The sequence below is a fragment of the Lissotriton vulgaris genome, chromosome 1_2, assembly GCF_964263255.1.
Source record: "Lissotriton vulgaris chromosome 1_2, aLisVul1.2, whole genome shotgun sequence".
NCBI lineage: Eukaryota > Metazoa > Chordata > Amphibia > Caudata > Salamandridae > Lissotriton > Lissotriton vulgaris.
The window spans coordinates 282,651,250-282,723,338 of NC_141686.1; the positions used below are offsets into that span (position 1 = coordinate 282,651,250).

At 46.3% G+C, this 72,089-nt stretch overlaps 1 protein-coding gene across 1 annotated transcript; it reads right to left on the minus strand.

Moving 5' to 3' along the window:
- Positions 1-12,975: 12,975 nt before the first annotated feature.
- On the minus strand, positions 12,976-40,520 carry LOC147736487 (uncharacterized). The gene is made up of 2 exons (XM_086952631.1): positions 39,212-40,520; positions 12,976-13,847 (listed from the first exon to the last, which is right to left on the minus strand). Exons 1-2 carry the CDS (start codon positions 40,518-40,520, stop codon positions 12,976-12,978), a joined length of 2,181 nt encoding a protein of 726 aa, XP_086808757.1.
- Between the last annotated feature and the right edge of the window lie 31,569 nt (positions 40,521-72,089).

Consider the following 72,089-nt stretch of genomic DNA (forward strand, 5'->3'; position numbering starts at 1 on the left):
GACAGTGAAAAGCTGCCATCGTACTCCCTCGGTCGTAAAGAGACGACCGGGGGAGTACTGGAGGATTTCCGGTCTGCGGAAAGGCTCTCCGAGCCTATCGTCCGCAATCCGGAAAACTGAGTCGAATTCATTTCCGACCGAGCCCATCTGAATGGCTCGGTCAGAAAGGAATCCGGCCCGCAGTTACCGATTCGGTCGGAAGGGCTCTGAACATGGTTCGGAGCCCTTCCGGCGGAAATCGGCCCTTAAATAGCGACATTTGCACTAACTATAAAGGGCACGCATTAAGTGAATTTGCGGGACGGTGGTGAATAACGTCATTTCAGAAACTGTATTATTCCTTCTTTAATTTGATTGGTCCAAACCATTGGGCGCTTACACAAATATATTAAATGTAAAGGAGCCTTTGTCTGAGGGTGTTGGGCTCACTCTTCCCTGAGGGGATACTATCGGTCTGACTACTGATTTATAGACTAAGTTAATTAAGCAGAACTCAATTTGCCCTGCTTTTTAATTTTGACATGACAAATTGATTTTTAATCATTTCTGTAACATAAACCTTTAGTAAACCGGTATTATTTGAATGCTTACTAGTTTTCATCGTAAAGCCTAACGTGCCTTTCTATTTCCATTGTAAATAGCATTGAAAAGTCTTGATCCAGTCCACTTGAGTAGCAAAATCCTTAGGTGATTAATAGCGCTCCCGGTCAGTCTGAAGCGCTTTAAATTTCACATTAGTAGAAAAAACTCCAACATCGTGGTAGCAGAGCGAGGGGGAAGGAAGCCTGGAGGTGTCTGGGACTGCCCGCAGAGCCCTGGTTCGTGATTGCACCCTTCCTGAGTGGCCCAGGATGTAGTGGAGCCCGGTCATAATTAGCACCTGGAATGGGCATATAAAACCCATTGAAAGGAACCCAAGGGCGAGATAGTACGCCTCACTTTCTGAGGCCTAGGTTGTACATGAGAAAGTCAGCTGTGCGGGTGTCTAGCATGCACTTTAGTTTAAGACGCGACAGCTTTTTCTCAAGAATAATAAAAAGTTTATTTTTCATGTATGCATATAACTGCCTAGTGCCCAGCGGCACCACACATTTCTAGGGAACAGCACTTTGCTTGCTTGGGTTTTTTAATTTACAGACAATAAATGTATTTCACCTGCCGCATATTCAATCAGCTAAGTGAGCACGTGCTGTGTTCTCCGACTGAGAGCCCGGTGCCGTTCAGCGCGCTTTACTAGAGTAAATCAACCCCTTTGACTAAGCCACATCACCAGTTACGGCACCCTCTCACCCCAGTGCACGCGGAAAATCGAAAAACTAGATCTCTAAAACCTAGGGGTTTAGTTCTCATTATTTGCATAAACTGCGGTGGCACATGGGCCTAGTGAGGTCGGTGACACATTCTGCATGCACGGTTATCGATACCTTTGTTCACCTCACTACAAGCGCTCGGGTAGGGCGGAACTTGATTGTAGTGGGGCCTATGGCAAACTTGCTACGTCACTGCCAGGCCCGACTGGCTCACTGCAGGGTCTCCAGCCGTCTCCTTCGAGAGATGCAGGCCTTTCATTTGAGTGTGCCCTTTCCAGTTACATTTTCGTGAGAATGAGAAGGGCAGTGTGCAGCTTCTGGAATCCTATTGATTCCAAGAAGCATCGTATGACAAGAGCAGCGCATGCGCTGCTTACGTCAGGCAGAGACCTAAACATTCTTTGGGAGGGCCGTAAATAAGCATGGAGGGGGCCATGAAGGCAGGTGAGTACTGGCCAAAAAACAACAAAGTAAATCATCGATCTGACATTTTAGGTTTTGGCATCTGTCCACCTATGACATTTTTCACAATAATCAGCACCCAAAGAGCTACATACTTTGCTTTCTTTTATGTGCTTCTGGCTTTGGAGAAAGGGAGGGACGCTGCTTGCCAAATCTTTAAGATGCAGAACTTTAAGACTGCAGCAGCAGAAATCTTTCTGCTGCCATACAGAGCCACTTTACAGCTGTTCATGTTTTTAAAAACTTTGGCAGCGTTTTACTTTGCAAAGCATTGAAGTTTAAAAATATGATGCAATATGCCCAGAATCATTATTCAGTTTTCAAGATATCTGTGCTGCTCATTTGTGCATCATAGCAGCTAATAAACTCTGCTGACTTCACACCTCTCCCCAGGCCTAAAAGTATCCTATGTCAATGGTGTTTTTCACTAAAATAAATGATAAGGGAGAGCCCACGGGGCTGCACGCCCCTGTGAAACATTAAGGTGAAAAACGCTTGTTTTTCAGGGCTGATTGGCCATGGGTGGTCCAGGGTATTCCTTGGTTGGTCCTGGCCCACCCTCTAGAACCGAGCCTGGTAATAAAGATGCAATCTTTTAAAGTGGTGATTTGGGGTGTTACCGGGGCACACATCGGTGGTGGACGCGAGTTTACAGAGTTTCTCCCAACATTTTTAAAGCGGAAACTCCATTCCCCTTACCCAAAGGAGGCTGAGAAGTGTCACTTTGTGACTGCACTGCCCCTGCTTGTATTACACACATGGTGTAACCCTGCCTCGGGGTGCTTTTAACCCGTTGTGTGCTTCTGATGGCCAACGACCGTCGCAAGCACAACCTCCATGGTTCTGCGCATGTCCGTTGGCTGGCGCGGCCCCGCCCACTCTTCAAAGCCGCCGCACCGCGGCGGAATTGCAGCCGCGGTAAACGGGTTAAACCCTCCTTCCAGGAGGTAGCATCCCCTGAGTTTCTGAGAGGGGACCTGTGGGGCTTTCTTTGACTCTTATCTAAGAGGTTATAGAGGTCTTCACACCATTGAAGGTAGCATGGGCTAACAAACTCAAAATGTGCAGTGCTTTTGTGCTTTGAAGCTGACACAGTACACCAGCTGACAACTAACCTACCATAACACTAGGTTTCATTCTTAAACACCCAGGACATTCTGATTACTTTCTAAGCACATTTCAAAGATGTCCTAGCAAGTTCTATACTGCTGTTTAATAAATAGTGCCCATTTCACACATTGCTTGTTTACCTTAAGGACACATTGATTTTTGGGAAACCTACTTGTGATTTATAAAAAGTAAAAGAAATATGTTCTTATCACATTTCTGTGTAAATAAGTTAACTTGTTGTCAAATAAGCCATTCGATTGTAAGGAATATTATTAGGGAACGACATTAGTTATTGTGATTCCACTTCATGTGATGTCATTGTGAATTAAATATGCTTATTACTTCGCCCAGGTTGGAAGGTGCCCTTTGTGCATGGTCACCCCCACCCCCACGTTTTGCCCCAATGCTGATGAGTATGATTCTGAAAGTGCACTGGGGCCTGCTGCCTGAGCCCCAGTGCCACTGATCGCTCCCTAAAACTGATCCATGTGAATTGGTAACCCCAAGAAGCGAGGACTTTAACCCCCTTATAAGTGCTTAAAAGGTTCAGCAGGGCATGAAGCACTGTTTGCGCCACCCTGAGTGACCCAAGTAAACAGATGGCAGCAGGCGTGCCATTGCAGACTGCAGGAGCAGTGCAAACTGCTTGAACTTGACACTGCGCTCACCATGAGTGGCAAAGTCAGTGAAGTATTTTTAAAATATGCCAGTCACCCCTAAAGTAGGCCTCCTGAGCCCAGGAGGCAGGGTGCGTTATATTTAAGGTGAAGACATAGAAGTGCAAGCTTATATGACCCTAGATTATCCTTTTCCATTAAGGGCTATTATAAGTGAATAGCAGTCCATAGGATAAGATGGACTGGCAACCTGCTACCCCCGAAGTTGACAGTTCCATTATGGTACTGCGGAAATATGTCATGTTTGGTATCGTGCAACGTGCCTCATCACCCATGACATACACCCAGGTGGCTACCTTAGAGGTTTCCCATCTGGTGGCCCCAGCATTTACTGTGCGCTGGCTGTCCTCCTGCAGCTGCTACCACCGAGATGGGAAACTCAATCAATCAATCAAGCAAGCAATCAATCACAGCCTTTATATAGCGCACTACTCACCCGGAGGGTCTCAAGGCGCCAGGAGGCGAGAACTCTCCTAGGTATCAGAAACAATGGCCTGGATGGGAAGGAGGTCACAACTCCCTCCGTGACAGGTTGACTAGTGAAGTAGCACATCGAGGCATGAGCTTCAAAGCTTATACCCCCTGTGATATGCAACCAGGCTTCCTCCCAAAGGAGTAAACAGCCCTCCCCCTGGCCCCAGGCACAGTTGCACCCTGGTAGGTGGGAAAATGATGTTGTCTGGTGTACACCCCTAGAAGACTACGCACACCTCTAGGGTGGGCTACTTGGTCTGTACAGCTGAGAATGGTTTTGATGTATAGAATAGGGATTGGTACCCTGTATCAATGGAAATATATTCATGTGAGTGAGAGTTGTGACCTGCTGTACTTGTTATATCTGACATAGATGTTAAAAGACGGTGTTATGCATGTTTCTACTCGCTATTTCCTTCTATGGTAGCATAGATCACTCACCAGCTTATTTCCCCTTATTCTTAACCCCTTCGCTGCGGGGGTTATTCTCCCGCTGTGCTGGGGGTAGCGGGGCGCGCACAGCGCCCCCATGCTCATGACAAGCTGAGCTCGTCATGAGCTACAGTGCTCCTGTGCTCATGACGAGCTCAGCTCATCACAGGTGTATTGACTCCCTTGGAACGCTCAGCACAGCAGGGGAATTCTACCCGCACCTGAGCGTTCCACAAGCCATGACGAGCTGAGCTCTTCATGAGCACCGGAGCGCCGTGGCTCATGACGAGCTCAGCTCGTCATGAGCGTCGAAGGAGTTAAACAAGCGGTGGGTGAGTTGAGATGGACTCCATTTTCTTGCCTCACGTCAGTGCAAACCATATCACACAGGTGAGTGTGCACATTGTACTTGTAAGGTGTGTAGTAGGAGGCGAGGGAGGTTTAGATCATTCTTGCATGAGGATACCTAGGAACAGACTCGACCATCCTCAGGTTCTACTCCCGGGCATCCCCTTTCTGTGTCTCCTACCCTGCCAACTTGTCTCAGTTTGACGTTGCATGTCCAAGCGGGGTAGGTGGTGTATGGTGGCATTCTGCTCCTGCAGATGTATCAGGGCCTGACGTAAAATAATGACTTACATATGTGCAGTGCTTTCTATCAAAGGATGAGACCCCGCTTTGCTATGAATATACAAGTCACAATTACTAACTGTGCCAATTAAGATTCAATTCTGTGACTGTCTGGTCACTTACAAACATCTGCAGTGATTACATTAACCGACTGAGGTTTCTGAACGAAAAAAGGGTGCATTTCCCACTAGTTTAACTAACATTTATTTTTGCTTTAAGGTGTGTGTGGGTGTTATTTATATTCAGTAACGTGAAGACCAACAAAATAGTTATGGGATATTTTGTTTGTTTTAGCCACACATTTAACTCTGTCCCCTTAAATTCAGGGTTACAGTTCCCACACTTTCTATGCACATCAACTGCAGATGAACACAGAACCTGTACACACCTGTCGAAACCTGGAGACATTCGGAGGGCGTGAAGCACCTGGGAGACTGAAGAGACTCTGCACTTTTGTATGGGGCAGCGGATACAGGGGGGTCCTCCTAGGAAACAGGGGTACCTATGGACAAAAAGATATTCTCTGGATGATGCACCCACCTCTGGTGCCAGGTTCCCCATAGCCTGGCGAGGGGCCAGTAGCCATGGGGTAAGGTGGACGCCTTGTCCAATCGAGGCTGGGTCTCTACTGGGACACAAACCCACATGGTGCACTTGCAGTGGCCCGAAGACCCAGAGACCACTGGGTACTAACTTAGGGTCAGCCAGAGAAAGTCAAACATGGTGGAATGCTACAGCTTTCCTCTTGGAGCGAGGTTACTATAGCCTTCTAGCCCGCTGTAGCAGGCTATACCGGCTATCAAAGGCCCTCTCCAGCATTAAAGGCCCAAGCCGAAGGCGAGGGACTTTAATAGCCGGTATAGCCCAGCTACTAAGGGCTATATGGCTATTAGAACATTCTGCCACTAGAGGGAAGAATATTCTAACAAGTAAAACAAAGCTTTAAGGGAGCTTGAGCTCCCTGAAGCCTTTGTTCACAGCCAGAGCTGTGAACAAAGAAACATTGGAATGTTGGAGCTCCGGGCTTATACCAGCCATTATAAGCCCAGAGCTACTGCATTGTTTTCAATGGAGCTCCCAACATTCCAAGGTTCTAATAAAAATTTCGTAGGACATCTGCTTTATGGTCAGGACAGCTGCTGCAAGAAATATATATTTGTCGAGAAGAAGATAAGCCTGCTCACTGATTAAACAATTTAACAATGTAATATTTCTCATTTATATGACTATTTTGCTTCACCTTATTCACACCTGTTAGTGCACAAAGTAGTCTCAAAGTCTGTCTTGTGAGGTGTGTCAGCAGCTAGTGGTGATGGGCCTGATTCACAGAACTAACCAAAGTCCGTAACAGGACTATGGGCCCGATTCACAGAACTAACTTAAGACAAAATCCTAAACTTACTACCATTTTGGTATTCACAGAAGGCACTTACTTATTTTGGTATTCACAGAAGGCACTTACTCATTTCAGTATTCCCAGAAGTTAGGACTCTTAACTTTAGGACTCCTAAATACCGAAAGTCTTAAAGTTAGGATTTTTCTCAGTTTAGGAGTAGTAAAGTTAGGACTCCTAACTTCTGGGAATACTGAAATAAGTAAGTGCTTTCTGTGAATACCAAAATGGTAGTAAGTTTAGGATTTTGTCGTAAATTAGTTCTGTGAATCGGGCCCATAGTCCTGTTACGGACTTTGGTTCTTCTCATCTGGAGCCGTCACCATTTATAGTTGGGTGGATTTGCATGAATGATAGACATTTCTCTTAAGAATGATAGTCAGGAGTAGTCATATCAAAGCTCTATATAAGGAATGAATAGGCAGATTATACTAAACATGCCTTAAGAGAGCTTAGCAGCAAAGCATGCAATTCATGAGGACAAAGAACTCAGTACAGTTATAAGTGAAATCCAGCATAGATTTGCCTTCTAAAGATGGGGAATGGGGTTCTCCCTGTTACAGACATCCACTTGCTTTTATAGGACTTTAGACAAGGACTTTCATGCTTTCTGTGGGAATATATGGTTCTCAGGATTTGCACCAATAGGGAACAGGCTAAAAGAAACATTTTTCTTACAAAATATGGGCCTGATTTAGATCTTGGCGGGCGGTGACTGATATCCTCTCCGCCGAAATATAAATCCTATTGTATCCTATGGGATTTATATTTCAGCGGACGGGATATTCGTCAACGTAGAGACAGAGTTACCTGTCCTCCAAGATCTAAATCAGGCCCTACAATAGTAATATATTAAGATTTAGTCATTCTCACAGCTTTAGCTGAACGGTTGTGCAGATGCATTGTTTTAGCAAGAGCCTGGAACAGTCGGAATCGTCCTTAGTACAGTACAGTGAGAACATTTCTCGAGAACACTCAACCTAGTCATGTTACCACTAGCTATACTTTGATGTGATGTTAAGACAAGATGGAGGAGAGTAAACGCAATCTAATGTTAGCATAAGCTTAGTTCATAATGCTCTTTACTGTACTCGGAGGGCTTTTTATTTTTTAATGTGCAGGCTCGTGCAACTCCCAGTCTTTAAAGAAGACATACCATACCGCCCATGAGCTGGGGATGGAAGGCTGGCGAGCAGGAGTTAGCGCATAACTTGAAATGTAGCTAAGAGTGTTCTTCATTTACTCTCTAGATGGCAGTAGAGAGTCAAGGAAGACACTGTGAAGTCTCAGAGTCTGTTGCATTGATAAGCAATGTATTTGTTCTGGTTTTCTCTCTTTTTAGTTTGAGCCTGGGCAGCGCATGTGCTGCTCTGCAAGGCGTGCTGTATTCTTTTCTACGGGTTTTGGTCACGCCCTCACTTCCGATTGGTTAAAGTCTGTGTCGTTTCAAAAGGCTTTCTTCTCTATGGTTTATTGTAATTATTTGTCCAACCTTCTACTGTGTTACTCCTCCCCTGGATTATTGGCCTACGATGTGATCCTTTCTCAGGAGTGTTTTTCCCTTTGTGCACTCTTTTTTTTAGGGCTCGTCCTTTCCTATTCCGTAGGAATAGGAAACGAGCCCTAATGCAGTCAACCCATTTCTTAAGGCCAAGGGCTGTCAGAGGATTTTGGGAAGTGCACGCAGCCTCGTGCACGAGCTTGCCTGAGCCTTCTGCCTATCAGCCTGCCAGTTCTCCTCCCCTAATTATTCACTTCACTTGTGACTCCCCACATCAAAGCCTCAGCCTCCCTCCCTTGCCATTTGCTTCCTAACCAGCCAGCCTCGCATAATTGCATCAGACCGACACTTCAAAGGAATGCGCCTCGAGAGCCACTTTCACTGCCGTGCATTTCTCTTCCCCCCCCCTCCCCACAGCAATGACAGGAGCTTGTTCTTCACTACAATAACTGACTATTTATGAACTGACCACAGTTTTAAACACAAGTTAGAAACATTGTCAAACTAAACACCAAGACACTCGCAGAAACAAGGGCGCACATTCACGTGCCGATGCCATTTCAGAAACACAAACTGGTGTACACGCATATGAAAAGGCGTACACATGCGGTCCAGACTCCTTCCCGTGCAGTTTAATATTTTACAGTCCAGCTCTGGTCAAGTTGGCACCTATTAGCAAGGGGGTGTGAATTACCTACCAAGAGCTGAATTTCCCAAGCTTTGTGAGTTCCTCTGATATCATACACAGCCCAACACTGACACCTACAGGCAGGAAGCAGAATAAGTTTCTCTTAGGGGAGTATCAATGTATCTATGACTTCGCAAATGTATTCTTTCGGGCCTACTCAATCACAATCTTTGGGCGGCGGAGGACAAGCACGGACGCATTTTTCATAGTCCTTGGTACAGTGCACTGACATGGTTTTTGTCTTCATTTCCGGTACCTTCATAAATGTATATTTGGACTTGTATACGCTTGGACAGCGTTAAAGCAGGCACGTGCATGTTGGTATAATTGTACTTTTAATGAGAATGCACCACCAATATAAAGTGGTATCTTAACACGAACACTCAGGGAAAACTTCTTTTTCAACAACTGCCCTTTCTTGTCCAGGGCTTAAAGCACAGGCCGGGAGAGCTGCCGGTTGCCATAGTTACATTGCATGTCAATTTGCCACATAACTGATCAAAGCTTGAAGACCACAACACACATGGAGAAGCAGCCCAATTTACAGCCTCTAATTAACATCCCCCACCCCGCCGGCTGGCTACAAAAACTTGTTTCCCTTTCAGAATGCGGGGTGGTACTTTGTAGGAAGGGGGGGGGGGCTGAGCAGCCCAGCCTAGCAACACTCTCTCACGCAGCCAGCGCTCTAAAGACTGTCGCAGAGTACCTCTTGGCACAAACTGCACACCCGCTTCAGCTGCCAACCTCACTGGAGCTGGGAACGTGATATGTGAGTCGCGCCTGCCAGTACATACAACAATACATTCCTTAATTCGCTTGGTAAGCGTTCAGATGTCGGCATCCGTACTTTGAATAACAAGCATTGGCATAGCCAATAAGTCTCGCCTTTGGGACATTATAGGTGTTTAGTAATCCAGCACAATATCCTTCGTGCAACATCAACTGTTGCATGGCTAAACACTTATAAGGTCCCAAAGGCGAGACCTATTTTTTTTTTTGTGTGCGAATTCTCTGTGCAAGTAATTGCAGCCATTCGTTTGTGTGTCCAAAACCTAAACTTTAATGAGAATGACAACGCTTTAAAAACTTGTTGTTTGACTAGCACAGGGCAACCATGCTTTGACTGTAGGGGCTCTGATGTTTGACCTGGTCTCCCTAAGGGCGAATCAGTCTTTAAACAACCACACACACACAACCACCCACACCCATACCCACAACTACACACAACAACCACGCACGCGCAACAACCACACACACAACCACAATGTCAGTGCATACTTTCACCAGACACAGACACAATCAGTCGTCAGCACACGCTTACACAGGGCACAAACACCACCAGCCGTCAGTGCACACTTTCACCAGGCACACACCACCAGACGTCGGTGCACGCTTTCACCAGGCACACACACACCACCACCAGCCGTCTGTTCATGCTGTCACCAGGCACACACACCACTAGCCGTCTGTTCATGCTGTCACCAGGCACACACACACCACCAGCCATCAGTAAACGCTTTCACGAGACACACACACATCACCAGCCATCAGTGCACGCTTTCACCAGGTACACACCACCAGCCGTCAGTGCACGCTTTCACCAGGCACACACACCACCAGCCGTCAGTGCACGCTTTCACCAGGTACACACCACCAGCTGGCAGTGCACACTTCCACCAGGCACACACACCACCATCCATCAGTGCATAATTTCTACAGGCACACACACCACCAGCCATCAGTGCACACATAAATTGTTAACGCATCCACAATTAACTTTTGTAGCAATTGCAGTATGGCACACTTTACTTTTAAACATATTCATCTAAAGCGCAGCATGCCATCATTGCTACAAAAATATTCAAATTTTTTTGGCCTACAATTTAGACTTTTGTTGCAATTGGTGTTGCAATTTTTAGCAATGCCAATAGCTCAAACTTAATTAATGCGAGACCTATTGCATTGCAAATGCTTGTTTTTGCCTCTATTCTTCATCTGTTGTTTCGGAGAACTCTTGTTTGTAAATTGTTGCACCGCAGCATGCCGTGCTTTATCTTGATGTGTAAGAACAACAGGAGTAAACCCATAGACCACGTCGGGATGGGTGTGAAGTATGAACAATAACAGTTCCCAACAGGTTTCAATTTGAGGCAGTTAAGTAATGTATGCAGTCTGCAAAACAGGAAATGAACTAGAAACCCCCCCACCCCCCACCCCCTATTCCCACCGTCCCTGGCACATGTCCTTATTTAGTTCGCCACACCTGTGCATGCGCGCCTTCTCCCCCTCCTTCCCCCGCCCTGATTCAATCCCCTTTTTCCCCCAGCACTGCCTGACATCGACAACCCTGTCATGATGATGATCCCGACTCACGGGGATCGAAACGCCGTCGACATCACAGCGCAATTCTTGGGCACATTTTACGTTTTGAGCTCCTGTAACAATGTTTGTTCCATGATTTAAGTGATTGTAACTTAATCCTGCGGAGCCATCACTGTATTACTTTCTTGTCACTTTGCGCCGTTCACGCTGTTCACTTTCAGCACTTGCGTCTTCACTTTTCACTAATTGTTTATATTCTTCACTCCCCAAGTGCCCTCGGGTTGTCACATGATTGCCTCTGTACAGTTCTGTTCAACTGTATTTCCATGTGAAACACCCTCCTTTGATTTGGTGAATAACAAGTTTTAAACCACACAAGCCTCCTTGTCTCTTGTTCATATAATGCAGACTGCATACATTACTTAACTGCCTCAAATTGAAACCTGTTGGGAATTGTTATTGTTCGTGCTTTATCTTGAAGTATGGCGACCATGCCTTTCTTTTGTTCTGCACAGCGCAGCACCTAACTTCTTTTTTTCAATAATTTAGAACATACTTTAACTTTCAGCGTGGCGCCTGTTTCATGAGCGCAGGGCTTTATCTTTCATTTGCAGTTCAGCGCTGCATCTCCCTGTCGAATGCCCACCCTCCCACCACCCAAAAAAAAAACCTGCCTATTTTATGCTCTTTCCGGCCCGATGGCTGCTTAGGGAGACCGCGCCTTCATCTGCTGGCCCACTGCTCTGCCTGGAATAAATAAGCTGTAGCCGCCATTTCAGAAAAGGTGACCTCTCCACCACCAGTGGCACGTCACAGCAGTCTCCGCCAATTATAAACCCATGTCTGAATGCAGATTCAACTGTAAGTAAAATGCAGCTTGTTACATTTCAGTTTCCACAGTGAGAACAAGTACCATGCTCCAGCAGGCCGTGCGCTTTTAATACAACAGTAAATGTTGCTGTACCCCCAATAATGTGCTGCATGGATAAATACTTAGGTCCCAATGGCGAGACCGGTTGCATTGCAAAAGCTTGTTATTTTTTCATGGTTTGTATATAGCGCAATCTCTACCCGAAAGCATTGGAGGGCTTTACATGAGCACCAGTTAAATTATACAAGGACACTTTCATTTTATAAGTCAAGGAGAGATGAAGGGAATTGCCCCGAATCGGAGGATATTGAGCCAATCCCGAGACTGGAACCCCAACCTAGATGGTTTTCAGTCACTCAACCAAAGCATGCAGAACCTCAGATCTGACTAATTAATTCTGACCCACAAGGTGAATTATAGTTGGAAGTTTTAGATCGAAAGTGAAACTGTGTATAGTACAAGACGGACTTAAGACAAAATCCTAACTTCTGTGAATACCAAAAGTAGTAAGTTCATTCTGTAAATTCCAAAATAGTAGTAAGTTTAGGATTGAGTCTTAAGTTCATTCTGTGAATCGGGCCCTAAAAGTTTATCAATGTCTTCAGCCTCAAGTCCAAAGCTCTCAATAGTGCCCTTCAAGGGCTTAGCAGATACTGAGGGGCATATTTTCAGCAGAATGGAGAAGCGTGGCGTTAAGCAAACATTGCTAATGCCACGCTTTTCCATTCTGAAAATGCAGGGATGCTCCGTATTCACAAGAATGCATCGTACCCCTGCGTTTCCCCTAGCGCTGGCGCTGAGTTCAGCTGCCTAGCACTAATGCAGGCACCATAGAGCAAGGGGGCTGCATTGGGGGGGTGTAGTAATCCAGAGAAAATGTTGAATTTTAGTATAAGGTCCTTGTACAGCTAGATCAGGATTCAACTGACATAAAATGCAGAATGCTACATGAAGAAAGCTCTGTTGAGAACTTGGAATGTGATAAGAAACATAACATGTCTCATGCTATTAAAGGAACAGTCTAACCAGGCTAATACATGAATGAAACTATAACAGAATGTAACACATCCCCCCCATTAAAGGGAAGAACAACCAAAAAGAAAAATTAAACAAAGTCTTGTAATGAAATTGGTCTTCTCCTGACTCGTGCATCATCTTTGATTCTAGAAGCTACAGAATCAGGGGAAAAGCAACTTTCTGTTTTAGCTTTATCTAAAATGACATGAGGCTGAGATTGTACAACATTTTGCATAGGACATTTCGCAACTTTACTCACATTCCAAACTTTGCCATCCTGAGTAATAAGAGAATTACTGAAAACCTTTTTCACTTGCATAGGCCTGCCATACTTACACATACCCTTGCTGATGATAGAAGGTTTTAAAATCCTGACCCAATCACCAACCACAAAATTATGCTCTTTGGTTCTCCATTTCCTATTATACCACAAAGCTGACTTGCTCTGCTTGCTACTAACCCTGTTAGCAATTTGTCCAATGTCCACTTCATCTTTTGCAACATCATTGTATTTCTCCTTAAACCACCAAGGGCAAATAGCTGAGGCAGGATCTCTTCCTTTAAGAAGTTTGAAAGGACTAACCTCCGTGGTAGTATGAGGAGTTATACGATAAGTCCACAATTTCTCTCTTAGTACATTTAACCAATTACTTTTCTCTTTAACCGCATCCACAATAAAACCTTTCAATACCCGGTTAAAGCGCTCAACTTGACCATTCTCATGTGGTTCGTAAAGAGAAGTCCGAATATGTTTGACATTACAACCCTTTAAAAATGTTTGCATCTCGGAAGAAACTAGTTGCACACCATTGTCAGACACTAGGGTAGAAGGAGATCCCTCTCTTGCAAAAACCTCCTTGAAAAAGGAAATAACAGCTTCTGAAGTAACCTTAGACACAAACTTAACCTCTGGCCGCTTAGAATGATAATCTATCATGACTAATGCAAAGCGAGAAGCTTCTGGTAAAATATTGAAAGGGCCAGAAATATCAAAAGCAATTTCACTCCAAGGTAATACCGGCCATTGGACAGGTTTGAGCGGTGGAACTGTACTTTAAGCATTTTGTCATTGTAACAACACTCATTACACTCCCTAACTGTGCGATCAACAAACCTGTCCATCCCTGGCCACCAAAAATCTAACCTTATTAAGCGTTTCATGGCTATAATACCAAGATGGGTCTTGTGAGCTAATTTAAGAATAAGTTCTTGTATACCAACCGGTGGAATGCATTTACCAGATTTGAAAAACAAATCACCCTCACACCATAACTCATCTGCCACATTAAAAAATGGAACTAAATCCTCTCTCAGACTGGTTTTATTGGGCCAACCTTCAAGAAGATATTTCCGCAACAAAACCAACTTTTCGTCTTCTTCTTGATATTTCAACCATCCTTGCTCAGTAATGTCTTGGTACATAGGTGAAACCAAATCTGATAGACCCAAAACGAAATCAACCTCCTTGAAGCAATTAACTTTGTCAACCGTACTCTCACAAGGTAAACGTGACAGAAAGTCAGCAGTGACATTCTTCTTCCCGGGAATATATTCCACGGTGAAGTTGTATTCCTGTAATTTCGATGCAAGCCGTGCAATCCTTGCTGTGGAGTTCCAACCTCCACCAACTGATAAAATATGCACTAACGGCTTATGATCTGTTCTCAGAACAAATTTACTTCCCCATACATAAATTCTAAAATGCTCGATAGCCCAAACACAAGCAAGCAATTCACGTTCAATAACCGCATACCTTCGCTCAGTCTCACTTAAAGTCCTGGAAGAAAAAGAAACATTCCATTCCATAACACCATCAGACTGGGATAACACACATCCAAGACCATATAGGCTTGCATCAGTTGTAATAATACACTTTTTCCCCATTCTAAAAGGTTTCAGCGTTGGAGAATTTACAATATCATTTTTAATGTCTGTGAAAGCCTTTTCTTGCTCCTTTTCCCAAATAAATTCACTACTTTGTCTTAATAGTTTCCTTAATGGTTCCATTTTGGTGGCGAAATTCACAACAAATTTACTGTAATACTCGCACATGCCCGAGAATGATAGTAGTTGTTCCTTATTGCTTGGAAAAGGAGCCTTGAGAATAGCCTCTACATTGGATTTTTTTGGAATTAAACCCTCACCCGACAAAGTATGGCCCAAATATTCCACAGACTTGCAAAATAATTTACACTTGTGTGCCTTGAGGGTAAAACCAGACTTTTCCAACCTAGTGCATACTTCATTTAAGTGTGTGACATGCTCAGTTTCATCTTTAGAAAATATCAAAATGTCGTCTTGAAAACATTTAACAAACGAATCAAGGGGCATATTATCAAGCCTGTGCGCTAAAATTATCGCCGCTTTATCGGCCGAAAACGGCCGATAAAGCGGCGATAATGGGCTTGATAATATGCTCTATGGAATTCCAATCGAAGCACATGTTAGATGTGAAGACATCTAACTTGGGCTTCGATTGGAATTCCACAGAGCATATTATCAAGCCCATAATCGCCGCTTTATCGGCCGTTTTCGGCCGATAAAGCGGCGATAATTTTAGCGCCAAGATCTCTAAAGATTTGGAACATAACCCGTTGGAAAACAGAGGCAGCAGATGCCAATCCGAAAGGCATTCTTTTATATTGGAAAAGGCCCATAGGAGTTATGAACGCTGTATATTTTTTAGATTCTTCAGTAAGTTCAATTTGATGGTACGCAGATCTCAGATCTAATGTGGAAAAAATCTGCGCACCATCAAAGAGGGAGACAAGTTCATTAATATTAGGAAGGGGGTGACAATCTATAACAATGTTTGCATTAAGTGCCCTCAAATCAATGCAGACTCTCAATTTTTGATCGGGTTTCCTTACTAAAACTATGGGCGAAACCCATTCCGAAGACTCGATAGGTTCAATAATGTTGTCCTTAAGCAAATCGTTCAACATTTCCTTTAATTCTTCTCTAACATTGAGAGGAACACCTCTTAATTTCTGTTTAACTGGGAGTGCGCCTTCCTTCAGCACAATCTTATGTGCAAAATGTTTTAATTTTCCCAACTGATCACAGAAAACTTTATCAAATTTGTTGGACCAGAAAGAAATATCATTTTTTTTAACATCAGTGGAACAAATGGAATTTAACATATCCTGTTCACTGCAAAGAGAAATGGGATCTTTAGCACGTGGATTTAAAGTGATGCCAAGTTCCCATTGGTCATGCCAACCCAGAACATTTGCACCTTTAACAGCTATATATAATTTAATATAGGCAGATCTTCCTTTAAAACTCAAAGGAACTTTGAAATAACCTTCAACATCAATTTTGTTTCCATTGAAACTTTCTGCTAAAATGTCAGATTCTTGAAAATTAGTAACATGACATACACCTTGTAATTTTTCATTGAAATAATCTCTAGTAATTATAGTCCAAGGGGACCCAGAATCCACCATAAGCTCAATTGCAATATTAAAAACATGAAAAATACATTTAGGTGATTTTTTACTGGTCAACATAATGCAACCAGTTTCGACAATAGAGACTACAAAACCTCTGTCAAGATTTTGTTCAACACATTCGCTATTGCTGGTACCTATAGATGAGACTTTAGCAGAAGTAAAGCTGTTAGAAGGAGGACGTGTTTGCCCTGTTCTTAATTGATTGTTGAAACGTCTATCTCTACAGACATTACCAAAATGTCCTACTTTCCCACAATTATTACAAGTTTTGTCAATAGCAGGGCAACCTTGAAAAGACGCAATATGTGATTTACTTCCACACCTGTAACAAGACATGGAATTATTACTAGAATCTGTCCTATTGTTGATACTATATTGATTCTTAACTCTTACGTGTGCAGGAATAAAATTTTTGTTATCAACTTTGGATTTTACAACACATACTTCTTCTTCAGAAGACGTTTTACCAGCATTGGAATTTTGTTTATCAACCACACCCATCCACTTTTCTGACAATTCAGTGGATTTAGCAATAGCAATAGTTTCCTCTAAATTTGGATCACCAATACACCATAACTTATCTTGAATTTTTTTGTTTCTAACATGAACAATTATCTGATCGCGAATCATTTCATCGGACATAGCTCCAAAATTACAATATAATGTGAGAGCCCTTAGAGAAGTAAGAAAATCATCAAATGACTCTTCCTGCTTCTGTGCCCTGGTATAAAACTTAAAACGATTCAAGGCAATGTTAGCAGTGGGTTTAAATCTTTTCTCCAATCTATTGAGAGCTTCAGTATATACATTCAATGTATCCCCACTACCCGTAGGGACAGAGAGTTGAGGTAAAGTTCTAAAAATTTCCTGGCCTTCAGAACCTAAACAATGTAAAAGGATACTTTTTTTTCTTTCAGCACCCATTCGTTCCCCATCAATAGCTCTCATGTAATTGAAAAACTCTTCTTTCCACCTAGACCAGGGCATAGGAGGATCACCCTTAATTTGGAGAAACTTAGCTGGAGGATCAAATTGCATTGTGAACAGAAAAGAAAATAAATAAATAAATAAATAAATAAATAAGTAAACAACTAATTAAATAAATAAATGATAGTTATAGACTGTATGGTAATTGTGATACAACTATGTAAATAACAATATGTAATTATGAATACACGAATTTGAAAAGGCTTGTACCAAAAGCTTTTCCTTAAATTGTAAAGTATGTATAGATATTTGTGTGGTAACACACGAGTTAATATGGAAGGAATGCAGGCTTCGCGTAGAAAATAATGCTCTGCCGGTGGTTACCAAGTCAGAAGTAGTGTAGCAGTACAAACTTCGTGTGAAGAAAATCCGATGCCGGTCGGATAATGTTTCCTTAATGCAGAAATCGCGTAGAAAATCCGATGCAGAAATCGCGTAGAAAATCCGATGCCGATTAAAGAATGCTTCCTTACACAGAGGTCCCGTAGCAACGCTGTTGTTGTCATACAAGATCTGTTGGCAGTGATTGGATGAACACGCTCACGTCAGCGTCGAAAGATCCAATGGAAAGCCTTGTAAGAAAGGTGCGCGTCTAAGCGAACGCGAGGAAATAAATAAACAAATACAGACTTCCTAAAGCCGACAGATATCGGTAAATGACAGGAAATGCAGATAAAACAGCGAAACCTCCGCGATAGATGACAGGAAGAATCGGCAAATGCAGAATCAGTAACCAGAAGGATTTCCATGCAAGAGCGCTCAGAAAGCGGGGCTCGAGCGAGGATAACGTTGTAGGCAGGTAACCAGGCAACAGTATTTGAAGAATGCAAAGTGAAGAATAAAAGTTGGAAATAACGTGAAAAGTTTAAAATTGCGCAGGATGACTTCCAACAGTAGTATTTTGAAAAAGAGGCAAAGTAGAAGTTTCTTACAGCAAAGTTGTACAGGAATAGAAGTCCAAAATAAGTACAATCCAGAAATGTGGAAAAAATTATAAAATTGGGTCCAAAACTCCGCTCCTGTGCTGTAGATGGCTGGAGTAGGTTGTCCTCGTCGCCAAATTTTGTAGTAATCCAGAGAAAATGTTGAATTTTAGTAGTTTATGTAACAGCACAGCATAAGGTCCTTGTACAGCTAGATCAGGATTCAACTGACATAAAATGCAGAATGCTACATGAAGAAAGCTCTGTTGAGAACTTGGAATTTGATAAGAAACATAACATGTCTCATGCTATTAAAGGAACAGTCTAACCAGGCTAATACATGAATGAAACTATAACAGAATGTAACAGGGGGGAAGGTTGTTTATGTGCAGGAAGGTCTCCCTTCCTGCACGTAAACAATCTCTGAAGGCCTATTGAAACTTCTGTGTGTGGTGCTTAATGCAGCACACAGAGAAGTTGCAACACAGCATTTTTTTAATAATTGTTTATGTGCAGGAGGCAGCACACATGGAAACAGCAAAAACGAGGAGAAATAAAGCATTTCTCCTCGTTTGGCCTGTTTAAGACCAGGTTTTCCCTGGTCTTAATTTTAGAGCTGCCTTCTATTTACACTGCCCTTGAAAATAGGGGGCAACACCAGAATAAATGGGTGTTGCGGTGGAACACCCACTGCAACACCCACTGCCCACCCCTTTCACGCTAAGTACAGCATGAATGTGGGCCTTATTTACAAGGTGGTGTTAGGCTTAACGCTGTCTTGTTAATAAGGTGAGGCCCCTATCGCGATCACAACGTCACCGAAAGTGGCCATAAGGGCTTGTAAATGTGCCCCTAAGTCAGGGCCGGACTGGCTGTAGCAGGCATCGAGCGTTTTCCCGGTGGGCCGCCAGGGTGGGTGCCGGGTTTGAGCTCCTGTCAGGCCATTATTGTTACCTGGGACCTGCAATATTGGCCCCCGTTAACAAAATCGGCCGAAACTGGCCCTGGAGAACAGCTCAGGAGCGCCCCCCCATCGGGGCTGGCCGAGCTGTTTGCCAGGCCCGGTTTCGGTTCCCAGTCCGGCCCTGCCTGGAATGCATAAAGGTGGGCACACGGACCGCTTTAGAGAGAGCCAAGACAGTGGTCTGGCTTGAGTCTACGAGCCGGAGCACAAGTCGAGACAGCAAAATATGTCAATCAGGTAACAAAAGTCATGAAGAATATGATAAAGAGTCTCTGAAATGAAAACAATGGGCCCGATTCACAGAACTAACTTAAGACAAAATCCTAAACTTACTACTTTTGGTATTCACAGAAGTTAGGATTTTGTCTTAAGTCTGTCTTAAGACAAACTTAAGACAAAATTCTAACTTCTGTGAGTACCAAAAGTAGTAAGTTTAGGATTTTGTCTTAAGTTAGTTCTGTGAATCTGAGGTGCCGGGGTTTTTAGGAACCCGGTGGTGACAGGGTATAACACCCGAAGACCTCTGAGTTCTCCCTGTTCCGGACCACAGAAACACAGAGTCGTCTAGGTGAAGTCAGAGATCGAGTTTTATTGGCTGCAACCAAGTAACAAGTGTCCTAGAAGTACAACAGCACGGGATGTAGATTCTCAGGAGACTGTTCGTTTTTACAGAACCTGCATTGGCTCCCTGTCAACAAAAGAATCACCTTCCGTCTCCTCACCCACGCACACAGAGCCCTACACGATCAAGGCCCGAGCTACCTCAACAACCGCATCAACTTCTACGCTCCCAAACGCCATCTCCGATCAGCCAGTCACGCCCTCGCCGCCGTCCCCCGCATCCGAAGAACGACAACAGGAGGAAGGTCCTTCTCCTACCTGGCCGCCAAGACCTGGAACTCCCTCCCTCCCGACCTGCGCCTGACCCAAGACCACCTCTCCTTCAGGAAGAAGCTCAAGACTTGGCTGTTCGAGCAGTAGCAGCACACCCCCACCCCCAAGCACCTTGAGACCCTCCGGGTAAGTAGTGCGCTCTATAAATGTCTTTGATTGATTGGTTGATTGATTCCTCTTTTATACAAAAATAACAGCTGCAGGCAAGAATTCCTCAGTTTATGATACGGTCATATACATATTTCCACAATAAGGCAAAAAGCAAAGTCATGATGGCCAACCCATATTTTAGATGTCCAGTTTGTGATACATGACCCAGCTCAGTCCAGAACTACCATCAGATATCGACGAAACCCCAATAAAATCGGGCACCTCCTCATCGTAAAACCAGCCATAAACAAGAAACATGGACAGGTGTATGTGTGTGGATAACATGGTTTGTATGTAGTGAATGGTTTATGGCATGTTGTGCCTTGATACTATCTTACTCGGCCACTGGGCGAGGGACTGCCCGAACAGGTTTGGCTGGAGGCAGTGGAGTCAGCTCGGCCAGGTCATGAGGGAGTCAGCTAAGGTGGACGTGTCCTTTCAGATCAAACTCGGCCTTAATCAATTGACTATATGAGGGCAAGCTACAAGATGGATGCCGTTCACAAAATGGAGTCTGAGGGTTCGAGACGGAAACCATGATTTAGGGGTGATAGCATGAATCAATCACGACGCAAATGCATAGGGATGATGTCCTAATCATTACCGGTCTGCCGATACCAAATTCGTCATGGTACAATGATATTTTGTGACACGAGTGTTGGACCATGGTACCCTATTATGGCAGGGTCCAGATTTTCAGAACCACAGTCCCTCCTTTTGCCCTCATATTAGGCAATAACTCATGCTAGTCTGAGTCCACATCTGTATTCATGAAGTCATGGAGATGCTGCTGTAGCATCATCCTGTTGCTCAATTCGTCCCTTGACACAGGCTTCCTTACACATGATGTAGCACAGAGGCCACATATTGCAGGAGCGCACTGCACAAACAGGCAGAACAGGAACAGAATAGCTAAGATCATCCCAATAAATATCAGAATTTTCCATCCCCAGGCAGATATCAGTTCCCAGAACCACCCTAGCAGGGACCAGTCCCCTTTATCCATGTGAATGGAATCAGAGATTTTGTGCAGTTTGGAGATGGCCTGGTACACAGTCGGAGCATTATCAGGGATGAAAATGCAGCAACTGGATTGGATCACTCTGCATACCCCACCACGGTCTGCAAGTATGACATCTAGGGCAACCCTATTTTGAAGAGTCATAAGTCGGTCCGACTGGAGCTCAGCAGTCAAGTTACTAAGGGCACCGGCCGTTTCAATCACGGCGGATTCAACTATCCTCGTCAATTGGCGGATGTTCCTGCTGTTCACCATAGGCCCCCAAAACGGCAGAAAACCCTTTGCGAAGTCTCCAAACTCTTGACCCGCAGTGTCGTCTTGACTCACGACACCCCTAACTGTCCTTGTCCGATGGTAATCTGCCTCGGCCGTGTAGGTGGGTGGCAGCAGAAACTAGAGAAAACATGTGCCCGAGAAGTCAGGGGGCAACCATGTATATGCTCTGTCGTGGCAGACGAAGTAGGTACCCTAGCTGCTAGGAATGAAGGGGAGGTCTGAGATGAGAGAACATAGGTCTCAGTACAGACACTCTTCCCTAACTGGGCTTGAGGGTTGTTGCCATTTCCCTGCAGACATAGATGACCTTGGTGGGGTACTATCCAGATTGGGGAGGATTTCTTCGCCTTTTGACTTTCAGCCAAGGAAATTACATACTTAGTTATATTCCATCGACTGTATGGTATAAGCTCATCTTTGGGAGTCGTTCTAACCGTGTCGATATCTCTACTCATATTTCTGATTCCTGCCACTAGTGCCTTGTTGTTTGAATTTTTCCCTGGAACATATGGTTCAAGGGAAAACAGGAACATGGTCTGGAAAGCCCACAGAGAACCAAAATAACTAAATGGCAGGACAAAATACGGAATACCCTTATCTGTGGTGTGTGGCATAAGTCCACATATCCAACAGTTCGTAGTGTTCATTACAGATTGGTGCTGATGTAGGAGTTGGACGAATGAATTATTTACAAATTCTAATCTTCTGGCAGACTCGTGTTCAGGTAGGGGGTGAAAGGAATGCGGGGAAATAGTAGGAGGAGGTGTGGGCTGAGTGTTGTGTATGAATGGAACACGAAAAATGAACAGAGCATAGCCAATTAAAAACATTATTATGCTACACAACATTAAAATGCATATTACTAGAAATCGTCTTCTTGCCATTACAGTGTATATTTTCTTTTCAAAGTTCGTAGATCTAGCAGGTCTCTCTACCCTCGAAAACTCCATCCTCTAGTTGCTGCCCGCGGTGGGAGGTTGATTCTGCTCAGGGGTGCTTCCGTTCAGTCCAGGGTAATTCCCTTAGACCAACCAGAACCGTCGACCTAAACGTCTCCAGCTGCACTTCCCAAGACTGGCAACCGCGACCCTAGCAGCAGAACTGGATGGCTGTTCGAAAATCAAAAATGAGCAAGTTCCCTGGGCGAGAGAGCTGTATAATCAAAAATAGTTCTTGGGGAAAAAAAACCCCTTATTAGTTTATTTTTATTAGTTTGTTTTTCTTGGCCTCAGATTATACCGTTGTTTCCCAGGTATGGTGTGATCTTCAAACAATATTTCAGGTTCGGTAGTGTCCAACTTCATTGACGGTGGCACAAATCCTTGCAGAATACGATCACTCTCTTTATCGGTACCAGTTCCTTTCAATTGTGCATCGCTGAAGGGTGCAAAGCGTGGTACGGACTCTGTTTCAGAGTCAGCAATTCCCTCCTGGATCCACCGGTCATATGGAAGGGGCAGCGGGACCCATTTGCAATGGGCGCCGTGCACCCAATTCCTCTTGCCGTGGACACGAACGGCGGAGCGGGTAGTCAGTAGGACTTGAAAAGGTCCGGTCCAGCGAGGCTCCTCGTTCGTGGTACCCTGGAAATTCCGCACTAGGACCCAGGAGCCTGGTTCAATGGCGTGGCCTGGATCATCAGATGCTGGCGGAGAGGAGCTGTGGACCTGTTGGTGTAAAACACGAAATTTAGTTGTCAATTCGTGCAAATAGTTAAGCAGTACAGGGTGCTCTATCTCACTTAGTTTCTTGGGCCTTGGCATGCCCCAGATATTGGCTGGGCGGCCAAACACAATCTCGTGAGGGCTAAGTCCTAATCTAGAATGGACAGTTATTCTGGTAGACAGGAGTGCTAAAGGTAGGGCGTCAGGCCATTTAAGACCTGTACTGGCTTGGATCTTGGCCAATTTCAGCTTTAACGTGCCGTTGTAGCATTCTACTAATCCAGCTGATTGGGGGTGATTTGCAGCGTGGAATTTCTGGTGTATGCCTAGACACTCACACACTCTCTTCATCACTCGACCCACAAATTCACTTCCATTATCACTCCAGACGATTCTAGGCATACCAAATCTAGGGAAGAATTCTTTGACAAGGGCTTTGGCTGTGGACAACGCAGTATTGTCCTTAAGGGGATACGCTTCCACCCACCTGGAGAAGGCGCAAACAACAACAAGCACATATTTCAGATTGTTGCACCTCTCCATGTGGATGAAATCGAGCTGCAAAACCTCGACCGGATACGTTGGAGGCGAAAAATGACCAGCTGGAGTTGGAGTTCCCCTACCGGGATTGTACTTCAAACACACCATACAGTTCTTGACCAAGTTCTCTGCACATTTTGGGATGTCACTATTCTGCCATACTGGGGCCAACAACTTACAGATTCCTTTCACGCTGATATGAGCCATCCCATGAGCCATTGTCACCACTGCAAGTACATATGCGTCGGGTAACAGCCATCTTTGATGCTCTGACAATTCGACCCAACATCCATTCGCATCCAATCTTCCCTTGCTTTCTCTCCATTCATTCACCTCTTTCTCAGTGGCCTCGGACTGTATGGGCTTCACACTTTCAATGGTGTCCTCACACATACCCACATCAGCAATCCATCTCGCAGGACCCACAACATACATTCGACTCATTGTGTTCCTTGCAGTCTCTTTCGCAACTTCATCTGCAAATGCATTCCCACGACCAACATCATCTTGAATCTTTCTGTGTGCACTGCATTTCACAATCGCAATTTGTAGTGGCATGCCTTCGTAGAACTTGAAACGCATACGGAATAATTCCTTCATTTCGCGGTTTGGATCATTTGTCTCCAAATCTTCGCAAAGATATACAAACATCTCTTCGAATACATATCTCTGAGTGGGTGCATCCCACTGACGGAAAACTTCCATAACAGACTGAACATCATACTTTACAGTATCAGTAACCCATTTCAGTGCTAACTCATTCAGCACTACTCTTTCCTCATAATCGGGCAGTTGACTACGCAACTGTCTACGTCCTGTTTTAGGGGTCGTTTTAGGCGACCCAAAGAAAGGTGAGAACAGACCAGTGACAGTACTTGCCACTCTCTGTCGAACAGAAGGAGAAGCTTGCGGAGAGGCAGATGTGCCAGAAAAGACAGGCTGATGTAAAGAGGAAGTCGAGGCAATGACAGAGGAAGTCGAGGCAGTGGCAGAAGTAGTATCACGATAAATAGTTGGAGCAGTAGGCAAAGTAGTAGAAACAGCAGACGGAGTATGTAGCAAAGGCGGCGGCCCTTGAGAGGGCTGCGCCGGAGAAGTAGGAACCAGCTGAAGAGGGGCTGGTGTTTGTGTAAGAACTGGAGTTCGTGCACCGGGACGCGGTATAACAAAGCGCTTCGGGGTGCAGTAGCACTTGGTGCATATGGAGGTGGTGAACTCAGTAAATGGGACATTAATTGATCCTTCTCTGATGTCTCTTTCGAACCTTGTCCTTCATGTGGTAACATTGGATAGCATTTATCTATTGCTAACTTCTTGCTTCTGAGCATTTGTTCACTCTCTTGCTCTTCCTCATTATCCCTGTATGCAACGGCGGCTTGCACCATTGACATACCTCTTTTATTTTTCTTAGCTAATTTAATTTCTTTCTGTTTGGCTTCTTTGCGCCATAAGCGAAAAGAGTCAAACATCGCCGGCCGGGCTTTCTTCTTGAACAGTTTGACCTCGAAGTTATCTAAAATTTCTGCGTCAAAGCTACCATATTGGGGCCATTTTAAAACACATCCTTTCTGGTGTATTTTATCCATACTTCATTATATGTGATCAGACCTACTCCATGCTTTATATAGAGCTCATATGTTGGAGTTCCGATCGGAGGAACCGGACACGAATCCTCTAGTCGGGAGTCCTTACTACAACCAAGACAAAACAAGTTTCCAAGTCTGCTAAGACCAGGCATCTTCGCTCACTAGTCTAGCTTCAAACTTCAAAGGATTATCGAATACGATATTCTCGTGAATACACGAATCCCTTGGTTTTGGCGCTTGCAAGTTCCAAACAATGTGTATCTCAAGGATACCAAAACTAAGAACAAACGAAGGACTGGGAGACGCTCCACTTATACTTAACTGAAGTATTGATGATCGATGACGTCACTAGAAGACTTGTCTATTGTTTCTCTTTACGAAAGGATCACTGGGTCCAAAACAGGGCGATAGTCAGGGCAGCAGTCCTTCGTAGCCGTCGGGACGCGGGGAACCTCGCAGCAAAGACCTTCGGAACCACGTCGACATACAGGGGTCGCTGAAGTGGCTGGCCGTCCTCTGGAATTTTCACACGAAGCTCCTCACGAACATCTGGCTTGGACCGTCACCGCTTGATACCGCCCGAGTTGGGCGCCAACTGAGGTGCCGGGTTTTTAGGAACCCGGTGGTGCCAGGGGATAACACCCGAAGACCTCTGAGTTCTTCCTGTTCCGGACCACAGAAACACAGAGTCTTCTAGGTGAAGTCCGAGATCGAGTTTTATTGGCTGCAACCAAGTAACAAGTGTCCTAGAAGTACAACAGCACGGGATGTAGATTCTCAGGAGACTGCGTTTTTACAGAACCAGCCTTCTCCTTTTATACAAAAATAACAGCTGCAGGCAAGAATTCCTCAGTTTATGATACGGTCATATACATATTTCCACAATAAGGCAAAAAGCAAAGTCATGACGGCCAACCCATATTTTAGATGTCCAGTTTGTGATAGATGACCCAGCTCAGTCCAGAACTACCATCAGATATCGACGAAACCCCAATAAAATCGGGCACCTCCTCATCGTAAAACCGGCCATAAACAAGAAACATGGACAGGTGTATGTGTGTGGATAACATGGTTTGTATGTAGTGAATGGTTTATGGCATGTTGTGCCTTGATACTATCTTACTCGGCCACTGGGCGAGGGACTGCCCGAACAGGTTTTGCTGGAGGCAGTGGAGTCAGCTCGGCCAGGTCATGGGGGAGTCAGCTAAGGTGGACGTGTCCTTTCAGATCAAACTCGGCCTTAATCATTTGACTATATGAGGGCAAGCTACAAGATGGATGCCGTTCACAAAATGGAGTCTGAGGGTTCGAGACGGAAACCATGATTTAGGGGTGATAGCATGAATCAATCACGACGCACATGCATAGGGATGATGTCCTAATCATTACCGGTCTGCCGATACCAAATTCGTCATGGTACGATGATATTTTGTGACACAAGTGTGGGACCATGGTACCCTATTATGGCAGGGTCCAGATTTTCAGAACAACAAATCGGGCCCATTTTATTTTACCAACATTTCCAAGAGTCTCCATTAAGGAAATACGATTATATGACTGAACTGAGTGACATTTATTTAAAACAATATTTTTTAAACATTTAACATTAAAGAACACTCTCATTCCTGGACGTCTTTACCACAAGGTACAAAAGACAAGTCAGTTTTTCTTGTTTTCTGCTTATTTGGCCTATACTGTTATCAAATATGAAGCGTGAGTGTTTTACATTGATTCTATACAAGTTATGTTTTTGTTCAATGTAGATCCTGAATGTGCTCTCAAGTGGATGGTGAAGGGAAATGATGTTCCGTGGATCACACAGTTTGATTCAAGTGGCGAAGCTGGGATTTGAGCCGAATTTTCCTGGTTGTAAACAGTGCAATTAGACCACTGTCCTTTTCTCTTCTGCTTGGCATCAAAGGTGACACATAGTAACAGCACATGTCTCTCTGGATCCGCGCTGCACATCCCATGTGTCTCCTTGAAGGGCTGTAACCAAGAAGTGAAACTCTGTGGGGCTCCAAGACTGGTTCCAACTATTGACCCATTCCAGTCATTGAGGGGTTAACGCCCACTCAATATTTTTATGTTAATGTCACTACCAGGGCTTTAAGTGGGATGAAAAAACTGGGGGAGCTCTCAAAGGGGCGTGGCCAATGTAATTAAGGGCGTGGCTTAAAAACACACAAGTTACATACCTATAACAAGTCAGAACTATTGGCTTTGTCAATGGTTGTTAGTTGCTTAACCTCATGTGTGCTCATGCGAAGCTCAGCTGGTCATGAGGCACGGTGGCCGTGTGCTCATGACGAGCTGAGCTCCTCATAACGGTTGCAACGCTCGCACGCGGGAATAATTCCACTGCTGTGCTGAGCATTTGGAGGAAACGGGTGTGGCCGTGACGAGCTATGCTCGTCATGAGCACAGCGCCACCGTTCTTCGTGGCGAGCTGAGCTTGTCACAAGCACCGGGGTGCTGTGTGCGCCCCCCCTTCCTCCAGCACAGTGGGAGAATTACCCCGGCGGTGAAGGGGTTAAGGTAAATAAGCAGCAACTATGGCTTGTATATAATATTGAAAAAGCTTTCACTTAAAGCCCTGGTGACACCACGACAATTTTGACACTTAAAAGGATTTCCCTTCCCCTACAACGCTCACCTGGCATGACGTCATACTCTAACTTCGACACTTGTGAGAAGTGTGAGCTTGTGCACATCGATGCGCCTGCTGTCACTGCAGTCCGGAAAAAAATGGACCGCCTGTGCCAGGGCACAAAACAGAGCCCGATAGAGACCCGTTTCGAAGCCCCCTTTAAAAAACTGCTGGTGCTCAGACCCGTGAGACCCGGCCGACCTAAAAAAGCCCTGTCACTACCATCTCACCTAACTTGACAAACAAATACTTTAACCAATGGCCACCATTAAATGATTAACAAAACAAAGGAAACAATGTTTGTTCCACAGGGTAAACCCTGACCCTATCCCTCATTGTTCCTACATCCAAGTGCCCTTCATGCACATTAACCCCTCACACTCACACCTGAAGACTCCTCTGTTCACAATAAGCACTACGCAAGCGTCATGTGTTCCATGAAAAAAACTGCAGGAACTCATGATCTGGAAAAAGCAAATACCCCTAGTATGTGGGGTGAAGTAAAACCTGTGAAATGTAAACGGAGACTGCAGTGGTGACCTTAAAGGTTTTAGTTCTACTCTTAAGATATGGATCAGTGTTTTTGTCTGTAAAGTTAAGGACATGAATATAGGTCGCTGTAGAGATCATTTCAGGGTCAGTTATCCCACACCACAACCTCTCTCCCCCTTGTGGGGTGAGTGCAGACCCTGCTGCTTGGAAGGCACCGTCCCTGCAGTGGGGTCTCCCTCTCATGCGCTGAGGCTGGATGGGAGAAGGTGCACCTCATGCTGTTTCTGCCCTGGCCAGCTCACTGTCAATATGTAAATGACATGGGGTTGGCCCCAGGATGTGCGCTTAGTGCCACTGCACCCTCTGGGGATCTGCAGGAGCAGTGTACACAGGCTCACAAAGCTGGAATTAGGCCTTGGGCAATGGCCGACTGCCCACTCATTTAGGGAAAAGCAGCAGCCCGGTGTCATCATTTGATGCTTCATATCCAGTGCGGCAACTCAGGTCTCCGGGTTGAGTTGATGCATTCAATTAGACTGACACTTTGTATTTGTACTTTTGATGCATGTTGATCTTGGATCTATTTGGACCGGATGTATGACGTTACAACGCATGCTTTTACCACGCATGCCTTTACAACACGGTTTTTACAACGCATGCCTTTACAACGCATAGTGCTTTGGGGCGCTGGATAGTGAATAGTTTAATTTACTATTCCAACTCCAGTCCCCGTGGATAGTAGGGAAGGTGTTGGATAGTACATTAAACCTATTCCCTATCCGAGAGCGCCCCCCAGCGCAATGCGTTGTAATGGTTTGCATTGTAAAAGTTGTGTCGTAATGGTAGTGCGTTGTAAAAGTTTCGTTGTAAAGGTTGTTTACCATTTGGACCATTGTAACATTGACTTCTTTAAATTGGAGTCAACCATTTTCCTAAAAGCATATAGTCCTGATGATGGTCTTGTTTATTTATTCAATTAAGGACCGAAACGTCAATGCAATCTTCTCTTCTCGCTTCACACAACATAATATTGCGCCAAACCACCAACTATGCAAGCAACTGATTGTTATGGACACTACAACTATGCAAAAGGGGATTAGTACCTATATGCATCTCAATACCGGATATTGAATATCACTCTGCTATTGGACATGCATGTGCATTTGCTACAACTGATCCCCGTATGTTTGAAGTATTGAAATGACATACTTATCATTATCAATCAAATAAAAATGTTTACATGAACACCTGCTTTATTTTAATTGATGTCTAATCAAGTCCACATTTATTGTATTATTAAGGTGTGCTATTTCTCCACCTTTATGAAGAATGTATTGCAATACCTGAAATAACTAAGGACTAGATGTATCGTGTGCCAGTCGCAAATGGTCCAATTTGCGGAAAAATGCATTTTGGTATGTATCAATCCCAAATTGTGATTTGGTAACATATTACTGAATCATAGTTTGGAATTGCGAATACATACAGATTCGGTATTGGCAAGGGGCGTGCTTAGGGCGTACCTTCCTAATACCAAATCACAATGGTATGTAACAATGTTTTGCGACTGATATGCGGTCGCAAAACTTTCGCATTTTAACCACCTATTTCATGTACATATTCCCCTTTGAGAATGTTAATAAAAATATTTTTTAAGAGTAGGCAGTGGTCCCATGAACTACTGCCTACTCTTAAAAAATGAAACTGCAAAGTTTCTGTTTTTTTTTAAATGCACCCCGTTTTCCAAAAAGGAAAACGGGATGCATGAAAAAGAAAAGATTGCTTTATTAACCCCCCATTCACTGATGCCATTGTAGACCTCATCGCACCCTTGAATGAATAAATGAATGAATTGAGTTCTTATGTAGCGCAGCTGCCGCCCTACGGGTATCCTGGCGCTCAGACCTGAGAAACCAACCTAAACATCAACCGATAGGATAAAGGGGAATAGAGGAGGGCTAGAAATCGTGCCTAGTAAAGAGCCAAGTTTTCAGGCTCTTTCTAAACTCAGCCAAAGAGTTGGCTTGTCTAATGTTCTGAGGCAGCTCATTCCATAGATGAGCTGCTACAACACTGAGAGCCCTCCCCCCCATCCTAGAGCGTCTAACCCTGGTAGTCATCAATAAATTTGCACTGGAGGAACGGAGCCGCCTCTTGGGATTGTACCAGGCAAACTTCTCCTGCAATGGGACAGGACCCAAGTCATGTGCTGCTCTGTAGGCAATGCAAAGTGATTTAAAGTGAATCCTTTCTTTGATGGGCAGCCAGTGAAGGTCTTTCAAAGCCAACGTTGAGGAGGACCCACGTTGCCTGTTTAGCACCATCTTCGCTGCCGTAGACTAGACTCTCTGCAGCCCCTGAAGAATGTACTGCAGTGCTCATAGATACAGGGAGTTGCAGTAGTCCAGCCTACTCAGCACAATATTCCTCATTACAAGTGAGCGCGAGTCTTTGGGAAGTAGTGAAAGAATCTGTCGTAGCATGCGCATCATTGAAAGGCACACGCTGACAGTCTTGTTAGCCTGGGACTCCATTTGGAGTTTATCGTCCACCAAGACTCCCAGGTTGAGTACTGTTTTGGCTGGAACCAGAGGCTCCTCATCAGGAGTGAGCCTGAATTCCAGAGGTAGATGTTGGGACATTCTGGCCGTGGGGCAGTATACCACCTCCGTTTTCCCCCCATTAAATTGCAAAGAGTTTCTCCTAAGCCATACCACAGTCTGGCGCATGCATTCCTGGAACGTATCCATAGATACTGCTTGTTTTCCCTCCAGGGAAAACACCAATTGAGTGTCGTCGGCGTAATTGACCAGGTCAATGGCAAAGATTAATAATGGGGAAAAGGGGCTGTAAATAGATATTAAACAATATAGGACTAATCGCAGAGCCCTGCGGTACCCCATGATTGACTGGGGACTTTCTGGAGGTGAAAGGTGTCATACGGTCCGATTCACAGAATGAACTTAAGACTCAATCCTAAACTTACTCCTATTTTGGTATTCACAGAATGCACTTACTACTTTTGGCATTCACAGAATGAACTTACTACTTTTGGTATTCACAGAAGTTAGGATTTTGTCTTAAGTCTGTCTTAAGTCTGTCTTAAGTTTGTCTTAAGACAAACTTAAGACAAAATCCTAACTTCTGTGAATACCAAAAGTAGTAAGTGCATTCTGTGAATACCAAAATAGTAGTAAGTGCATTCTGTGAATACCAAAATAGTAGTAAGTTTAGGATTGAGTCTTAAGTTCATTCTGTGAATCGGGCCCATAGTCACCATCTGCTGTCTTCCCGATAAGTAGGATTGGAGCCATTGAAGGGCCTGTCCTGACACCCCTATCCTCTCCAGTCTTTCCACCAGTACTGCATGGCTCACCGTATCGAATGCGGCTGACATATCCAGTAATACTAGAATGGTATCATTCCCATTGTCAGCACGCATTCGTAGATTGTCTAATACGGTGGCCAAAGCAGTCTTGGTGCCGTGACCTGGACGAAACCCAAATTGGTCCCTATCCAGTAGATGGTTGCCTTCCAGATAACATGAAAGACTTTTGCTGACTGCTTTTTCTAGGATTTCTATTGGGTATGGCAGGAGGGAAATAGGTCTAAAATGTCCTGGTGTCTTAGGGTCTAACAAGGGTTTTCTTAGTAGAGGTGTCACTACTGCCTACTTCCACGCCTCTGGAACTATTCCTGCTTCCAGGGATTGGCTGCAAATTTGTCCCAGCCAGGGAAAGGTGTCTAGGCCAATGGTTTTCCAAATTTTGTTTGGAAGAGGGTCAAGTGGAGAGCCAGAGGACACACTATTGGCCAGGTTGTTAAAAGAATCGTCCGTGAGGATTAGAAAGCTGTCCAAGGAGGTATTCGCCTTTGCTACTTCCTCCGGCCTCTGGATAGTATTGTCCAGGTCGCTAATATCATTAGGATGAAGATCTCCGACAATTTTAGCGATTTTATCCTCGAAATGGGCAGCTATCTCCTCACACAGTTCTTGCGAAGCAGCAACCTTGTTGCTCATGCAAGTAGTGGCTCTCCCATCCATTGACTGCATCCTACTCGGAGACCTCAACTTCCGCCTGGACAACCCCAGTGACCAGAACACTACCACCTTCCTGGTGAACCTCGACAACATCCGACCCGAGCAGCTAGTCACTGCACCAACCCACATAGCCGGACATACGCTCAACCCCATCTTCTCCGACAGTGGGAGCTTCAACTACAGCCACACCCGGGAACTTTCCTGGTCCGACCATCATAGTATATACATCACCCCTTCACCATGCCCACCGTACACCACCGCCGTCATCAACCCTCCCCCCCAGCCGCAGCTGGATCAAGGCCATCAAATAACTTTTCGGTAACGCTTACAGATGCCAGCATCGCAGCGCGCAAAGTCACCCGATGGCGTTTCAACTGCGTCAACATCCTGGCAGCTCCTCCCTGTCAGTGGATCGAGCATCTGGAGGTCGATGGCTGCCGGGGAAGTTGACAGCAGACACCCTTTACGCTAAACTAGACTCTGTACAAAGTGATGCATCTAGGCATATGTGTGATCTTGTGAACCCCTATGCTACATTATACCTGCGTCAGGTAGGATGTATGCAGAGTGGGCGTTCCCACGCAACAAATCCTCGTAGGAGTGGCGCAGTGAAATCTATGAGATTTTACTGTGACAACTCTAGGACGCCACTGCGTCAAAACCTTACGCCTGCATCATGGCGGGCGTAAGGTTGATGCTGTGTCATAGGGATACTACAACAAAAGGTATCCAGGAGTCACAACCGAGTGTTTTTACTCTAGACTGACCACCATATGACTTACAGGTTAGATTGTGAATTAAATAGTGTTCATGTGTGAAAACCATTCAACTACTCATACACCAAACATGCAACCAAGGTAGGAATTTTTCCCATCAGTTGCCGTTCTGTACCACCACTATCACATCATTTGGGTCCTCCTTACCCAGGAGTTAGTACAAGAGAACAGTCACACTATGTGGAGTGTGAAGACGATGTGAGTGAGGGGACTGATGTTTATTTGTTTCGCTGGGTGGTATCGGTATGGTGTTGAAATGATAGTTACAACTGAAAGAAAGCAGTGCAGTGAAAAAGAGTGATAGTGAGTAAAATTAGGTGGAACTGAGTAGAATAAGTGCTTTATTAGTTTCTCTCAGACCCCCAAGTCTAAAAACAGGTGAACAGTGAAAAGTAGATTTAACAGAATATCTACTAGCAAGTGGTCGACATGTTTCTGCATATAAGCGGAAGTTATCCTATGCATTCATCAGGACCTAGATGTTGCTACTGCTTGCATGATTTAGTGATAAGGAGCTAAATAAATAAATAGAAATAAATAGAAGGGAAAAATTTCACCTGGATGTCAGGTGTTGATTCTCCACCACAATCCAGTATTTGTGGGGATGGCGCCTCACCAGAATAGCCCAGAGGGACGTTGGGAGACACCGACGGAGAGAGCGGTGCTCCTTATTTACCTGAGCTGCAGCCAGGTGAGGTGAGGCGCCATCCCCACAAATACTGGATTGTGGTGGAGAATCAACACCTGACATCCAGGTGAAATTGTTCCCTTCTATTTATTTCTTTAGCTCCTTATCACTAAATCATGCAAGCAGTAGCAACATCTAGGTCCTGATGAATGCATAGGATAACTTCCGCTTATATGCAGAAACATGTCAACCACTTGCTAGTAGATATTCTGTTAAATCTACTTTTCACTGTTCACCTGTTTTTAGACTTGGGGGTCTGAGAGAAACTAATAAAGCACTTATTCTACTCAGTTCCACCTAATTTTACTCACTATCACTCTTTTTCACTGCACTGCTTTCTTTCAGTTGTAACTATCATTTCAACACCATACCGATACCACCCAGCGAAACAAATAAACATCAGTCCCCTCACTCACACAGTCTTCACACTCTACATAGTGTGACTGTTCTCTTGTACTAACTCCTGGGTAAGGAGGACCCAAATGATGTGATAGTGGTGGTACAGAACGGCAACTGATGGGAAAAATTCCTACCTTGGTTGCATGTTGGGTGTATGAGTAGTTGAATGGTTTTCACACATGAACACTATTTAATTCACAATCTAACCTGTAAGTCATATGGTGGTCAGTCTAGAGTAAAAACACTCGGTTGTGACTCCTGGATACCTTTTGTTGTAGTAAGTCTGATGTTAGGGGCATGGGTCCAGTTCAGAGTCTTTAAACTAGCCCTTAGACCCTCATTTATATAGTGTGTTTTGTGTCATAGGGATAGTCTGCCCCATGCATCATGCTTGTGACAAAATTGCAGCAATGCATGACTCTAGCGCCGAGAAATATGTCAGGAATACTGACATATCTGTAAATTCTTGAGACATGGAGTGCCGTACAGTAAATACGGCGCAGTGAAAAGTGTGCCATCGCTGTTTTGTTGCAGTGATGCAACACTTTTCATGAATGAGGCCCAGGACTGTGCCCTATCTTATTGTGGGGTGCATTCCTGAGCTTTTGTTTTGGCGCGGGGCAGAGCAGCAATAATCTTTGCTGTGCTGTCCAGCACCAAAACCTCTGAAATGAGGCCCCAAGTGTTTGCACCAATTTTAAGACCAGTTATTTTCTGGTCTTAAAAACTGCCTCTAACTGAACTTAGATGCAGTTTTTGGGGCTTTGCACCAAACAAGGAATTCTTTGTAAATATCGTGAAGTGGGGTTAGTAGCAGTTTTTTCACAGGAACGTCCAACTTGCATCTCATTTTGGTTAACTCTTGCTAACAGAAGTGGAGATCTTTAAAATTCATGTTTTCACCGGACAAGTGCTGCTAACTTAGCAGCAACTTGTAAATAAGGCAATAAAAAATAGCCACCGTAACGTCAAAAAAATGTTGCTATGGTGGCGTTAAGTCCTTGTAAATATACCCCCATGTTTCAACCTCTGTGACCATATTGAGAGGGCAATTCTTAAGAGCCAGTAATAAAAGCAAACCTGGAGATGCAGGTCATGAATGGCTAGAAGGAGCTTGTACCAATAAGGTGAATCGTTGGGCCACACCCTTGGAAAATGGCTGACCCCACTGGAGAATGTTAAGAGGCACGCTACGGCGGTTCAGTGCTGAGGTACACTACGCCAGCTCAAATGCTCAGGTGATGGTGTGCCGTGCTGGTAGTGGATAAGGCTAAATACTGCAGAATTTCTTTATACTTTTTGGTCAAGTAAGTACTTTAAAAAGAATTGTTTAAGATTAACACACTTCATGTGCCATATTTGGACGCCCATGTAGCTGACTGGCAAATGTCCTGGAAAGGAACTCAACATGTCAACACAGTGGAAGCAACCTTGGTCCTGGTGAAATGATCCCTCAAGCCTTCCGGAGGCTGCCTCTTAGTCAATGTGCAGCAGTTGTTCGTGCAGGGCACCGTCCAGTGAGAGATGTTCCTTTTTTGGATGGATTTTCCCCTCTTCGTTCTGATGTAAAAACAAGAAAGGACGAGGAACATTTTTTTTAAAGTGAGAAGTCGAAAAGGACTGCTGTGTAAAGGCTCAAAGGGAGTACACATCAAGTATTTGAGGACCAGGTTAAGATGCCACTGCGGCATAAGAAAGAAAGGAGGAAACAATTGTTGAAGTACTTAATAAAAAACAAAGCATCACAACAGGTGATATAAATAAAGAGGGCTGGTCCAGCAACCGTAAAAACGAACAAAGAGACAAAAGCTACCCTTTGACTGTGCCCAAAGCAAAGCTTTTCTAGGTGGAGAAAAAACAAAAAAAACTAAATATCAGATAATTTTGCCTGTAGGGGGGTATTTTAGCAAGTGGCACACCAGACCACAAATTTGTCCCAACAACAGGCCAATCCAGATTTCGCTCAGGGATACTTGACTGCCAAGATGACATCAAAAAACTCTGGAGGAAGGTTCAAAGGTATTCAGCTGCTGCTGCTCAATTTCTAAAGCATGAAGGTGGAGATTGTGGAGGGCCGGGTGCAACACCCTGCTTCTTAGCCGCAACAGCAGATCCTCCCAGAGGGGCAGACTAATCGGGGGACAGATTTGTATGCCCAGGGGCTCTGGATACCATACTGCCGCTGTGGATCCTGATGGCTGCAGCCAAGCTGGCAGACCCGACTCGCCTCCCGTGGGCCTCTGGCCGTTGGGTCCAGCCTCGGATTTGTGGAGGGTGGATTTGTTGCATTCTCCGTGCTCACTTGGAGCTCTGGACTTTGGGGCGCGGGTGAAAGAGCCCACCATTTTGAACATCGTTGTGGGATGAGTGGGTAGGACTACCCCTCCACATCCCTTGGCTGACGCTCTGCATTCCGCTCCATCCCGCTGCACCGGGAAGGGCCTGCTACAGGGCGGTCCGGAGTGGAGTCCGCTGAGGTGAGACGCCAACACAATCCGTGCCAGTTGATTACTGTTGTATCTTATGTCTTCCTGCTGCTCAGCTAGAATGCATGTGTTGTGGAATGTTGGATGGGTGGAATGATAGTGGTTTGTGAATGTCAGTTGGGTGAGGGCTGAGCAGCAGGACAGCTGCTCCTGATGGGGTTATCATTTCTATCTTAACAACTTAACTTAATAAAGTAACTTAAATATTCTATCTGAAGTATCCATCTTCTTTCTGATTACATCATTTGGCGATGTTTTGATGGAGAATCCATGCGTGCAAATTAAAAGATATGAAAAGCTAAGGAGTACTGTTAAGAAAACGAGAAGAGAAGTTCAAGCTTGAAGGGAAAGGAAACTTGAAAAGTACATGAAAGGAAGTAGAGCTCCGCACATAAAGGTAAGTTGGAGGATACTTTATTCCAGCCAGTCTCAGGAACTCCCCAGCAGCAACTGCCAAAGAGAGAACATAACAAGCAGAACATTCCACGCAGGGAATGTTCATGTACAAGGTTCCCAAACATGGAACCGGAACCCAACACACCTCCCCTCCATCAATATAAAACAGAGACAGAAAATAAAAGAAGAGATGATCGAGACAGGAAAAATAAAATAAAAGGGAAACAGGAAAACAAGGAAAAGAAACAAGAGAACAAGATATACTAACCACAAGCAATTGTAAATCTTAGTCACAAAATAAACAGCAAAACATTTGTCTATTGCATATAATAATCATGAAATCTGGCAGGTAAATGTTTTGACCTAGATGACATCCTCTTAGAAGGAACGCAACCTGGAAGAACGACAACCCCTTTATCCAGAACATCAGCGGACACTCCAGCAGCAGGGGAATGAGTGCCCAATCTGCAATTAACCTTGTCAACCATGGGTTTAGGAACAATGGAGATACACAATTTGTTCCACACTCTGCCATCCATCAATACCACCACACGCTCTTTCACCTCAGACACCCTTTTAGGAGAAGAAAAACGAGATTCGCCCTTGTGAAAAAGACCAGGGGGCAGATTTATGAGTTCTGGCGCATCTCTGCAAATCAGCAGGGATGCGCCAGAACTGATGCGTCACGCAATTCCCTCCTTGCGGCACCACAGATGAGCCGCATTTACAATGCGGCGCACCATGGTGCAAGGAAGGGCAGATGCGTGACCAATGTTCCCTCTAATTTTTTTCCTCTGTGTGCGTCAGTGGAGGGTCTCTGTGCGCTGCAACCATGGCTATGTGCGCCAGGAACCAAACCGCGCGTGTCTGCGGCGCCAAATGGCACTCCAAAATTTTACTTTAAAAAGTGAAAAGATAGTGCATTTTCACACATACAGCGCCACAATAAGGGTCTTAAGGGCAGTTTGCAAATTGGATATGCACACCATGACATGAATTGGTTACACTGGCAAGTACACTTCAAGTTTAGAAAAGCACAAGACTTCAATGGTGGTACCATCATAAGATTTTAATAAATATACTTAACTAGAGCACAGTTCATTGGGTGGGGAAATGTTGCAAGCCTATACAATATCTTATATACACAGTAAGGGAGAGGGCTGTTCAGACAAGTCAAGTGGCATCACTAGATGGGTGACAGGGTTGCTTCTCACGGCGATCCTTGCCATTTTTCCAGTGCTGATAAACTCGGTCTAGGTCAACTTTCCCATTCAGGAGGTAGGCCTTTGTCCTCATCAGCATGTCCAAATGCTTCTGCTCTAGTCTATTCCTCAATTTGCTCTTGATAGTATTCATGAGGCTGAATCCTCGTTCACAGTCTGCACTAGATGCTTGAAATGTTGCACAGACATCAACAAGCTGAGACACCACACTATACTGAGCAGCATTGCGCACAGTGAAAGTCACCATGTCTTGAAAGGTGGTAAATAACCCCCCCTTAACATGTTCTGCCACCACATATTTATAGTCTCTGTACTGTCGAACAACATCTTCTGGTGTTTCACAATCACCCAGGGCCAAGACATTTTTATACTTTTCAACAAGTCTTTCAATATTCTCAGTCCCAAAATCAAAATGCGATTGTGTGGCTATTGCCTGGATCTCAAAACTTGCCCATTCTTTTAGCTCACCTTCAGGGAACCTTTTTTGCATGTGCTCACAAAGAAGGGAAACAAAAGACAAAATAGGCCCACTGTCAAACTCTTGCCTTTCCTTGTACAACACCATCAGCTCTCTTACATTGCTGCTCCAAAATACAGTGTTCCCCCAAATACTGTTGCTTAATTTGGCCAATCTTTGCTCTTGCATACTGTACGGCTTCAACAGTAGTTAAAGAACTTTTTTGGAATAGTTTGCACAAAGATGCAAATTCACCCAGAATGTCATTAAGTACTGCAAGGGAAATATGGTAGTTGGAGTCCGATAGTTTTTTATAACAATATTTAGCAATTGGATCATTCTCCTCAACTTTCTCATGCTCAAAGTACTTAAGAACAGTCTCGTAATTACGAATTAGTGCACCAACAGCAAAATGCCTTGAAAGCCACCGGACTTCATTCAGTGGTCGAAAAGAGACAACTTCACATTCAGTGACCGATGCAATTTCATCCAGCTTGGACTTCCTTGCAGGAGATCTGGAGAACACAGTGTAGACAGTCCTCAATAATGTCTCCATCTCTTTAATCATTGGAACCCTCTTCCAGGCATCATCAATTCCCAAATCTTCTTGATGTGCGACACAATGCTGCTCAACTAGATGAGGAATGGATTGTTTAAGGCGAGTAGCAACACCATTATTCTTTCCCAGCATCACAGATGCACCATCAGATGTGAACATGACCATTTTCATGAGGTCCAGTTCATTGGCAGTGTAGAATTCTTTCACGGCAGTAGTGATAGCCTCAGTATTACAGCTAGTCAGCTTCACTATGCCCCCAAACTGCGTTTTGTGCTCAGTTGATGTTACAGGTCGGAACTTGAAGTACAGGATGAGCATTTTTGTAACAGAAATATCTGTGCTCTCATCAATTATCAAGGTGTGATACAAAGCTTGCCGAAGTTCTGTCATAGCTTCACAGCGTATCACGCTATTGATGGCCTCAAGGAACTCAAAAGCATAGTTCTTGCTCCTCCAGCTGTCTGGTATCTTCACATACAAAGCTAAGTGGTCATGGATGTCTTGTACAGATAACATTGAAGTGTTCATCTTGATTGCCAGCAACACGTTGTTGATGAGAATCTTTATCTCCTCAGGCATAGATCTTTGGCGTTCAACTACTTCCATTCTATTTGCTTTGTCAGTGGCAGTTTCTGTCAGCATTGCCCGTACTCCAAAACCAAACCTGGCAGCAGCACTTCTGCTTCTCAATATCACCAAGGCAGACTCATGTACTTTGCTAAGTAGATGGCGTTTCATGTAGTCCAGTTTCCAGCCATCACTCCATTTCTTCCCTGTGGAAAAGTCCCCAACAATCTTGGCTTCGGCACATGCTCTGCAAATCAAGCCCACATCTGGACTGTATTGAAATAGTTCCCCGAGTTGCATGCGGACCTTGCTTCGTGACTTCTGTGTCTCAGCCTCCACAATTTCCTTCATCCACTCTTCCTTGAATACAAGGCAACATTTCTTCCTTTGTGGTGAAGCACTGCACTCTCCCGAAGTTACAGCTTTGCGCTTGAACATTTCCGTACCCGCCGGTTTGAGCCTGCTGTCCCACAAAGCCTGCAAAATAAGGAAACATGGCTTACGTTGACGCCTAGCTCACGAATGCAAACTGTTATACTACAATGTTGAAGATGCACCACAGTTTAACTCAACCCAACAATTACCTCTTCTGCTTGCACTCACGTGCACCTCTTTTATTGTTTGGGGTTCTGGCTGTGAAACCTGCAACAGAAGAAAACATGGGTAAGTATATATGGTACCACAATGTTCAAGATGCACCACAGTTTAACTCAACCCAACAATTACCTCTTCTGCTTGCACTCACGTGCGCCTCTTTTATTGTTTGGGGTTCTGGCTGTGAAACCTGCAACAGAAGAAAACATGGGTAAAGTATATATGGTACTACAATGTTCAAGATGCACCACAGTTTAACTCAACCCAACAATTACCTCTTCTGCTTGCACTCACGTGCACCTCTTTTATTGTTTGGGGTTCTGGCTGTGAAACCTGCAACAGAAGAAAACATGGGTAAAGTATATATGGTACCACAATGTTCAAGATGCACCACAGTTTAACTCAACCCAACAATTACCTCTTCTGCTTGCACTCACGTGCGCCTCTTTTATTGTTTGGGGTTCTGGCTGTGAAACCTGCAACAGAAGAAAACATGGGTAAGTATATATGGTACTACAATGTTCAAGATGCACCACAGTTTAACTCAACCCAACAATTACCTCTTCTGTCTGCACCCACGTCTGCCTGTGCAATTGTCTTTGTAGTACGGTCTCACGAACCTGCAAAAGAAAAAAGGGTGCAGATTGTGAATCTATTTACCCAGCAACCCCCAACCCAACGAGGAACGTAAACAGAATTACCTTGTCTTTGTGGTACTCGCACCTGATCCCTGTAATCCAAATACCGTACAGACTGGAAACCTACAAATGAAGACAAGTAAGTCAGCAAACGCCCGAAGAATTACAAACTGTGCATGGGACCAGTCAAGAGGCCCAAGACGAAAAATGACCAAATAATTACCTGGGATTCCAGCCTAGGACAAACAGGGGTATGCCCATGTGTTCCATTATTAGCATCCATTATCTTAAACTGGTCTATAAATCTGAATTCCCAGGGGAAAGTGGCATAACAGAAGGTGTAACACAAAATACAAACTGCAAATGGTTGAGGTGGGTGAACAAGGTAACCCACAGGATGGCTGAGAAGCACACAATCCATCAAAAGATCCCACCTGAAGCTGCTGCAGTGCCGCGCAAAAAATGATTGAGTACGTTCAAGCAATTCAGGCAACCATAAATATGTCAAGCTAACTGAAGAATGATGGACCTGCTGCAGAGAGATCTAAGTTTTGCCTACTGGAAGTTGACTCATTAAGTAGCTGAGGAGGTTAAAATGCCTGATGAAAAGCTGGTGAACCACGCAGATCAAAAATCACATTCAATGTAACTAGGTCAGTGAATTACTGCTTCTGTCAGAAAGCTCATTTTGTTACTTGCAGATTATAACTTTAAACCCTAACCCTTTTTGAACAGTAAATAAAACATTTATAGAAACGCAGCTTTAAATTTAAAAACCTGCATCAAGAGGAATAACCTTAAATCTTGTTTTACTTGCAGAGATTTTTACATATTCCCCACATCTTTATTGCTTTTGTTCACAAGAAAATTTCACCCTTAGCCATCGAATGCTAATCATAAGTACATTCTGTTCTTAGCTGCCCCTATATTTCAGTATTCTGCCTCCTTGCCACTATTTTTTGTGCCTGCCTGACCTCTGTGCCACTCGTTTTTTTTGGCGCTCGCCTGACCTCTGCGCCACTCGTTTTTGGTGCCCTTATGCCCTTTGCCCCACTCGTTTTTGGTGCCCTTCTAGCCTCAGCCCCACTCTTTTTTGGTGCCCTTCTGGCCTCAGCCCCACTCTTTTTTGGTGCTTTCTGACCTCTGCTGCCCTCTGCCCCACTCGTTTTTGGTGCCCTTCTGCCCTCTGCCCCACTCGTTTTTGGTGCCCTTCTGTCCTGTGTCCCACGCGTTTTTTGTGTCTGCTGTGGGCTTTTGTTTAAATATTGCTGACAATCAGAGCCCCCTCACGGGCTCCGATTAACAGCAATACTTAAACAGAATGCCAGTCTGCCCTGCGCTTTCCTAACAAAAGCGTAGCCAGTTTCCAAACACAGCGTGTACTTTAGCACACGCTGTGTTTGCAAACTGCCTACGCTTTTGTTAGGAAAGCGCGGGGCAGACTGTGGCATTGTGTTTAAGTATTGCTGTTAATCGGAGCCCGTGAGGGGGCTCTGATTGTCAGCAATATTTTAACAAAAGGCCACAGTCTGCCCCGCTCCCACAGTGCCACAAGCGTCATAATCCCCACAATAACCACCAGTCCCCCGCCCCCCAGCCAAAAAAAAAAAAACACCACTGTCCCCATATCTAAAACAAAACTGAAGCTGCAAGTCTATAACCCAGAATGAGTTCAGATTTAGGAGGAATTGACGAGTTTACAGAAATAGGCTTGGAAACCTATGATAGTTACAAGTTTCTAGGACATTTTTGTGAATTCCATTTTTGCATTAGCAAATATGTAAGTGCCTATTTGTTCATGAGAGAGAGCGAGAGAGAAAGAGCGAGAGAGAAAGAGCGAGAGAGAAAGAGCGAGAGAGAAAGAGCGAGAGAGAAATAGCGAGAGAGAGAGCGAGAGAGAGAAAGAGAGAGAGAGAGAAAGAGAGAGAGAAAGAGCGAGAGAGAGAAAGAGCGAGAGAGAGAAAGAGCGAGAGAGAGAAAGAGCGAGAGCGAGAGAGAGAGAGAAAGAGCGAGAGAGAGAAAGAGCGAGAGAGAGAGAGAGAGAGAGAGAGAGCGAGAGAGAGAGAGAGAGAGAGCGAGAGAGAGAAAGAGCGAGAGAGAAAGAGCGAAATATCGCACTGTAAATTCTGGTGAATAAGACAACCCCAGCTTTTTCCATGTAGGGATGTTTTAGAAGATGCTGTTTTTGAAGCAGTTGTGAGTGGTCAGTGCAGATTACAAGCGTAATGCTTCTATTTTACACATTGTGATCACAATAAAGTGGTGACATTGAGTAGGAAGTGGAACACTTCTAAATCTCATACATGTACCCAATGTATGTAAAAACGTCTTGTGGCAGCCAACTGTCTAGCATTATAATATTATAGCACGACCAATGACATTGTGTCCCACATGACCAAATTATGCAGCAGAGCAGAGTTGACTAATTTATGTGGCAAGGAAAGGCAATTATGTAGTCTAATGCTGCACATCTTGTGACAGTATTACTTCATTATTAGGTCATTATTGCACAGTCAGTGGGCTTTCTGGGTAAAGGTTTTGACTCATTAGAACCTGAGTTTGACCCCCAAAAGAACAATGAATAACTGAAAGAAGACCAGGCAGTCAATCTTTGAGAAGGGCCGGCCACAGCGCATGAAAACGCTGCATTTCTCGTAACTTTTGACCCAGAAACATATTTTTGAGATGATACCTCAGTATACTGATTATTTGGTAAATGCAGTAGTACAACACTTATGTGGAAAACGGTGTTGCCGCAAAAATCACAGATTTCCAATGGCCCTCTTCTGCTTTTGTTAAATATCGAAAGGGCCCGAGGTGTTGGCTGCGCCCTCCGATATGAAAAGTGCTGAGTGTGCCGGTCTGCGTGCTGTTAATGAATGTGTGCGCATTGAAATCCTGGGTTTAGTTTAGGCTTTTGGATAATCTTTATACACAAAACAACGCACACACATCCCACCCCTGCGAGTAAGAAGTCAAGGCTTTCAAGGTCAAGTAACAGCTAGATTCAAATATTATTTTGTTGCAGATTGTTATAGCGCAAAATCGACCCGATGGTATTGAGTACTTGACATGAGCCCCAGTTAAGTTACACCAGGGCACATTTGTTTCTGCTAGGTTCGGGGAGATTAAGTGATTTGCTCAGAATCACAGGAAGCTGAGCCAAGTGAAGTATTTTATGTGCATGAGGTGTTCTTTCCCTACGTGCAATTCTTCTTTAATACTTCTTTGCTGCGACATCATTGTGTACATTTCTTTCCCTTCCACATCCTGATGAGAACCGGGATCTGATAGAGAAATGTGCCTTTTTTGCAATATTGGAAGTATAAAAAAATAGGACTCCATGATGGACTTTATATTGTATCGTAGCCATCTTGCAATTAATTATATAATAAAATAAGCAGTGGTCAGACACCAGTACTGGCGTTATCAATGCTTCGAACACAAATCTACAAAGCAAATATTTTGAACCATCAATTTATTGGCAAACGTGAGACCTACTGGCTTTGATTGTTTTGTTTACTGCCATTGTTTTGCTGCTTCGTAGAACTGGTGTACTTTATTTCTATTTCGTGGTCTAGTTATACCGACCCCGGCAAGAGCGGAATGCTGAATGGAGCCCACCGAGATTTGAAACCCACGGGCTGCGCGCCATTCTCTGCAGCAAGATGTTAACCAACCATGCAGTCTTGCATCTATGCCTGTGTCACCGTCCGCCACTGATGCGAGGCTGCGGGGGAGACTGTGTGGAAACGCAGTTAAGTGTCCATGTTAATCGCAGCCCTTTCACGAGCTGCGATTAACATGGATATTTAAACAAAACACTTAATGTCCCCCCGCAGCCTCGCGTTACTAACAAAACAATCCAGCAAGTTTACAAATGTCCGTAAACTTGCTGGATTGTTTTGTTAGTAACGCGAGGCTGCGGGGGACATTAAGTGCTTTGTTTAAATATCCATGGTAATCGCAGCTCGTGAAAGGGCTGCGATTAACATGGACACTTAACTGCGTTTCCACACAGTCTCCCCCGCAGCCTCGCATTGTGAAATAACTCGCCAGAAACAAAAGAAGTCAAGGGGGCACATAGCACTTACCTCCGCTCCCGACACCCGCGTGATACCTTTCACCGCCGCCTCCGCAATCACGAAATGCCCGATTTTCGCGCCGCGCGCTTTTTAAAAGCGGCGGCGCGAATACTCTCGCGGGATGTGCGCGCTCCACAAATGGGAATGCGCGCTCAGGGGTTTGCAAGTGCGCGCGCGCGTGGGCGCGCGCCTTGCTGGGAACAGTGTGCGTGACGCATCTTGTGGAACGCAACTCCTGCAATGTACAGAGGCCACCCATACATAACGTGGTGCGTCACTCCTTACGCCTGCTTCAAGCAGGCGTAAGGATATGACCCAGCAGCGTTGTAAAACTGACTCAGTGAAATCTTGCAGATTTCACTGCGTCAGTTTTACGGGGCTTTCCTACGAGGGAAAGCCCACCCTGCGACAGAATGCCCACATGAAACCTGATGCAGGTTTCATGTGGCGCAGGGCTTTACAACGTGAAGCATCTGCCTAGATGTGTCACGTTTTAAATAGGTCACAGGGATGCGCCACGTTTCCGCGCCGTTGTGTGACGCAATGGCGGCGTAAACGTGGCGCAAGTCCGATATAAATCTGCCCCCAGGTTTCTTGAATCTCACACAATCACCCACCTTGACATCCAGAGAATGACGCGTACCAAGGGAAGTATCATAATTCAACTGTACAGCAGCTCTGACATCAGCCACACCAGAAATTTTGCTGGAATCAATCATTCTTCTAGACATCCACTCTTTATTCAATTTGGAACCAGCCACTCTACCACGAAGTAGAGTGAACGGAGCACCACCAGTGCTAATATGAGGAGTTGTTCTCACAGCCCACAACATGTCACAAAGTGCCTTGCGCCAGTGAAACCCATTCACCAAAGCAAGCTGCACATGTTCCTTGACAACACGGTTGAAACGTTCAACCAATCCATTGCTCCGAGGATGATAAAGAGATGTGCGAACGTGCTTAATTCCCGCATCCAAGAAGAAACCCTGCATTTCAAATGACGTTAATTGGGTGCCATTATCAGAAACCAATTCCTCTGGAAATCCCTCCCTGAGAAAAGGATGTATGACGTTACAACGCATACTTTTACCACGCATACCATTACAACGCGGTATTTACAACGCATACCGTTACAACGCATAGCGCTTAGAGGTGCTGGATAGTGGTAAGTATAATTTTATATTCCAACTCCAGTCCCCGTGGACACTAGGGAAGGTGTTGGATATACAATTATACTTATTCCCTATCCTAGAGCGCCCCCCAGCGCAATGCGTTGTAATGGTATGCGTGGTAATGCCTGCGTTGTAGTGGTAGTGCGTGGTAAAAACTTTGTTGTAAACGTTGTATACCCTGAGAAAAACATCAAGAAAGAAACCAATGATGGATGACGAATTGGCATTATCCACAAATCTCACCTCAGGCCATTTTGACATATAATCAATGAGAACAAGAGCATATTTAGGAGAACAATCAATAAGACCAGAAGGACCAGCAACATCAAAAGCGAGCTTGGACCAAGGTATGTTCTTTACAACAATAGGCTCCACAGGAGATGGTTTAGTCACCTGTGACTTATCGCTAGTGACACACGTACAACAATCACGTACAAAATGTTCCACATCCCTATCAAGTGCCGGCCACCAGAAATCTTGCCTAACCCTACGTTTCATGGCACGAATGCCCGGATGGCCCTCGTGAGCCAGATTGAGAATTCTGTTACGAATGGAAACAGGAACCACTAGTAAACCACCCCTACGTAACATACCATCCACCACAGACAACTCATCCTTGACTCTCTCATAAGGAGTCAATTCAGAAGGGCAATCCTTGTCATACGGCCACACACCAGATAAGTAGTCAATAACCTTCACAACTACATCATCCTTTGATTTGCCATCCAACCACTCACGCTCAGACAGTGCACACCCAGCAGTGTCATTTAAGGAACAAACCGCACACACCATCTCCAAATCGTCACACGCAGAAACATCATCATCAGAACAAAGGGGTAATCTAGACAGGCAATCGGCAACATGATTCTTGGCACCAGGCACGTACTCAAGACGATAACGAAACTCTTGTAACCTAAATTGCCACTTTGCAACCCGAGGAGTGGCCCTACCACCCCCCTTGGTAGTGAAAAGATCAACCAAAGGTTTGTGGTCGGTCCTCAAAATGAATTCGTTCCCCCTCAGAAAGTTCTTAAAATGCTGCACACCCCACCACAAACCCAAAGCTTCCTTCTCAATGGTTGAATAAGTTCCTTCAGCACCCCTCAAGGTCCTAGAAGCGAAAGCAATGGTGTCTTCACGACCATCACTTCTTTTTTGAAGAAGAACCGCACCTAGACCCACATTGCTAGCATCAGTTGAAATAATGCATAAATTATTAATATCGAATAGTTTAAGCGGACCAGCTTGTACAATTTCATTCTGAATTAACACAAAATTGTTTTGACAATCCTGATCCCACTCAAATTTGACATTCTTCTTTATCAAATTGCGCATGGAAACAGTTTTGGTGGAGAAATTACTGACAAACTTTGAATAATATTCTACCAAACCCAAAAATGAACGAAATTGATCTTTGTTTGTAGGCGTGGGTGCATTTTGAATGGCATCCATAATTTTAAACTTGGGTTCGATACCTTTGTGAGAAATGTGGTGGCCCAAATAATCAACACCATCCTGCAAAAATTAGCATTTATCACCCCTCAATGTTAACCCGCTAGCCTTAATGATACTTAAAACATGTTTGACCCTCTGATCGTGTTCACGTTCATTTTTACCATGAATAAGGATATCATCCTGGAATAAAACAACTCTCGGAATGTCCTTAAATAAGTTTTTCATTAGCCGTTGAAAAACAGCTGAAGCTGAGGCGAGCCCAAAGGGCATCCGTATATAACGGTAAGCACCTTCGGGGTTACGAAAGAGGTCAGATGTCTAGACTCTTTGTTAAGTTCAATCTGGTGGTACGCAGAAGAGATGTCAAGGGAAGTAAAAAATCTGGCACTGTCAAGAGTGCTCAACAATTCATTGATATTAGGGAGGGGTTGACGGTCGACCCAGATATTGGCATTTAGGTCTCTCAAATCAACACACATCCTCAAACAGTTGTCTGATTTTCGCGCCAAAACAATTGGTGCAAGCCATTCAGAACCCTCGATGGGTTCCATTACCCCAGACGCACACAAACGTTCCAGCTCCTTCTTGAGTTCAGGGCGAAGACTCAAGGGCACCTTACGAACTTTATGTGCTACAGCTTTGGCACCATCATTGAGAACAATCTGGTGTTGGAAACCTTAGAGTTTCCCCAGCTTACCATTGAAGACTTCTGGAAACATATGTTCCCATATGGCACTAGACAAATGGGTCACAATATGAGAATGAACAGATGAATCAGGAACAGATTTGTAAAACTCGCTACGAGAAATGTAAATGTAAATGTAAATGTATAGGCATTTATATAGCGCACTACTTACCCGGAGGGTCCCAAGGCGCTTCGACCGCTGCGAAACCCTTCCTGGCTTCCCTGAGATATGGTCCCTTAATGGGTATCTCCAGGGTGAGACCAGGCATCCCCGGCGGTCTGGCGGTCATCACCATATCAGGATGATTGGGATCAAGTACAATATTCAAATCACCCTGCGCATCCCAACCTAGAAGATTGGCTCCCTCTTTGACTACAAATATGGTACCAGAAGCAAGATCAGAATGAAATTTGAGATTAGCAACAAACTTGCCTAAAACCTCAACCCGTTTCCCACCATATGAAAAAATCTTTATACAGGATTCCCCAAGATGCGCGTTTCCTATTTTATCACAATCTGCAGCATTCACCAAAGTAAAAGGAGAACCAGAATCTGCTAAAAATGTTAGATAGGTATCATTTACAGAAATGAGACAGGAAGGTGATTTCCTTTTGTGGGTACCGCCTAAAGCAGCTAACTCTACCACACCATCCTCAAGAGATGCAGAAGAGGACAGCATTAACAATTCATAGTTCTCTTCATCAGAGTCATCGGTAATAGTTTTTATAATTTGATCCTGATTTTTCTTGGTGGATGCAACCTTGCACATTCTGGAATAATGACCCTTCCTTCCACAATTGTAACAAGTTGGATTTAGTGCGTATCAAAACTTAGCATTCCCAAGATGAGTGGTACTCCCACAACGGAAACATACTAAATCCTTTGGTAATGTTCTGGTCTGGTTAGGAACTGCAACGGAGGAACGTGGAACCACAGAAGGAGGCTTAGTGAAAGGCGACGACTTGGTGGGCTTAGAGGTGGATTTCAACTGTTTAACTTCGGTAGAAGAGGTAGGATTGCTCATTTCTTTCACGCAAAACTGAGAATGTTCGATAGATCTGGCAAGAGTTAGGGCAGTTTCTAAGTCAGGGTCATCAGACGCTAACAACTTCTCTTGGATTTTCTTGTTGGAGGTCTTTTCAATTAATTGATCCCGTATGATCTCATCCCTGAATACCCTGTAATTGCAATTGACAGCAAGAATTCTGAGTGCGGCCACAAAATCATCAATTGATTCACCAGGAACTTGAGCTCGCTGAAGAAATTTGTGTCGTTCCAGAACAATGTTCCTTTTCGGGCTAAAACGCTTGTCCAAGGTTTTGATGATAGTGGCATACTCATCCACCAACAAGGAATCACCACTATCCCCAACAGTCACTAAAGTGCTAACCGTTTCCAAGGGTAGAGTTTTTAAAACACTTCTACCTTCGGCTCCAAGATTATAAATCAACAAAGCTTTCTTTTTTTTAGAAGTAAACGTTTCGCCATCAATTGTCTCTAAATATGCTTCAAATGTGTCCTTCCAATCATCCCAATTCACAGGAGGCGTACCAGCGGACTGTAAGAAGGGTGGAGGTGCTAAAATGTGATCCATAGTGGCACGTGGGTGAGTTGCTGCCCAAATTATCAATAACAACAATGACGAAATAAGCCCTGTAAAATAAAACAATGTAAACAAATCACAGTAAAGAAATACATGAGATATGCACTTGCATTTGTACTAAAAAAAAATGCTGTGCACATCAGCGGTGAAAATAGGAAATGAAATTGGAGGCTGAAATTGCGAGTTGAAAGCAAAGTTTATGACTGAAGTTAACTTGCTAGATGTTTCTTCAATAGAAATTATCGTTGCACCATGTTTAATTGTAAAACTTCCCTGGGATTACACAAAAATGATGGTGTCAATGAGGAGAAAATGACTTTCACAGGAAGCAACTCGAACTTGCGAATGAACAGGGAAAGTGGCTATAGTTTTCCAATTACTTTGCTCATCCAATTTGAAGATAAATCAGTACAACGCGTATGTGAACGCGCATAGATGAATGCACAAATAGTCGTATCTTTAAACTGATCGCGCTAAAAACAAAGCTGTGCGCGTCAGCGAGGTTGCTATGGTGATTCAGTAACAAAATGGCCACACGCAGCGTAAGGCGTGAGCAAGGATCAGGCAGGACGTCAGGGACAGAGTCAGGCGCACACGCGCAGACGCGAGAGCAGGACGGCTCAATCGCGACAGAAAAAGAATTCACAGAGTACCCCAAAATGCTGACCACGAAGACTCCTGGTCGGTCAGGACACCACTGAGACCATCAGGACAACCGAAAAAGAGGCAGACATCGCCGGAGGAGGAGCAAACAAAACAAGGAATTCAGCAGTTCCACGAAGGCACTTATACGAAGACAGCCGACTACAGCAGCTGAAACAACGATGGGGAGGCTGGATCTGGCATCAATCGTCGCCAGTGAAAGGAAGTAGAGCTCCACACATAAAGGTAAGTTGGAGGATACTTTATTCCAGCCAGTCTCAGGAACTCCCCGGCAGCAACTGCCAAAGAGAGAACATAACAAGCAGAACATTCCACGCAGGGAATGTTCATGTACAAGGTTCCCAAACATGGAACCAGAACCCAACAGTACAGAAAATCGAAACAAAGGAAATCTCGAGGTAAATGAATTTTAACATTGATTTAAAGTGTGTGTGGAACGCTGTCTGGCAATAAAAACCCCATGAGTGACCCGGACATCGGTCGCCCTGAAACCCAGGTTTGCCAGATCCATCAGCCTGTAGTTTATTTGTGTTCGGGGGCAGTAAATCGAGCCTCGGTGTAAAGTACTGGCATAATAACAGCTGCTGTGTGATTCGTTTGTGGTTCAGGGGCAGTAAATCGAGCCTCGCAGCAATGTTTATGATGACATTTAACCAAGTTCTACGTTATCTGTCAGCGTTAATTTAGTGTTTAATACCAGCTGAAGGGTATTGTGATTATTGTTTGGGGGCAGACAATCGAGCCTCAGTGAAAGTACGTGTTGGCAGTTATCCGGTGGGAAATTAGAGTTTGGCAGCGATGACAGCGCTGTGGTGACTGCAAAGATACCGTGGATGTGAAAAGGAAAAAAAAAAGGGAAATATATATACAATTTAGTATGGAGTAACCTTTTTGTTTTTCTTCATTGGTTAGACGTTGACTTCAGTGGATGAGTAAACGGTTACTGTTTACGTTTAAATGAATATACACAAGACTAGTAAAATTGCAAGTTTACCTCATCAGTGGTCTTCAGCTTCATCCTCTGTGACGTCAATCCATTCATGTCTGTTGCTTGTGAGGCACTATTTGGTGCATGTTCGTGCCGTGAACCACACGATCCAGCGTCGATGTGCGTGCCTCCATTTTGTATATGGTAAATCCAGGCAAACTCTGTCAAGGCGAGATCTTGCCGCGTTGGTTAACAAGATGAAATATACAGAGTTTGTTGCTGCAATGTGAGTAGATGGTACTGTAGTTTAAAGTGAATTTTGCTAACAGGAATTTGCGAGTTTTGGAAAAGGTAATCATGAATTTGGTTTTGCTTCCCCACTGAAGTTCACCACGAACTATTGCATGTTATTAGAGTCTAAATAACATGTACGACAACAGTGTACTTAACCGAAGGAAAAAGAAACGCCGAAGAGCACAGGAGAACAATAAATACTTTAAAGATTTGTTTTCACAAGCTGGTCTGAGAGCGCTGTGGATGTTGTTCCAGAACAAAAGTCAAAGTGATACAAGCGGTTCTGAGATGAAGCAGTAGCGGTTTGGTGAAGTGGTTGAAATTGTTTAAGGTCTCAGTAATGGAAATGAGTCAATGAGTCTAGTGGTAGACGTCACTGGAAAAAGGACCCAGTGATGATAGCGGTACTGAGAGACCATGTTTGGGACTATTTTACAGAATGGAAAACACAACGGGGAACTAAAATATGGGGTCAAAGAGCCAACGTTGGGGACAATTCTCATCATTGATGTTGTTTGGGTGTAGGTGATGAATACACCAAGAGCTGTCCCTCAATGTGTGTTGTGTATGAGTGGTGTGTTCGCACGTCAGGGTTGCGATGTGATTGTCTGCTGCCTCGCACGTCAGGGTTGCGATGGGGATGTCTGTTGCCTCACACGTCAGGGTTGCGATGGGAATGTCTGTTGCCTCGCACGTCAGGGTTGCGATGGGGATGTCTGTTGTCTCGCATGTCAGGGTTGCGATGTGATTGTCTGTTGCCTCGCACATCAGGGTTGCGATGGGGATGTCTGTTGCCTCGCACGTCAGGGTTGCAATGAGAATGTCTGTTGCCTCGCACGTCAGGGTTGCGATGCGGATGTCTGTTGTCTCGCATGTCAAGGTTGCGATGTGATTGTCTGTTGCCTCGCACGCTAGGTTGCGTGGGCAGTGTCCCTCACACGTCAGGGTTGTGTTGGTAATGCGCTTGAATGAGTTATGTGAGTGCTTGTTCTTGGTCTGAGGTGTGCACGATGTTTCCTGGCGCATGAATGAGTTATGTGAGTGCTTGTTATGTGTCTGAGGTGTGCACGTTGTTCCTGGCGCATGAATGAGTTATGTGAGTACTTGTCCTGTGTCTGTGGTGTGCATGTTGTTTCCCGGCGCATGATTGAGTTATGTGAGTGCTTGTTCTGTGTCTGAGGTGTGCACGTGGTCAGTGTATGAGGTGTACACGTTGTTTCCTGATATATAGGGTGTTAAGATTTGTTCCTGTGTGTCTTGCTTGCTGTACTGGTCTGGCCAACTGGTATGATTTCTGGCATATGGACGTAAGATGTAGGATTGTTGTTTATTTCAGGAAGCAACGTGACGCTCTGCTCAGATGTAGTGTGCGAGACGAGATGTTATATTACGTTTCAGTATGTATCAGTATGGGAAGTGACAGGATGTATCTTCTTGTGTCAGTTTGATGATTGTGTCACTGGTTGTGATGTGAGGTATGAGGACGTCTATCGTATATTGATTTTATTTGTGCAGTGTTAAAAATGTATTGAATGCATTGACCATATGTACTAGCCGTGTTGTCTTTAATTTACTGACCAATTGTACTAGACATGTTGTCAATGTTTTATTTGATTCTTTTAAATTCCCCAACGAAGGGGGATATGTTGTATCTTATGTCTTCCTGCTGCTCAGCTAGAATGCATGTGTTGTGGAATGTTGGATGGGTGGAATGCTAGTGGTTTGTGAATGTCAGTTGGGTGAAGGCTGAGCAGCAGGACAGCTGCTCCTGATGGGGTTATCATTTCTATCTTAACAACTTAACTTAATAAAGTAACTTAAATAATCTATCTGAAATATCCATCTTCTTTCTGATTACATCAATTACCGAGTGCGTCTGACCACTGACTAGAAGCATGAGACCCCGCTTTGAATATCTTGTGGTGGTACCGTTTTTTTTATTTTCTTTAAGCAGAGGAACACACAATTGATATGATCCAATACTTCCTCCATCCTCATGCTTGGTTTGGTTCATGCATTATAGTACTCATTATTTTGATTTAATTTTGTATTAGCACAACAGAAGCAATAGAAAATGGACTTATTTTTGTCTCATCAGCACAGCCTCCATCCTGTTGCTACTAACGTGTCTGCCATCTTTGAGTGGAGCTATGATCCACTCCCATCCCTGTAACAAGACCCTTACTTGCATTGTTAACGCCTAACAACATCGAAACTTTTGGAAACCCTAATGCCGGTAACCCTATGAACTAGGAGTGTCTCACCTTTATGCGCAGTATCTTTTGGCACAGTATACCTGTCATCACCACACAACTTTGATTATTGACCAGTTGTGATCCCACACAGAGAAACAATAAGAAGTCCTCGAGTCATTCCCAACCTAGATCTCCACCTAGTGACCAAATTTCGCACTGAGGATCTCCCTCTCTAAGCTCTTCACTGTCAACTCGCTTAAGAGCTCTTAAATTTGCTCCCTCCCTCAAAAAACTTCACCTTGCCCCCTCACAGAATGGATATAAGACTTGACCCCGCCGGTCTCCTTGCCTTCACTATTAACTACCCTCCTAACCTCTCCAAAAATGCGGCCAAAAAGCAGAAACATCAGTTACTCAAAACCTGACCTGAAACACTTATCTCAGAATTTTTCTTCTAAGCCAACAAGGGTAAACTAACAAATTACCTCATCTTCTACTCCAGAAAAAAAGCACAATGGAGGAACGTCTTCTATTCCATGCTTCGTATAACTGGTACCAGGAAAACTCTGAATGGCCTCCAACTATCAGCTTTGCCCTAGCCCTTCTATAAGCGAACCCCACCATCTCCCTTTACAACAACGGTATTATCCTAATTCAAGCCTTGAATGTCAATTTAGCAAAAATGGATAATATCTTCCCTACCCTCAAGAAAGCGGTGATTTCTAAGTCTTCTTATCCCCTCCTAAAGCACCCTATTCCATATGATATCACTCTCACACCCCTCCTCACGGCTGGGGTGACTCCAACCTCACATAACTCTCCTCACTGCTTAAGCATTCTCTGTTCCATCCAGTCCCATGATTTAGTTCCTCCAGAACCTTCACTGTCCACACGCCCATTAAATCAAGCGGCTAATGGGCTTACTGCTTCATACACTTCCCTGATCTCTACGCGGATACACAATGGGCCCCTTGCCGGGGTAAACTCTATCGCTCCACTGCTTTTTCTCTCTCCTGGTGAACTTCCTTGTATGATCTACCCTAACACGCCATCAGCGCAGTCTGACTCCAGGCTACCCCTCTTCATCAAACATAATCCACCCAACCCATTCAACCTCTCTTTGCCCACATCCTATCTGCTACACATAAGCCCCCTCACATTCCCTCCATCCCCGGCTCCTCTCTCCTCGCTAATTGGTACTCAACAAGAACTCACTGACTCACTCGCTCCCCATACCATTTCAGTGCCACCTTGGCCCTCCAGCTATCCCTTGAGGCACCACCCCGCCACCAGAACTCTCCACACAACCCTTAACCAATAACCAACACTCAGACTGGACCACTCGTCTTGATGAGATCTCTATCCACCCGCGCCATCTCACGGAAGAACTCCAGGAATTGAAAGCCATCACTATCGAACGTCTTCCCCAGCTCAAAACTTTTAGTACCCTAGGGAACCGGCCCGTCGCTCAAGCAGGCTCAGTTCCTGCCCTTGACATGCACACCTCTTACCATACCTTGAAAGCTTTACCACTGCCAAATGCCTCCTCCCGTCCCAGAAGTCTGAAAGGCTGATCTATCGACTTGCGGTATCCGTGATCTACTCCTCTCATATTTCGACTCATTAGACACTGACAAGACCCTACTTGGTCAAATCCAAGCCACGCTAATGTGTACAGAGAACACTTCCACAACCTTAGAGGTGTAAATAGTGACAACCTCAAGCGCGTTAACATCCTTCAGACTCCTACCTCCCACTCGACTAGCCAATTGAAATGCATACTACTCAACAGCAGATTAGCTAGTAAATACGCTTCGATATCTATGATCTCATCCTAACTAACGAGCTTGATATCATTATCCTCAGGCAAACTTGGCCAAACTGCTCTTCCACCCCTATCCTTGACCTTCTAGTCCCGCCTAGCCATGACATAATTCATTTGGACAGATCTATGAAACAGGGTGGAGGAATAGCTTGTATACACTGAAATACACTCTCAGTTTAACAATCAGAAACCACCACTCCGACCTCCAGAGAATATCTATGCATCAACATTTCTAGCAAAAACGTCCCTGTCTGCAAACTACACACATTCTACCACCCTAATTGAGACAATCTTTCCTTCATTGAGTATTTAATGGAAAACATCTCAGACTATGATGACCCTTTAGTAGCCCAAATCTGCCTGGAAGACTTCAACCTCCACTGGTCTAACCCAAATGATCACGTAGTGAACTTTCCAAAATCCTTCCTATTGGATCATGATCTGACACACTTCTGTGACAGCTCAACTCACAACAAGGGTAACACCATCACACTGGACTCCATTATCCCATTATCCCATTTGACTGGTCTGACCACTACTGCATCTTCTTTGTTTTAATGGGGAGGTATCCCAAAAGAGAGACTAACCCAAGAAAACAAAGCAATGGAAAAGGAACCTCAGAAAATGTAACACTGAAGCAACCCGTTGTAAAAATGCCTTGACTTCCCAAGCAGACATAAAAGATGTTCATGTCCCCACAGATTTCTATAAATACACAATCTCTGGAATCCTGGACTCCAGAGCCCCTTTACAACAAAAGAATGCCTCCTCTAAAATCTACAAATCTTGCTTCAATGACAACCTAAGTTTAGAACGCCGCAACCTAAGGGCAGCAGAAAGATACTGGAGATCCATACCCTCCACCGAACATCTAAATCACCTTAGATCTGTTATTAACTCTTACAACAAAAATCAAGATTGCAAAGGCCGACTTCTTCAGAACCCAATTTTTTTTTTTTTCAGTCCATCAATCTCAACAGCAAATGCCAGCAGGAAAACAGTGAGATGACCGAAGCAGCAACTGGCAGAGCTTATTCCAGCATTGTTAGGAGAGATTTCATGAGGCAGATCAGAGCTCACGGAGCAAACAGTCCTCTCACTCCGACGCCATTTTGTTCTCTGCCCACCAAGCCTGCAGATCAGAGCTCACGGAGCAAACAGCCCTGACTCTGTTTCTGGTACTGCGGATACTGGCATGAGGGTGATATGCAGTGCGGTGTGGTATGCGGCAGTGATGGTGGTGACAGCGCATTGAGATTGTAGGCTGTGAAAAAAAAGAAAAGAAAAGAAAACATCCTTTCCTTCGCCCTTCACCTGGCTATTTTCCCAGGGTCTGCAGAGGCGCTGCACGGCGAGGAAGGTGCAGTATTGCGGAGATCGATCATGATAAGAGGGAAAGACAAGGATTAATTGGATAATGTCAATCTCCAACTAGTGACCCTGCCTTGAACTCTCGAGCTTGGACTTGGACTTGGCTTGGGCTTGGGTTTGGACGTTGCTGTGGATGTAGGTATCGGGATCGAGAGGGGCTGAGACACTCCAGGACACCTCAAAGCCGGTGTAAGTACAGCTGCATGTAACACCCTGCACCTTCTACCGCGCTCTTTTCTGGCCAATCGAGGCTTACTCCTCATAATGCTTCATATTCCACCTGCTTACTGCCACCTGCTTACTGCTTAGAGCCTTGCTTTCACCCAGCTTTCACGTACCTTTCTTGTCTGCGGAGCGGCCTGAAAGTGGCCTGAAGGGTCACGGCAAGTCTGAGGGTTACGGCAGACGGCGTGGGGCCTTGTGAAGGAGTCGAGTGCTCACTGAATCTCCGGCTAAGCATCTGTCGCGCAATAAACAGACCACGCAGTTATAGGCGTAAAAGGCCATTTATTAGACCAGAACTGCGCATAACAATAGAACAGTAAACAATAACAGCAAACTCCCCAATCACACATCCCCCCCATTCGTTTCAATCGTTCATGTCAATACTGAGCCCTAGCGGCTCCAAACACCCTCCACTTGCCGTCAATCACTCTTCCGGCCCCCAGTCATTGCCAACTTCAAACAATCTTCGATCCGTCCTGCGCCAAGTCTCCCCCCCAAGGGATGGGTATGCCCGCTCTTGACCCCCTATCCCTTCGAAACCTGCCTACCGCAGCTCTGGCCTAAACTGGCAACGCAAATGACCGGCCCAAGTACCACCTCCAACTGCCGGGTGGGTGGGCGGCCTTTCGAACTCCCTCCCGATGGTGCCAGGCGCAGAAAAGAGGAAGATCCCTTCCTCCCCCGCGCTTAAGTACCCACCCCCTAACTCCTCCCCTTCCCCTGCCTGGACTATCCCCTGCGCGAAAGACCCCGGGGAAAGACTAGTCTGCGACTCTGCTTTCCCCGGGGCCCGACATCGCGCAATAAACAGACCACGCAGTTATAGGCGTAAAAGGCCATTTATTAGACCAGAACTGCGCATAACAATAGAACAGTAAACAATAACAGCAAACTCCCCAATCACACATCCCCCCCCATTCGTTTCAATCGTTCATGTCAATACTGAGCCCTAGCGGCTCCAAACACCCTCCACTTGCCGTCAATCACCCTTCCGGCCCCCAGTCATTGCCAACTTCAAACAATCTTCGATCCGTCCTGCGCCAAGTCTCCCCCCCAAGGGATGGGTATGCCCGCTCTTGACCCCCTATCCCTTCGAAACCTGCCACCCAGTGGACCCCCTGTAGGGCGGTACACTGCCCCCCCCCCCCCCCCCCCCCACCAAGGGGCCGTCCGTCCGTCACTGCAAAGTCACTCCCTCCGACACCATATCGACTCGTTCCACAACTTGCTCACCACATCCCGCAGTTCCATCATATACCATGCATTCCCCAGTCGAGACAGATGCACACCGTCCTCCCTAAAGGCTAAAGGCTCCTCCAGGCGAATTCCAGGATGCGAAATGACTTTCACCCCCCTGTCCACACAGTACAGTCTCATTGCCCGATTCAATTTTCTCCGAGCCTTTTCAATGGCCCCGTGTCTCATGGCCCCCCTCCAAACTTTCCGGGGGACCAGCTCCGTCCAGGCAATGCAGGCCCCCGACATCCTCGATTTCAGCACCTCCAAGTCCCTCTGCATAAGTTGCAACAGAGCCAGTCCAGACAATTGCACCAGGTCGTTCTCGCCCAAATGAATGATCAACAGATCCGGGCACCCCCTCTGTGGGACCATCTTCGCGAGCCAGGGCAGTAGTGCCCCCCATCGCATTCCGCTCTTTCCCCACCATTTAACCTCGTGCAATTGTCCTTTCAGTCCCAGGTTACGGCCGTAAACCTGCTGGTCAGCGTACTTGGATGCCCAGTGCACAAAGGAGTGCCCAACGATCCACGTCACCGTCTTACCACCCTGGCCACCCACGCAACCTACGAAGAAAAAAGAAGTTAGAACAGGCAAAACAGAAAATTGCAAACCAACAAACCTGCCTGGGACCCCAACTACTTCCTCACATACCGCTCACAGCAGCCAGACTTCCAACGACCAATACTCCGGATCCTATCCCAGGACCAACCCAACCGTGCCGCTGCAGTCGCCGCCCCAATACGGAAAGAATGAGTACCAAAACCCGCACCATTCAACCCCAGGCGACCCAAAGCCATCCTCAACACCGCCAACAGCTGGCCCGCCGACATCCTCGCCCCAGAAGCATGAAGGAAAATCTCGCCCCCCCGCGGGCCACCTGCCCCGCAGAAGGAGCGCCATTCTCGCACCGGGCAAACCGCCCCACCAGATTCATTCAGCCACACCCACGTACCACGCCCCACTTGATCAGTCTTCGAGCGGCCCAGCCATATTCCCAAACGCCCCGCATCCACCCGTACATCCTCGAACAATCGTCCGGCCCCCCGCCTCGTGCCCAACAACTCAGACACCCGAAACGCCCCAAAAAACATCCACACCATGCACAGGCGAAACAGCCCCACCTCGGCCCTGTCATAGCAACACTCCGGCAACACCCCAACCAGCCGGACCAACAGGTCAAACGTCACCGCCTCCCGCAGGCGTCCCCCCCCGGCGCCCCGCTCCCGACCCCACCCCCGCAACATGCGAGCCAGTACCACATCCTTGGTGGGGTCGAAACCCAGAAACAAAACACAATAAAAGGAAATGCCAGCCAATTTACCAGAAATCGTAGCAGCAGTCAGGCCATGGTCCATACAGGAAAGCACATAGCCCCTCACACCACCCAGCACTTCCGGCTCCCCACTCACTACACCATCCACCGTCCAGCCCATAAAAGAACAAAATTCAGACTATGCCAGCCGATATGACTTCCTCGTGGACGGGGCCAACGAACCCTCCACCAGACCAATCATCCTCACTCCCCCAAGGCCCAGATGCCGGCCGGCAGCTCGGTCTTGCAGGCGTCCGCTCCCGGTGCCAGATGTCGGAACCGCTGCCACTGCGAACGAGACAAAGCATCCGCAATGTCATTATTCGCCCCAGGGACATGCTTGGCCCAAAACACCACATTCCACTGCAGACAAGCCAACATGAACCTTCGCAACAGCTTCAACACTCGCAGGTCCCTCGCCCTCCGGTTATTCACAAGGTCCACCACCGTCATGTTGTCAACGTGGAAGAGCACCGTCCTGTCCCGAAAGTCTTCCCCCCACACCACCAGAGCCACCAGCAAAGGGAAGAACTCGAGAAAAGCAATGCTCCTGCCCTGCTTCATCCAGGAGGCCGGCCAGCTCTCCGCGCACCACCGCCCATCCCAAAAGACTCCAAACCCCGCTGACCCAGCCGCATCAGAAAAGATCTGGCATTGCCACACAGCCCTCTCTTCATCAAACTCCAAAGGCACCCCATGAAAATCCTGCAAAAAAGCGATCCAAGTCCTCAAATCCGACCGCACCCCCAGCGAGATCCTCACCCGGTGATGCGGAAGCACTGCCCCCGACATGGCCATGCCGAGCCGTCGACAGAACGTGCGCCCCGCCCGCACTACCCGGCAAGCGAAGTTAAGGAAACCCAGCAGCCTCTGAACCGCCCGCAAAGGAATCCGCCGCTCCCCCACAGCCCACTCCAGACACTCCAAAATCTCCTTCACCTTAGTCGCAGGCAGGCGCGCCAACCAGTCAACCGAGTCCAATTCGATCCCCAGGAACGTGAGGCAACAGCTGGGACCAGCCGTCTTCTCAGGCGCGAGAGGCACTCCAAATTGCACTGCCAAGGCCTGGAAACGCGACAGAGCCCTGCCACAATCCCCCGACCCCGCCCTGCCCAGGAAGAGAAAGTCGTCCAGGTAGTGAGTGACCTCGCGGCACCCGCTCACCCGCACCATGACCCACTGCAGAAACGTGCTAAACAATTCAAACAAAGCACAGGAAATGGCACAACCCATGGGAAGGACCTTGTCGACATAGATGGCACCCCCGAACTGCATGCCCAAGAGCCCGAAATCCGCTGGGTGAATCGGCAAGAGCCGGAAAGCCGACTTGATGTCGCACTTCGCCAGCTCAGCCCCGGGACCACAACAACGCACCATCCAGACCGCATCGTCCACCGACGCATACAGCACCCTCGAGTCCTCCTCTGCAATGAAGTCATTCACCGACCTCCCCTCCGGCCAGGACAAGTGGTGAATCATCCTGAACTCCCCCTCCTCCTTCTTCGGCACAACCCCCAGCGGTGAGACGATCAGGTCCGGCAGAGGCCAGTCAACAAAAGGCCCCGCGACTCTCCCTTCCGACACCTCCTTCTGCAACTTTGCAGCCACCACACCCGGCAACTCCTTCGCCGACCTCAAATTTTCAGCCCACCGCCGCTCCCTGGGGCCCTGATAACACACCCGAAAGCCTTCGGTGAAACCCCAAAAGAGCCGCGCCGCGGCCTCGCGGTCAGGGTAGCACGCGAGCCACGGGGCCATCGCCTCCACCCTAACCGGAGTAGGCGCCCTTTGGGCCAGGCTGTCCTCGCCCCCTGGCGTTCCGCCATTGTTCAGAAGGGGTGGCGAGCGAGAGACACTGAGTGACGGGGTGCTTCCCCCCGCACTTAGAACACTCATGCTTGAACTTGCACGGGTACCTCGAGCAGAAACCCCGACTGTAGCTCCAACACACCCCCGTGGTGGCCCCCCCCGGTTTGGCTGGTTGTCCGGACACAATGGTGCTGGGCACAGTTCCGCCCCCCGCCCCGCCCTGGGCGGGACGCGTCGGAAAAGACCGATACAAAACCGGTAAACCGCTGGCCGTATGTGTAGAAGCCGACGAGTGCGACGACGCCATCCACTGCATCCAAAGCTCCTGATCCACCTCCCCCCAGCTCTTTTCTGGATCGGCGCTGACCCGGGCCCGAAACTCCTCGTCATAGCTTAACCAAGCAAAACCCCCAAACTGCATCTGAGCCTTACGGATAATGTCCATGTATTTGAACAACGCAATCGCCCGGTCAAGATATTTCACACAATAGACGCTAGCATAGATCAGAAAAGCCGAAGTCCAATTCTCCATGGTTATAGGCACCCTAGGCCGCCTCGTCAACTCCCACTCCTCCTCCTTGGAACCCTCCTTAGCCTGAACCTCCCGGTGCAACAACTTAAAAACGTCCACAAACTCGTGTTTCCAAATCTTTTCCCTCATTTTCTCCGACAAATGAGACCCCAACGGCATTGCCAGCCCCATGTAAGGCATTTTCTTCGGGAGCTTCACCCCCTTCTCATCCTTCCCATCACTTTTGTCAGTCTGCACCCCCAGAGTCACCGACTTACCATCCACCGACTTACCCTCCACAGGTGGACCGCCCGAAGGCGCCCCCCCTCCCTCACCGATCCATCCCACCGACCTGCAGGCCCGCTTCCGCCCCTCCCCACCCCGGGGTGCGTCATCCCAAGCCACCCACCAGGCACTCTCACCTGTTAGTGCCTCCGTCCATTCCCGGGGCCGTCCTCTGGACTCCTTTCCGCGGGCCTTCCCAGGTCCAGTCTTCTTCCGCGATCCGGGGTCGACCTGCAAGACACCAAGGTCGTCACCCCCCGCTGCGCGGCCTACGCCTTCCAGGTCATCCCTCACCTCCCCTTCTTCCAACTCCTCGCTCTCAGCACTGTAATCCAGTTCAAGCACCGGTTCCTGATCCACACCTTCACTTGAGACACACTTCACAGCCCGCTTCACTCCCTTGGCTCCACACTCGCGGCCACGCGATCCAGTGGCGCCACCAGTATTCGTTGCCCGATCCTGCGGGGGAGGGACAGCCGCCGCGGACTGCCCTGCTGCTTCCGGCCTGCGTCTCGGAGCCGTGTTGCGCCCCGCAAGGCCCCCCCTGGCTCTGCCGACAACCGCCGACTTGGATCCCCTCCCGCCCCCCAGGTCGCTCGAACCTGGCAGGGCCCCGGCACCATCGGGCCTCAAAGCCGTGCTGGCCGTCCCTACCCCGGCCGCACCCCCAGTAAGGTGGGCGGCCGGGCCTGACCTCCTCAATCTCGCCTGCCGAATCTCCTCCTCCTGCCTCTCCGCTTCCCTCTCCTCCTCCGAGGTGGGGGTGGGAGGCCCCTCAATGTCGGGGCCCCACACCGAGCCCACTCGGGCCCTCGTCTCCTCAGCCCACCTGACCTCCTGAATCTGTTCCAAGATACGCTCCCCTCTGGACCTCTCCTCCCAGGAGACGGAACCCCAAATCGGAGGGGGGAGCGGTTGGCCGTGGCCAAAAAATTCGCCCCCCCGGGGGAAGAAACCCACCTGATGGAAACCCTGAACCCAACCCGGGCCGCCAATGGGAACCAGAGTGGGAGAGGCACTCCTGCCCACTGCAAACCCAGGCACCAACGGCCGAACCGCGGCCGGGGTGCCCGCCCTAGAGCCCCGGGACAAGTCAATCGCCCCCCCCCCAGACACCCGCAGATCCAGCCCAGGCCCAACCCCACTAAAAGAGGCCTCCTCTAGGCGGACCAAGGGCCCGGGGGCCCCGCCGCCACCCACCGACCCGTCCAGGGCTGGCGCGGGCCCGGCCTGGGAGTCACCTAGCTCCACCCCCTGCGCAGCACCGTCCGGCGCCAACAGAGGACCATGGAGCGGAAGTTCCTCGGGCACGGCCCGCGTAGCCGCACCCGAGGCCCCAGGCAAAAACTCCAACTGGGGGAAGGGGCGTGCGGAAGTCGTCCTGCGCTTCCCGCCCCGCGCAGTATTCTTGGGGGCACCCCCCCCCCTCCCGACCCCCGGGCCACCTTCCCGAACCTGGTCGTCCTCCAAGCAAGCGAAAACCGCTGCATGCACCCCGGCCGAGGCAGCCCTCGTGCCTCTGGTGGCCCCTACCCAGGCCTGGTCCATGACCCCGGGCCTAATCAGGTCCTCGCGGCCGGCCCTAGCGAGCAGTAACAAGGCCTCACGGACCTGTTCCGCAGGAACACCAGACATCCTACCCGAATCAGCAGCAAAAACAGGGAAACCAGATAAACCCCAGCTGCCGTAGAAACAGCTCCGAGCACAATTTCAAAAGTAGCACTAGGCCTCAACTACACACTAACTACAACTCCTTTCGAACTCCCTCCCGATGGTGCCAGGCGCAGAAAAGAGGAAGATCCCTTCCTCCCCCGCGCTTAAGTACCCACCCCCTAACTCCTCCCCTTCCCCTGCCTGGACTATCCCCTGCGCGAAAGACCCCGGGGAAAGACTAGTCTGCGACTCTGCTTTCCCCGGGGCCCGGCATAGCTCCGTGGCTCCCTGCGACGCGTACGCACGGAGGAGCTGATCAACCACTCGAGTGTCCCAGGCAGATTCTCCTCGTCATCTGCGGAGTCTGAGACGCTGTGCTTTAAGGGCTTTAAGGATTAAAGGGCCCCTGACTCTTTTGCTTAATGTAATGCAAAATTTCGAAAAACCTAGTGGTATTCAGAGGCATTCTTTGGCATTCAGTGGCTTTCAGTGGCATTCCACTCTCATCCTCAGTAACTGTTTCTTTAATTGTTCTTTAATTTCATTGTTAATTAGCCGAGGCCTACGCTCCAAAAAGCTGGAAAAAGCCGGGGAGGATAAAAACTGAGACTACACAGGTCACACAGACTGGGCAGACCGACAGACAAGAGCAAAAAACAAAGGCAAAACAAAACTGATACAGAGTTAAACAAAATAACAAAAATAGAACCAAGGCCAGTTAAGGAAAAAACAGCAAAAGTATAACCAAGGCAAGCTGCACTGCATGTGCTTTTCAATACTATTGATACTATTGATGTTATTCTGCTGTTCTCGTTGTTCTCGTTATTGTTATTGTGCTGTATATGTTCCAGTATATGTGCCAATGTGCCACTACCTCTGCGCTACTTCTGAGCTATTCTGAGGGTCTACAGTGCTGCTGCTCTGCTCTGCTGATTGATTATCTGACTTGGTACTGCTCAAGGCATTCAAGACTTGGCAAAGAGGCAAGAAAGACCACCCTAAAAAATAACTTTAAAACAATCAAGGCTGGTAGACTAAGCAACCAACTAAGCAACCAAACACCCCAAAACGAAAAACTAAGAAACTAAGCAACTAACCCCAGACCAGAGTTACTGGTGGATGGCTTTTTGAAGGCTTGTTGAGGTAGAGTGCAAGCTCATTTCGATAAACTGGGGGGGACATCGGGGGCTCAAAGAACGGGCACTCGGGTGTCTGAGAACGCTTATGCTAAACTCCAACCAGGTAGATGTGCACCGTATTACCTCCGCCGCATGCCAAGTGACAGAAATACCATAAGAGGGTGGTCTGCGCGAGATCCACAATCACTTCTAAAACATAAGGGAGGGGCATCAGCGGCATCAGTGGTCTCTGAGGCAGTGTTAGCAAAGGGGTCAAAATTCTCTAAATTCCCCACTATAACCATTATAGCCACTATAACACTTGCCCTAAGAACACAAAAACGAACTCAGGCACAGCTGAGCGGGCAAGCTGCGGGCCAAAGCCTGACTCAGGCACAGAGGATATACGACATGGCAGATCTTGGTCGAGCAGAGGGACAGGCATCTGAGCAAATATCCGAAAAAATATCTGAACATTTAACCGAATCAAACACCCACCTAAGTTATCCAGAAGAGCCAGAAAGGCCAGAAGTGCCAGAAGAACCTAGAAAAGTCACTTTAGAGACACAAAACATCAACAATGTCCAAAAAGCAAAAGACGACCTGAAACCAGAGGGTCCAAGGCTAAAGAAAACCCAGCTGAGAAAAGCAACGCTAGCAGTGGTAATGGGAGAAAAATAAAAATAAGGACAAAAACAAAAATAAAGCGACGGAAAAAAACATGGACAAGGCCTTGGATAAAAAAACTGAAAAAAACATTGATAACGATAAAGACAAGAATAAAAATGAAGGCAATGATAAAGTAAAGGAAAAGGACAGAGTAATCCTAACCAAAGAACAAAGCAACGACAATGAGAATCTGGAGTTGATAGCCAAAAAGGCAAAGAGGTTGCAAACTATTAAAAACCTGAAAGCGGCAGCCAAAAACACAGGCCAACAGGTAGACTCCCAGCCCAGGATCTCTAATATATTTACGTCACTACCCAAGGAAGGGCAGAACAAACTTACAGCAAACTCAAACGCAAATACGAGTAAAAACACTATCTCATGCGCAAATACAAGTGATGCGACTGACCCTTTGCCTATACTCTCAATTGAACCCCTGAGACTTGAACACTATTCCGCCAGGGCCATGGTACAAATATTGACTGATGGTGGCGAACTATTCCCTGTGCCTAAAGTACCCGCCGTAGACGCTGACTCTGACTCGGACATCTATGAGACAGGAGTATCTATTTCTAGCCCGACAAGTGACTCAAATGAGGCAAGTGAGGAACATAATCCAACTGAAAGAAGCTCAAGCCTCAAATTAGAAGAAGCAACGCTGGAGGTCTCTGATATCATAGGTGAAGGGAAATCAGGGGCAGCGTGTCAAAATCTCACTCCCAAAAAGAAGCTGGAAAAAAAAGAACTAGACATAGAAGACACCGCAAACTGTCATATGATGAAACCACTGACCCCGTGAGCAATACAGAACATGCTAAAAAATAAACTAACCACACCCAGAACGACTCATTGTTTAAAAACCCCGGAGAACCCGAATCAGACATGTGCTCTAATGGGGATCCATTGGAAATGGCCTCAGCACAAAATGGAAAGTACAGCGACGGACATGAAAATACAAATGAACCATCTCTGAGCCAAGTGCTCAACTCCATCAAACTCTTCCATAAGGATGTCAAAATGGACAGCAACAGGAATCATGCGGCTATACAAAAACTTCAAGATGCTGTACAAAAAGTAGACCGAACTTGCTCCGAAATATCTAATCGAATGACCTCGGTCGAAACCCGTACTGAAAATCTCGAGCTCGATGTCACTAAACTCCAAACCCAGGAAAAAGAACATGAAGGTGTTATTAAAGACCTGATGCAAAAGGTTGAAGACCTTGAGAACCGAGGCAGGAGAAACAATCTGCGCTTTCTCAGCATCCCCGAGGGCGCCGAGGGAAATGATCCAAGGGGCTTCATGGCTGATCTTCTGAAAACATCTTTTCCTGAACTACAAACTTGGAACCTGAATAACGAGATCCAACACGCACATCGCTTCCCCTTGGCACTCCCCAAACGTAACCATCAAACCCCACAGTACCTGAGAGCCATGTTGGTCTACTTTGGAAACTTTATCTTAAGGAAAAAAATCTATGATATTGCCAGACCCTCAAATAAAAAAGAATTCAAGGGATTTACTTTCTTTGCGCTCCCCGATTTCGCTCATGCGACCGTAGAACGCAGATGGCGAATGAGGCAACTTTTGCCCCATTTGAACAAACTGGAGCAACAGTGTACCTACAAAACCCGGCGCGTCTTAAAATCATCTACAAAGTAACAACTAAAAATTTCACAAGTGAGATCCAGGCTGAAGCCTATCTAAAAGAAATTACTAAGAAAAGCAAGCAGAACACTGGAAAATAATCAAAAGACATCCTGTAACGGTCTTAACCATTAAAGTATTACACTTTATTGAATATATACGCCAGCGGATCACACACCGGCAGTTCATTGGGGGAAATAAAAAGGACTAAGATAAAGAAGGAGAGCATCTCAATTTTGTAAAGATTTGGGTTGGGAAGACAACAAAGTGAAGTAACTTATATGTATTCTATGTACCCAAAATGTATATATTTTTGATCAGACCACGGTGCATGTGTGCTGGGACGTTCTGTCCCTGCCGACGGCCACACCTGGGTGCCCTATGACCCAGGACATCTTGCAGGTAGAGGGGGGAGATAGGGGGAGGGGAAGGGAGGCTGGGGGGGCGAAGTGGGGGTGGGGGGAGCATTTAAAAGAAATTCAAAAAACAGAACCAGAGTCAATCCAAGTCTTACTTTTTATTTTCAATCAATGTTACTCTCATGGAATAGGGCAATCGAAACCAAGTCAGATCAAACACATTATCAATATTGTGAGAAATGGGATCCCTGGCTGGCCAGGGCTTGCACCAAGGTCAGTCAGAGATCACCACTCCCAAGTCAGGGTAAGGGGGTTACACGCCAAGATAACCCCTGCTCACCCTCTAGGTAGTGTGGCGCGAACAGCAAGGCTAAACTCGGAGGCGATGTAGGTTAAGTATTTGCGCACGCACACACCAGCAACAACATCCAGGGCACCCCACAAAAGGAACTCTACACAAGGTATATATGAAAATAGTCTTTGTATTAAAAAGGACACATAGGAACACACACTTGACAAGGTGCCAGAGGCATGGGCAGGATTTACAAGGGACTATGTACAGGGCAGGGCCAAGGGACCGCTGCTAGGAATATGCACTTGATGGAATGGGCATTTTGAACATATAACAACTGGAAGCTTCACAGAACTAGCATTAGAACTCATTCTAACCAGCAGTACATACATGAGGCATAGGGGATCAAAGAGGGAAAAATTATCAAGGCACATAACGCATTTGAAGCACCTGCAGGGAGGAAACGCAGAATAATTCTTAAGAAGCAAATTTACATTAGCCAATAACTTTCGACAGGCCAACAGGCCTCTATGGGATAGGACGCCCCAAAGTCTCCATGTCAGGACGGGCTGCAGGTAGCCCAGAACACACCTACATGTGGCAGCTGCCCACGAAGTGCTGGGCAGCTGAGGGGCAAGGATGGGGCCAACATGTTGGAGCCTCGCAGGCTTGGACAAATGTACAATGATGGAGCCTCTCAGGGCTCGAGGAAGTGAGGTGCAGGTGGAGCCTCTCAGGGCTCGAGGAAGTGGGGTAAAGGCGGAGCCTCTCAGGGCTCTAGGAACAACAATGTATGGCAGGAGGGGGCGGACACCGGCAATGTTCCCCGACGCCCCCTCTCACTGAAATGGCTCTGGAACTTTCACGTGGGCTCTGCTGAATCAAGGCCCCTGCTGATAGAGCGGTCCACTAGCAATCGCGGCCGCTCGGCTCTTTATCGGGAGGCCCCCACCTTTAGTCACTCACCGGCTCTGGTGGCGGCCGTGGGAGGGGAGCTCCTGCTCCTCGGGACCCTCCATGTTTGCGGGCGGCCTTTCCTTTTCTCCTCGGAGCACCCCTTCATTCGGGGACCTCCGGCCGGGCACTCGAGCTGCTTCCTCTCCTCTCTCGCGGGTCCCAGCCAATCCGAGCGCGGCGCTGGCGCAGGGACCAATCCCAGCGTGGCGCGGCTCGTGACGTGGCGGACATGCTGCTATGGGATCAGGGAAGCCCGGGCTGGCGGCGGTGATGGGGAATAATCTCAGGAATGCCGGGTGGCACCGATTTGTTACAAGAAGGGGTCCATAAGTCGAGGTGGGCACTCGGTGGGGGAAAGAGAACAGAGCAGGGTCCCTGGGCAGGGTAGGCACCTGTCAGGGACGGTACGATCGGCAACAGCGGTGAAGCAGCCGCGAGGGGGAAAATAAAGCGCTTCCCAAGCGCTAGGTAGAAGAGAAAGCGCTTCCAGGCGCTAGGATATCAAAACAACCAGCAGAGACTTGATAGAGTCCAGAACAGGAAGTGGAGCACAGCCGCTCCTGGGAAGGAAAGTCCATCAGAGGTCCAGGAGCGGGGCAGGGCCCAGGGAGGCAAGCCTTGCCCTGAGCCCAAGCAGCAGCACGCCCCTGGTAGATTCAAGTTGGGAACAAGAACATTTTCAGAGTGTCACAGCACCCTTTTTATACACAACATCCTTGGTCTAAGGGGGCAGGCAGGGGGAGAACCAGCTAGGACTGGTTATGGGGGATTCTTTTCACTGGCCAGGCAAGGGACATCAGACGCACCCCAGGGGTGGAGCCAGCATTGTGTGGGGAAAACCCAGCCTCATTCAGGACCCTCAAACCAGACAGTCAATCCACAAGCAGGCCCAGGCTCACTCCTCCCCTCACATCAGCATGCTAAACACTCCATGCACCACTGGGGCAGACCCTCCCAGATTCTTGGAGCCAGGCTCATCAGCCAGCCTCAGCCAATCACACGCCAGACACACATTACACAAATATGCCAACTTCTAAAAGTAGCGCTTCTGCACTAAACACAATCATACCGCATATACCGTTGCGCAGCATTCAATCTCACGAGTTCACACATACCAGGCTCGACCCTGCACCCCCTACGCATCTGGAACTACCATGGACACATACATTCCCCATGCATTCCTATGGAAGGGCAGGTCTCTCTCACCACACGCACTCAGAGTGGGAATCACCATCCCCAGGTTACATATGATGAAACAAAACTTCAGGGCTGAACCTGCCAGAAGGGCCAAGTCCAACAAATATGAGCTGAGGGCATTGGCAGATTATGGCCCGCTAAACATAGGACCAATGGGAAGTTAACTATACGAACTTGGAATGTTTCAGGATTCTTAGATAGTGATAAAAGCCAACAGCTGGAAGAGATAATTTACCGAAACCCAGCAGATATCATCTGCCTTCAAGAGACGCACCTGCCCTGGCTGAAAAGATACCTTCTCAAAATCCGGGGATATAATCTATTAGCATGTACCACACAAACCTCCAAAAGCAGGTGGGTAGCAGTGCTTGCTAAAACTTTTCTGGGACAGGCCACCTATAAAATAGTAGACCCTCATGGCAGATGGGTAATTATCAAACTGGGCATTGGTATCACTATCTGCTCTATTTATGGATCTAATTAGGATGATCCGACTATATTTGAGACACTTTAGCTCAAGCTAGCACCTATACAGGGCCCACTTATATTATGTGGCGATCTAAACATATCGTTAGGCCCTCAATTCACTAGTCATACACACACTCACTATATTGGATGTAAGCCACGAGTATTTAAAGCTCTTAGTAGACTTTGCGATAGCTTTGGGTTAAGCGATGTATGGGACCTAAAAAAATATCCGGACACTGGCTACACTTACTATTCCTTCCCCCAGAGCAAATATGTCAGATTGACTATCTATTTGCTACTAGTGATTTGGCTAACAATGCTACAATTTTAAAGGAATCTAAAATTATCTCGGACCATAATGCTCTAACTCTCACTATTAAACTTAGATCCATTAAGAGGGAACACAGAATCTGGACATTTGATAGGAAGCTCTTTGCTAACAAAGATTATATTACTCACATTACTAGCTGGGCCCAAGAGTTTTTTTATATAAACAGATATAGTGCCTCTAGGGTTGTTGTATGGGATAGATTTAAAGCGGCTCTTAGAGGTGAAACTACGAGCTATCAAGCTAGAATACGGAAGCAAAATAATATGGAATATCATCAACAATTGGCTGATCTGACCAGAGCCGATGAAGAGCACATTGCACAAATAGCTCAAGGCGAAAATGGGAAACTAGCTATGCACCGCCTGCTAGTGTTAAAAACCGAGCTCAACTCTGGCTTGACTCAGAAAGCTGCTGAGACTCATAAAGCAC

Coding starts and splice junctions, on each gene's coding strand:
- LOC147736487 (XM_086952631.1), bottom strand. CDS start 40,520: ATGTTCAAGCGCAAAGCTGTAACTTCGGGAGAGTGCAGTGCTTCACCA. Junction 13,848..39,211: donor AGTACTTAATGACATTCTGG/GTGAATTTGCAT, acceptor ATATTTTACCAG/AAGCTTCTCGCTTTGCATTA.